Source organism: Ambystoma mexicanum, chromosome 5q (assembly GCF_040938575.1).
Source record: "Ambystoma mexicanum isolate Mex_15411 chromosome 5q, UKY_AmexF1_1, whole genome shotgun sequence".
In the NCBI taxonomy this organism is placed as follows: Eukaryota; Metazoa; Chordata; class Amphibia; order Caudata; family Ambystomatidae; genus Ambystoma; species Ambystoma mexicanum.
Window position 1 is genome coordinate 127,388,282 of NC_090933.1, and position 72,089 is coordinate 127,460,370.

Sequence of the window (72,089 nt, forward strand, 5' to 3'; positions counted from 1 at the left end):
ATAAGGGCCACAAAAGAAGAAATAAGGGTAAGACACAAGAGAACTCACAGGGTAGTGGAGGACAACCTCCAAAACAGAACTCTGGTTATAGTAAGCCTCCCTATGTGAACAGACCCAGTGGACCTTGTTTTGCTTATGGAGCAACTGACCATGAGAAAGGGGGACCCCAGATGTAAGGGCAAAACCTTGGGGGTCCACTCTGCTAATCTGGCCTTCTCCTCCTATGCGGAAGAAGAGATTACAGGGGCATCCTTCTCCTCAGACTCTTTCCCCAGTGGGATAGAAGCTGAGGTAGTTTAAGTTTCCCTGGGTTCCTGGGAGCCTAAAGTCTTAGAGGCTTATGCTAGGATTCCAGATAATACCAAGCACTACTTTAAAGACAGTGTGCTGATCAATGGAGTAGATACTCCAGCACTTACGGATAGTGGTGCAGTCGAACTGTAGTGGATTCTACCTTGGTAGACCCAGAGGAAGTTGCAAGAGCTCCTCTGGCCCCCACTAAGTTGCCTGATGGCCTACCTCTCATGTCCCCAGTAATACCTGTTACTCTTACTATCAATGGTACAGCAGTCAGAATTCCAGTGAGCATACAGAGGAATCTTCCAGGAAAGGTCTTGCTGGGAAATGATCTCAGAGCTTTAGGGCTTGTGGGAGATACAGCTGAAAGACCATGCACAAGGTCTCAAACAAGGGCAGCACTGGCCAAGACCAATGCTATGCCCCAGCCAAAGGGGAAACCCAAGGCTAAAAGACTCGGAAAATCCAAAAGAGGCAAAGAGAACATTCCCCCTAACTCACCTACCACTGAGGTGGAGGTAGTTGGTCAATCACCAGTACCTGACGAGGAGGTGGTGATACCTGAACTAATTGACCCACATGACCATCCTGAACTAAATGATTCATTAGTGGAAGGTGGTCCTGATAGGGAAGAATTTAGTAATGGCCAACGTGAGTGCCCATCTCTGGAAGGCCTAAGGAGACAGGTGTAATGACCACAGTGAGAGGCACAAGTTGTGCCACAAGCAGGCTCCCACCAGAATCCTGAGGGCCTTAAAAGCACTGCAAAAGGGCTCCTGCAGCCAGTCCTGGCGCCTTTAGCACCAGGCTCATATGTAGGAAGGAAGGGCTGTTCAAACTAGGTCCCATTTATGTACATGGGCCTTTAAATCCAACATGTAAACACCCACACAGTCTAGTTCTAAGAACCAAGCCATGCGGTCTAGTGTTTTGGGTGTGGCAGGCCTGGAACTACTTTCCCTGGTACTACTTTACCTGGGCTATATAAACCACACCCTGACTGCAGAACATTCTTCGAGTTATTTGGCAACCCGCAGCGTGACGCTCACCGTGTCCAGCTCCTGGTCTTCAGCATCTTCCTGTAATCCTGCAAGAACAAGAACAAGATTATTCTGTTTTACCTGAGAAAACACCATCCAGCCCTTAGCATCTCAACTGGGTTGCAATCTGTGGAAACCGAGAGAAGAGGAAACATCACTCACCTGTGAGTACTAGCTTAAGGACTTCTGGCGAACTGCTATCACAGCTGCTGTTCGAACATTGCGACCTGCAATAACAAGAAAGGGAAAAACAATATTAGAACGCGCGCTTCCAAAACATCGAATTCCACCACTTACCTGAATTCCAACCGCGCTACGCCACGCTTCCATCTGGAGCACCACAGCAACATCTGCAAAGGAAAAGAGACATATTCAGGTTCGTTTTCAATATTAAACAACCGCACAGCGCTGTACTTACCTTAACGGATTCCGGGGGCCTGTTTTTCATCGCGCTCTCATCCACTCGCAGCACCTCAGCAGCCTGTGAGGAGAAGAAGAAGAAAACACACGTTAGCTTTAAAAGCCAATAAAGGCGCTGCGCTTCGCGCTTTCTCTTACCTAGAAAACGTGCTCTCCATCCGGCACGCTAGCATCAAGACCTTTCCACCTGAAAAGAAGGAGATAAAGACATTAACGAATTCCCACCATAAACAGAACAACGACTAACAATTAACAAACCTACCTGCCTACCAGCAGATTCGGGGTCACAGCAGGTCTGGGCCCAAGGAAGGCGAACTGCACCAGTGAAGCAACTCGGGCAGCTCGCCAGCAAACATCAAGCGCCCCTGCACAAGAAACGCAGGATGGATAGCTCACACTACAAATAACTAAGGTGAGAAAAGAACCCAATGGGAAGGAAATCGGTCAGAGGGAAGTGGGAGATTCACCCATTAGAGACAGTTATCACAAATCCTCCCTTCTGTAATTGCAGATTCATTATTCAGCACTGGGCAACTATGCATTCAGGGTTCCAGATCTCAGAGCCTTCCAGATGCCCCCAGGGATATCAGGTGAGCGTAACAACAGGCCTGCTCCCAGCTTGAGGGTGAACCTCCTGGGAAGCACATGATTTATTGGGAAGGTGGGGTCCTATATAGTGAACCTACAGAGTCTACAGAAGGAGACCATAGGAGGTTGGTGGTTCCCCTTACTGTAAGACCCTTCCTCCTGCAGTTGGCGCATGAAATGCCCCTTGCTGGTCACCTTGGAATCAAGAGATCCAAGCAAAGGTTATCCATGCACTTCTACTGGCCCAAGATGGGGGTGCAAGTAGAAAGTCACTGCAGGAGTTGTGCCTCCTGCCAGTTATCTGGTAAGAGTGGCTCAACAATCCAAGATCAATTGGTACCACTCCCAGTTGTGAGGGTACCATTTGAGAGGGTAGGGATCAACATTGTTGGTCCCCTTGACCCCCAAACATCCTCAGGCAATAGGTTTATCCTGGTGCTGGTCGACCATGCCACCAGATATCCTGAGGCCATCCAATTAAAAACTGTGACTGCCAAGTCAGTTGCAAAAGCTTTACTTGGCATCTTTACTAGGGTTTGCTTCCCTAAAGAAGTTGTGTCTGTCAGAGGCAGCAACTTTATGTCCAAGTATGTGCAGGCTATGTGGAATGAATGTGGGGTTACCTATAAGTTTTCCTCTGCCTATCATCCACAGACCAATGGCCTGGTAGAAAGGTTTAACAGAACCTTGAAGAGCATGATTGGGGCTCTGGAAGAACCCCAAAGAAGAAAACGTGATCTTCTGTTACCATGCTTACTGTTTGCCTACAGTGAGGTACCATAAGAGGGTGTTGGCTTCAGCCCCTTTGAACTTCTGTTTGGTCACCCTGTAAGGGGACCCTTAGCCATAGTCAAGGAGGGATGGGAGATGCCCACTCCCCCCGTAACTTCCAACGTAGTAGACTATGTGCTAGGGCTCAGAAAAAGGTTGGTACTCTGGATGGGCCTGGCCAGTGAAAAGATGAAGGCAAGGCAAGCTCTGGTGAAACATTGGTATGAACAGAAGGCTTCCCTCATCAATTTCACACCTGGCCAGCAAGTCCTGACCATGAATCCTATAAGGCCTAGAACTTTACAGGACAAGTTGTCAGGCCCTTACACAGTGGTGGAGTCACTGGGTGAGGTCAACTATTTAGTGGACCTTGGAAGGGCTGGTCAGGCTCCCAAAGTGTTCCATGTAAATAGACTGAAGGCTTTCATCCCAAGAGTTGAAATTGCAGCCCTGCTGGTGGCTTCAGATGTTGAACAAGAGGAGTCTGAACCTCTTTCTGACCTGTTCCAAAGCAGTCCTTCAGACAGCTCCATTGAGGGTTTCCAAGTGGCCCCTCACCTGACTTCTGATCAACAGGCTGAGGTGAAAACATTGCTTAGGCAGTTGTCCTCCTTGTTCTCACAGTCCGCTGGTTTGACACCTTGGTGCAAACATAACATTGACACAGGAGACAGTGCACCTATCAAAAGTAGGGGATACAGAATGTCAGACAAAGTAAGGTCTTACATTAAGACAGAGGTCTACAGGATGTTGGATATTGGGGTGATTGAACCCTCCAGTAGTCCTTGGTCCAGCCCAGTAGTGTTGGTTCCAAAAGCAGGTACTTCTGAACGGAGGTTCTGTGTGGATTACAGGGCTCTGAATGCTGTCACCAAGACAGATGCACACCCCTTGCCTAGAACAGATGAGCTGGTGGATACTTTGGGTGCCTCCAAGTACTTCAGCACGTTTGACCTCACGGCAGGTTATTGGCAAATAGCCCTTGCAGAGCATGCCAAGGAGAAGACAGCTTTCTCAACACCAGAGGGTCTTTACCAGTTTAGGATAATGCCTTTTGGGTTGAAGAATGCCCCTGCCACTTTCCAGAGGCGTGTGAATCAAGTGTTGAATGGGTTGGATGAATTATGTCTTGCATATCTGGATGATATAGCAGTTTTCAGGGCCACCTGGGAAGACCATGTGAAACACCTTAGGATTGTGTTACAGGCTCCTCAGAAGGCCCACTTTACCATAAAGGCCAGTAAATGCCAGATTAGACAAGGATCAGTGGTCTACCTTGCACATGAAGTAGGTGGAGGGGGGATACAGTCTCTACCAAGTAAAGTACAAGCAGTACAAGACTGGCCTACCCCCACTACACAGACCCAAGTGAGAGCCTTTTTGGGACGCACTGGGTACTACAGAAATTTCATGGCAGACTATGGTACCATAGCTGCCCCTCTGACTGCTCTCACTACTACAAAGAAACCCAAGAAGGTAAGTTGGTCTGAAGAATGTGAGAAGGGCTTCAATGGCTTAAAAGACTCCTTGTGCCAGGCCCCTGTTCCCAGGGCCCCTGATCACCAAATACCTTCTATTGTGCAGACAGATGCCTCTGACACTGGGATAGGAGCTGTACTATCACAAGTAGATGTGAAGGGTAAGGAACACCCTATTGGCTTCATCAGCCGCCAGCTTAAGGACAGAGAGCTCAGATGGTCCACAGTAGAGAAATCATGTTTCTCTGTTATGTGGGCCCTCAGGAAGCTGAGGCCCTACATCTATGGGACCCATTTCACTGTGCAAACTGACCATACGCCCTTAAAGTGGCTAATGACATGAAGGGAGAGAATCCAAAGTTACTTAGGTGGTCCATAAATCTGCAAGGCTTTGACTTCACTATTGAGCATAGGCCAGGTGTCCAACATAGCAATGCTGATGGGTTGTCCAGAATGTTTAATCACCTGAACAAGAGACTCGTCCAGGGGTGGATTAGTTCCCCCTGTCCTAAGTCTACTCCCCTAGAGTTTGCCTCTCGACGTGAGTGAAGGTATGCCCAAACGTATGTCACTTGCTTGCTGTGCCATTTGAAACCACGCTGTCATTCACTGATGAGTCCCAACAAGGCTAAAACATGATTTAGGACCAATACTAATTTGCATATGGCCGAGTCACTTCGTGTTCTGGCATAGACAGGCTAAAAGACAATGGGGTGGAAGGTTGTCTAGAAAAATTAAGTGGTCACAATTCCAAACCTTTCCACCATCACTTTTTGGTTACAGTGTTAAGAAGTCTAAATCTTTCAGAGAGCATGTATCAAAAATGTGAGAAATGAAACTTATCATTCTGTAATCACCATATCATGGTGGCTTTCTTCCCAGAGGGGTGGGGATGGGTACCTACCCTTCCCGGGCTAATGCTGGCTCACTGCATAACTCCTCAACTGTCTCAAGTTTTCTTTCTCTTAATTATCATCCTTTGACAAAACTGAAAGTGACATATGTCTTGAAGTAAATGAAGGTGACCCTAAGGATGACAACACATTACATAAGACCCACAATGTTTCAGGTAGCAACAATTATTTTGGACCTTTATAATACTAGCAATCGACATTTGTAATCCCATTGGAAAAACAATGTGCCGTTTGACACGATAGGATCAGCTGCAGATCGCTTGCAGCACACTGACTTTCTTTGTTGTCTCCTATACTGGTCTGCCAAATGGCAGAAGGAAAAACAACTTGAAATGGGAATTTTGTACAAAATAAACCAAATTATTTAGCATATCCATGTATTAATTCCGTGACGTTAAATGCATTTATAATACATTTTATATTGCGTTTCTGTGCTGTTGGATTCTTATTTTTTTACAAAAAACAGAACACGTTTTTTAAGTATCTGAATTGTGTTAAAGGTATAGATGCAAGTACCTCGGTACTCATTTAGATCTGTTTTCACTATGTTCGCATTTATAAAATGTTGCTTTATTTTTGGGAACCAACACACATAGGCAGTTTTGCTAGACAGAAATGGGGAGCAAGTTGATCTTTTTTTCTGACGCTCCATATGCAGCATTTGGACGGCTGCTATCATGAGGAGGGGCACTGAATAGCTTTAGTTCAATGCCTGGTCAAGGCCGCCATTTTAATTAGGGTTTCTTATCACTGATTGGTCAGACACAGATTGGTTCCGAATTGTCTAATTTATAGCCTTTCTTGGCATATAAAGTGTATCATTCCAGATGGGACCTAACAAAGGTAGAGCTTGACCTACTGCAGAATGTCTGCCTTTTGGAAAGATAGAGAATTAACTTCTGTATAATAAACATGGTGAACCAAAACAACGTTTAGCTCTGTTTATTGTATGCCCGTTGCAGAGCTGGGTCTGTCCAGTTTTAGAGATAGAAATGTATTTTCAGTAACATCCAAAGCATAGGTAGTTCCATGTGTTCTGCATAAGCAAGAGGGAAGGGTTCCAAATAGCAACAAAGAATCCAGGGTTATCTGCGACCTTTGGTTGATGTTAGGAAAGATTTCATATGTGTATGTAATTTTTCCTCCATGTGTCAACCCCCAAACATTTTGCTGCTGTTTAGACACCCCTGACTGACTTTGCCAGAGAAGCGCAGCCTTCAGCTGTACTCCTCTGGGCTTTCACTCACTTTTTATGGGTAAACTGACATGCCCTTAAAGGGATGGTGTAGTAAAAAATTTTATTTAAAAAATAGATAGGCCACATAAAAAAAAATATACTAGCATCCTCCGTTTTAAAACTTCCTATGTAAAATTTTGAGCTTTTCAAGCTCAAAATTCGAAAAAGCAAGCACAGGGGCGCAGCCATTTTGTGAAATGGAGGCCCTCCTGTGCTGGCTTTTGCTTTTGCGGCACTAATGAAGGAAAAGCCAGCCAGCTGTAGTAAACAAAGTCTACCGCTGGGTGGCTTTCCCTTCATTAGTGCCGGGACTCGGAGGACGCGGACTGGAGACCAGAGCAGGAAAGCTGCAGCTGAAGGTTTTTTTTTTTAAGTTTTCCGGGCTGGAGGAGCCCGGAAAACTTAGAAATAAAAACGCAGCTTTAAAAACGTTGTATTTATGTTTGCGGTCGCTTTTGAAGTGACCGCCAACATAAATACAACGTTATTGTGTTGGAAAACGCTGCGGTTTTAAAACCGCAGCGTTTTCCAACACAACCGCGTGTGTTTCTGCCTGCTGTGGCTTTCCCTTTGGGTCTCCGGTGCTCCCCTGGGAGCACCGGAGACCCAAAGTGAAAGCCACAGCAGGCAGAAACACACGCGGTTATGTTTACATGCCGCGTAGTGTTTCTACCTGCAGCTGATTTCCCATTTGGGGCTCTCGGGCACCCCTGGGGAGCCCGAGAGCCCCAAATGGGAAATGCTAAATGCTGCGTTGTCTGCCTAAATCTGCTTTCCCATTTGGGGCTCTCGGGCTCCCCATGGGGAGCCCGAGAGCCCCAAATGGGAAAGCAGATTCAGGCAGACACAACGTGGTTGTTTTCCGCAATGCCGCGTTGTGTCTGCCTGAATCTGCTTTTCCATTTGGGGCTCTCGGGCTCCCTGTGGGGAGCCCGAGAGCCCCAAATGGTAAAGCAGATTCAGGCAGACACAACGCGGTTGTTTTCCGCAATGCCGCGCTGTGTCTGCCTGAATCTGCTTTTCCATTTGGGGCTCTCGGGCTCGGAGCCCGAGAGCCCCAAATGGAAAAGCAGATTCAGGCAGACACAACGCGGTTGTGTTGGAAAACGCTGCAGTTTTAAAACTGCAGCGTTTTCCAACACAATAACGTTGGATTTATGTTGGAGGTCGCTTCAAAAGCGACCGCAAACATAAATACAACGTTTATAAAGCTGCGGTTTTATTTCTAAGTTTTCCGGGCTCCTCCAGCCAAGGCACTAGATACTCTCGCTGGACTTTTTATGACCTGTGCAGATGTGTTATGGACAGGACTGGTGGCAGCTATCGTTTCGCATTAGTTTTAGCCCTTTCCTGCCATGTTGACCACGTTTGGCACGGATAGGTGGCCTGGCTCCAAAATGGCCATGTTCTTTTGTCCTGTCCTTTGGCCATCTTGCCCCTTCACCTTCCCCAGGTCGAGTCGACCCGGGCCAGTCCTTATTTGGTCATGCATTTTCACGCGAATCCCAATGCTTTCACGGGCTTCTGCATGCCTTTTGTGTGTGCCTCCAGGATGTGGGCTGGGATGTCTGGTTCGAATACGCATCCTGGGTGCCAGAGAGTCTGGAGTGTCCTGAGTGCCTGAGACCACCGCTGAGAAAACCATATCAAATGTATCTCCGAAGAGACGACAATCTGAGGGAGGAACTCCCCGAAGGGATATGAGAAGGGATATGAGAAGAGCTGGTGACGTCACGAAAGGTGAGCGTGATGCCCTGAGAATACTGGATGAAGAGGATGCATGGACCTTATAGAAACGAAGTTAAGTATCAAGGAACTTTCATATGCAAAAAGAAGATTGCACGCATGAGAAGCACTGCAGAAATGCAAGCTGTTCAATAACTGTGCAGATGCTGTCACGCAAGTAGATTAAGTCATCTTAGAAGCTGGCTATAAGTAGTGAATAGACTGCAGGCAAAGCCGCCATTGTATAGAAGCTGGACATCAGTGTCATGAATTTAGTAAGCCCGGACCCATGGAGAGGAAAGGCTGAGAGCTATGTCTCAGCAAGAATAAGTTGAGATCGTGGACACGAATGGCAAAGCTGTTTGGCCTGGTGTCAAAGCTGAAGCAGCCAAGAATGGTTGTCCATTCTGGAAGACGGTGAACATGAGAAGCTGAATCATCCCTTGTTGAGGTGCAAAGAAATAACACCAAGCATGCCAAGTTTGATTCATTTAAGACATTTAAATGCTACAAAATTGCCCAAATCATGGTCTCCTGTCAGGTGAGCCAAGGATAGATATAGAGTTGAGCGTGGAGTTCTAGAACAAAGATACTGTGTGCTCGCACTCCCTTATATTCCCAGAGACAAGAATACTCTGCAAGGCCAAGTTCAAAGACAATCTTCATGGCAGAAGGCATGGGTGATGAGACGTTGGGCTAATTGGGTGAGGAGGTGAAGTCAAGTCCACCTGCTGGCACCTGGGTCTAAGCTTACGTGCTGCTAAGTGAACCGAATGTTCCAGACATGGCATGAGCATGCTAACCAATTAAAGAGGGCTATATAACAAAGGACCTTATAGTTTGAAAGCCAATGATATACTGTGTACTTAATAGTGTTGAAGATTACTTGTTTTAGAGGTAGGCCTAAGTTGTCCATCTGACAGTAGTAGATATCCAATCACAATCCCACCCCTTATAGAAAGTATACTTAGATGTTCCTCTTAAACCTATCACAACCCCTCATATGTTTTTCTCATTTTCCACATAGTATGACGTCACGTCTGATGTATTTTCTGTATAAAAGGATGTTTTTATGTGAAATACATGGAGAGCTCGAGCGAACGTCCATTGATGTCCAATGGAGCTACGAGCTCGCTGCAGTGGATTGACTAACTATAAGTAGCCCTCTAAGCCTAACACCTTGCTTCCCAAATAGAAATGGCTTATATTTCTTAAATGCCGATTTATTATAACTGTGCCCACATTATTCACCTCTATAAGACACAAGAGATCTCTCACTAATATATACTGATTCCGGACAGCTCTGTACATCTGAGCTACTAACTGCTACGATATAATGCATTATAAGGTTATTATCCAGACCTGCAAAATGGATCCCGTAGTAGCGCCCATGTTTATGCCCTAGCCTCTGCTACTAACACCAGTTCTGCATAGATATTGTCCCCTTTATTCCTATTGACCTAGCCATGTGTGCCCTATCATTGATTGTTGATTCTAGCCCATATGTGCCTGGCCATTGATTGTTGAATTGAGCCCATATGTGCCTTGCCTTGATTATCACATTGAGCCCATATGTGCCCTGCCTTGATTAACACATTTAGCCCATATGTGCCTTGCCACTGATTGTTGAACTTAGCCCATATGTGCCTCACCATTGATTGTTGAATTTAGCCATTGATTGTTGAACTTAGCCCATACGTGCCTGCCTTGACTATCACATTTAGCCCATATGTGCCTCACCATTGATTGTTGAACTCAGCCATTGATTGTTGAACTTAGCCCATATGTGCCTGCCTTGACTATCACATTTAGCCCATATGTGCCTCACCATTGATTGTTGAACTTAGCCATTGATAATTGAACTTAGCCCAAATGTGCCTTGCCATTGATTGTTGAACTTAGCCCATATGGGCCTTGCCATTGATTGTCGAACTTAGCCCACATGTGCCAGCCTTGACTATCACATTTATCCCATATGCGCTTCACCATTGATTGTTGAACTTAGCCATTGATAGCTGAACTTAGCCCATATGTGCAGATGAGTGCCATGCCTATATGCTACCCACCTAGGATTCTCCCCCTCTGCACCCACCCATGCATTAGTGCGCCCTAGGACCAAAATATATTTCCCGATACTGATACACCATGAGCATCAAAATACTCTGCCTTTGGTCTATCACCTACCCAATATTCTTAACCTGCCTAACAGCCAATATTAGCCTCCATCACATTATTAAGAATCGCCAACTCAACCAATCCTGCATAGCCACCTACTTCTACACCACCAACGGAGCAAACTAACCACTCCAGTGGACCTAGGACTGGATCTGCTGGCAAATTCCTAAGCAGACCTTGCAGCCCACCCAACAGAAACACCAGATTCAGAGCAAGACTCACGAGACTACATGAGCCTTTGACTAGGTCCCTCCCTGTCACAAACAAAATAACCACTACTTATCAAGCTAGCACTGCTAATAGCAAAACCAAGACACTTCCAACCTCTCACATAAAAAAAAGAAGCACTACTGCAGCCCTTCCATTCAAAGGTGGATTAATAAATGCCAGATCCTTAACAGCACATGCCACTGTCATCTGCGTAATTATACTGGCTAATAAGTTGGACTTCCTTGCCGTCACAGAGACCCGGCTGCATGAGGCGGCAGGACCCCTACTATCTCTAGCAATCCCAGATGGTTATACCATTCTGAGATAAGACAGAAACAGCATGCGAGGTGGTGGCATTGCCATCATTGCCAAAATCAGCCTAAACATGAGAACTACTGTCACTCCGGACTCTAACACTTGTGAAGTGTGTGCTATCAAACTCTCACTTCATAATTCTCAGACCTTGACCATCTACCTCATCTATAGGCCCTCCGTCCCGGTGGGTAGATTTGAAGAAGATATTAACTGTCTATTATCTACCAATCTCAAAACTTCCACGCAACTACTCATTCTGGGAGACTTTAATCTAGGCTATAAGGAACTATCAGACAAACATGCCTCCAATGTGGCTAATACCCTCACTGAACTGAGCCTAACCCAAAAAACTGTGGAACCCACCCATAACAGAGGGAGAACCCTTTATTGGTTAGCAGACTACAACTGCTCGGCCACCATTACCTCCATCTCCCCACAATTATGGACAAACCACTACTTGGTAACCTATGATTTATCCACCACTAGGCCACTCCCTCTTGCAGCCAATATGGCCCACTCATGCCCCACTAGGAATAAAAAGAGTATCACTAAAGACAAAGTGATCCCGGCTATTCTACCCACCCTAAACCAATTAGATGAACATCTAGAAGCAGAGATACTCGTTGAAGAGTACAACAAAATCATGCAAATCACACTTGACAACATAGCCCCTCTAAAGCTTAGAGCAAGCAAACTTAAATCCCACCTTAATAAATGGTTCACCCCTGAATTGAAAGATCTCCATCAACTTAAAAGAAGTTGCAAATCCTATTGGAGAATCACCCCTTCAGAAGACTATATAAACAAACTCATAGAAATCTCCTCACAATACAAGAAGGAAATTATCCTGGCCAAGCACAACTCATATAATAAGCTTATATCCACAGCCAACTCAAGTATGAGGGAGTTGTTCTCAAAATTAAAGGAACTAGAGTCACTTACTCCCATCCCAGATATATGCACAAAAGACAAAGTCTGGTGAACGGAGATACAACAAGCACTGACGAACAAAGTTGCCATGCTTCAAAAGAAAATTGCGGCTAAGAAAGCAACTCTTAATCAACCGCCAACACCCAACACCAACCCACCCTCACTGGAACAAAACACAACTATCCAATTCAGATTCACCAAAACATCTATCCTGGAGGTGGAAAAAGTCATCCTTTCTCTTGAGCCTTCCAATTGTCAAGGCGACTTGTGCCCTGCACAACTTATAAAAGATGCTGCTAGAGAACTTTCCCCCTTCATATCTAAGCTCGTAAATGCCTCATTCACCTCAGGCATCATGCCATCCAACCTGAAACAATCATGGGTACTGCCGCTACGAAAAAAAACAATCCCTAGACCCCCTCATCCCTACTAACTACCGCCCCATTACGACAGTCCCCTTCCTATTAAAATTCCTGGACAAGATAGCATACTCCCAAATTCAAACATTTCTTGAACACAATAAGCTACTAGGAACAAGGCAGTCTGGCTTCCATCCACAACATGGGACCGAGACCGCTCTCATTGATTTGAAGGCTCAAATTGATGAGCTAAGAGACAAAGGTCAAACAGCACTTCTACTCTTGGATCTCTCAGCCGCATTCGACTTTGTAGATCACGAAGTCCTTTGTAACCACCTAAACTCCGCTGCACACTTCTCCAAAGAAGCCATAATATGGGTTGAATCCTTCCTCGGTAAAAGGACCATGAGGGTGTTCTCTCCTTCAGATGCAGCGGACCCGATCCTCATCCAGTGTGGCGTTCCCCAAGGCTCATGTGTGTCCCCAACATTATACAACATATTTACTAAGCCCCTTTTTGATGATCTGGACCTTCTCGGTATCACCTACACCAACTATGCAGATGATACCCAGATCCTCCTCCCACTTTCTGGGGATTACAACAAGGATTTGGCCTTGGTAAATAGGGCGTATCTCATCATCCAGGCATGGATGGCAACTCACGGTCTATACCTGAATGATGACAAAACAGAACTAATCATTCTGGGCACACATTCCAATCTCAAAAAACTAGGCCAGGAATACCATGCCTTCGAGATTGACGGAAATACTATTAAGGTCGCCAAGAAAGTGAAGGCTCTAGGCTTCTATCTAGATGCCACCATCTCCTTCAACAAACAGGTGAACTCTCTGGCCTCAACCACAGCTTACACATGTAAGCTCATCAGAGCTGGTAAACACTTTATCTCTGACGATAATTGTATGATTCTAGCTAGAGCTCTCATTTTATCTAGACTCGACTATTGTAATGCCCTATATATGGGGGCTAACAAACACATCACAATAGAATACAAATTCTACAAAACAATGCCATGAGGGCAGCGCTTAGTATTTCTAAACAATCACATATTTCTAAGTTAAGATGGAAAAAACACTGGCTGTCGACCCAAGACAAAATCCTACTGAAAGTTGCCTCCCTCACACACAAAGCCTTGAACAATGCGGCTCCTCCCTATCTCTCTGATAGATGTGTAGAAAGAAGATCCTCCAGACCCCCAATAATCTCTAACACCAATGCTCTCGTCATCCCTAGATTCAAATTGACCAAGGCCAGAGGCGCCAGCTTCCCCGTCCGAGCGGCCCAAGTATGGAATGCACTACCACACACTATACGTGCTGAGAAATACTACCTTAATTTCAGATCCAACTACATTAACCATTTGAAGCAATCGTTCAGCTAGCCAATGCCCCCCTGCCACTCACCCGCCTTCATGACAGATATTGCCTGTATACTGTAAATTGTTCTGTTTTCTTATTGCCTGTACTAGGATTCTGATGCTACAATTCTACCGGCAATTACTGAATAATATCCTTTATATAATCTATTGTAATACATCTTGTATATAATTTACTGTACTATTGCTTCGGCCTGCTCATATCATTAACACTTTGTAAATTGTAATTTTGTAATGTTGTAATTTTGTAACCGTTGTAACCTCTGTAAGCTTTGCATATCCTGTACTGATGCGCCCTCGAACCCTCGGGGCTGGTGCGCATTATAAGTGAATAAAACAAACAAACAAACAAACATTGTAACTCCCTGTTTTAGATAATTGTTAATAAAACAGCACCCTTTGCCATCTTCCTGAGTTGGGTCGATTATTTGTTGTCAGAGTTATTCTGGATCCCGATCCATTGCATGCATGATACCCAAAGGGCCTTATGCTCACGTGGTAGCGGTGTGGATGGTTAAAAGATCCAAACTAGTTTTCCCCCAGAGTTTCAGACGATCAGGCATCCTCTGCCATTAGCCAGAAGATCGCGGGGTTTCCTGTGGAGAGCGAGCGATAGAAATAAACTTGCAAGAAGAACAGAGACAGTGGGCAGGTCCCCCTTGGATGAAATACCTGCCCGGTTTCCACGGGTGCTCTGCAGACGGAAGGCAAAGTGGTTGGTTTGGAGGAGGAGACGATACCGAAGGCCTCGAGTCGATTAACGAAGGAATGGTGAATATATGTAACGCTCACCTGAATCCCTCGGAGGCGCAGGTCTGGGCTGGGGGTTCTCGGAGTCTTCTAGGGTCACGCGCAGGCCTCGAATGCCACCCTGGAAAGGCCCTTTCCTCACTGAGATCTTGATCTGAAGGGTGAGGTGTCTGCAATTATGAGAGCAAGGGGTTAATATGGATATATAAGCCTGACTGGGTAAGCTGCCTCCCCTTCCTGGTACTCCCAAGTAGTTCGTAGGCTAAATGTGCTCACCTTATGTAGGTGAAAGCGGAGCTCTCCATCCTGCGTCTGTGCAGGGGCGCCGAAGCCAGTTACTTCACTGGTTAATTGTCCAGCCTCTTGGTTGCAGAGGATGAAGATTTGGAGCTAGGCCGTTGTTAGCAGCACGAACGGCGGTTGCTTGAATATGGAGGTCCGGAGAGCGATGGAATGGCGAAGGTATTGCAGGCAAGTAAGTAGAAAATGTCAATTCGAAGTTTAAAGCACTTCTTAATGTCTCTTTTCCTTTTTCAGGTCGCAGAAGCAGCTGGGTAGAAAAATGGATGTCGAGGAATGCGCCGAGGAGTGAGAAAGATGAGCGCTGCCCAAAACACGTGCGTATAGATGGAGTTTTGTATTTCTTAATGATGTCCTTTTGTTTTGCAGATGCGAGTAGCAGCGTCGGCGGAGGCGAGAAGAATGCAGCGCAGGTAAGGAAAGTTTCACGGAGGTTTACTAACCAATGTCTTTGCTTCCACAGGGTGCCGGAAAAATGGAAAGCTGCAGCCCATAGCTTGAGATGCACCGATGGACTGGGTAAGTGCTGCGCTGGTTTTATTTTCTCGTGCTAACCTGGTGTTCTTTTCCCTTTTCAGATGCTGCTGAAGACGAAGATGGCATTTCAGAAGGTAAGATTGCGGATTTCTCTTCCCCAGATGCAGAAGTTGAAGATTCTCTGGAGCTGACACGGTGAGCGTCCTGCTGCTATTGCAGAATAACGCGAAGCACGTTGCTCTGATCGGGCGTGGTTTAAATAGCTTACTGGAGTGCTTAGGTGTCTCCTTCCACAGCAGCCTTGCCCAGGTAAGAAGTCCCAGCTTCCAGAATAGTTCCAGTATCCAGTCCCAGGGAGTGGTGCTGGCCACACCCAGAAGGTAAAGTAGTTCCAGCCATGGATGGATGAGGATTTCATCCTGCAGGTGAGTAAGCAGCATGGTCTGCAGCAGGTAGGTCCACCCAAGCACCATTCCTTACATCATGAGCCCGGCACGTCCTGTGCCGGGACTGGGTCCCCTTATGAGCCTGGCGCCACTGGCGCCAGGACAAGGTCCATAAGGCCCCTATGGGAGCCGATGGGTGCCTGGAAATGAAGTTGTGACCCAGCTTCCGAGGCAGTTGGGCTAAACCTGACTCCTTGGAGGCTGCGGTCATGACAGCACCCCCCCTCAAGGCCCCTCCCAAGCTTGTCTTTTCCGGAGGTTTTGGCTTGTTGGGAAAAGCCCGATTAAGTTTTCGGACTAGACGAGGTGCATGTACATATTCTGAGGGTTCCCAAGATCTCTCCTGGGGTCCATATCCCTTCCAATCAATCAGGTAGTATAGTTTTGATTTGGAAATTTTGGAGTCCAAGATGTCTCGAATTTCAAATTCGGATTCTCCGTCAACTTGGATTGGCTCAGGAGGTTTAGTCAAACGGGTTCCGGGTTGCACAGGTTTCAGGAGAGAAACATGGAAGACAGGAGGTATCTTCATTCGAGTAGGTAATTCTAGTTTGACAGCCACTGGGTTAATCACGGCCGTGATCGAGTAGGGTCCTAAATATCTTGGGTTGAAGGTGCGTGGCCCTTTTAAAGATAAATGTTTAGTGGACAGCCAGACTTGATCTCCTTTTTGATATTGAGGAGCCTCTTTTCGATGTTGGTCTGCTCCTTTTTTGTATGATTCTTTAGCTCGTTGAAGATGAGCTGTGGCTTCTTTAAATGCTTGAGTTATCGTCGAATGCAGATGGTCAACAGCAGGTGTTCCGAGAGCTTGAGGTGGGTCCAGATTTGAGGTTCGAGGATGACTTCCATACAGCAGGAAAAAAGGGGTTTTTCCCGTCCCAGAATGGATTGAATTATTGTAAGCGTATTCAGCAATCCAAAGGACATCCTTCCAAGTACCCTCGGATTGATGCAACATGCAGCGCAGATATTGTTCTAAAGTTTGGTTAGTTCTCTCAGTCTGCCCGTCGGTTTGAGGGTGATGGCTGGTGGAAAGTCGTACATCAATTTGTGCTAAACGACAACAACTCCGCCAAAAATGGGAAATAAATTGGCTCCCTCGGTCAGAGATTAGTACTGAAGGGAAACCGTGCAACCGGACAATGTTTTCAAGAAATTCTCGGGCTAGAATGGAAGCTGTAGGTAAACCCTTCAGTGGGATAAAATGAGCCATTTTTGAAAAAAGGTCCACGATCACTAGAATTGTGTTGTATCCGGAGCAAGGGGGTAAATCCGTGATAAAATCCATCGAGAGCGTGTGCCAAGGGCCTGGTGGAATGTCTATTGGACGTAGTAATCCTGCTGGTTTTTCCTTCTGACTCTTGTTTTGTGCGCAGATACCACAAGAAGCCACAAACTCTTTAACATCTTTCCTCCAAGATGGCCACCAAAAATGCCTTTTAATTTTCTCTGAGGTTTTGGCAACTCCAGGATGTCCTTCCATTAGAGAATCATGGTAGCAGGTGATGACCTGTCTTTGTAAGTCAGCGCAGGGTAAGAATAGTCTTCCTTGGAAATACAATAGGTTCTGATCTATTGTAAAATCCTTTCCTTTCAATTGCCAATTCGATGAATCTTCGGGAGTTATGAGTTGATTGACCCTTGCTTTAATCTCTTCGAGGGATAGTGTGTTGATTGCTCCTAGTATCTTTTGTTCAGGAATTATTGGCACCGGCTCCGGATTAGCTGTAAATTCGTCTACCCCTATCCGGGAAAGGGCGCCTGCTTTTCCGTTCCTAACGCCTGGTCGATATGTGATTACAAAATCGAATTCTGCGAAGAATAAAGCCCAGCGTAGTTGCCTCGAAGATTGAGCTTTAGCTGACTTCAGGTACTGGAGGTTACGGTGATCCGTGATTACAGTTACTGTGTGCCGGGCTCCCAAAAGATAATGCCGCCAGGTCTTAAAGGCGGACTTAATTGCCAAGAGTTCTTTGTCCGTAATTGTGTAGTTGATCTCAGGAGCCGAAAATTTGTGAGACCAAAAGGCTACAGGGTGTAACTGGTGCGTTTCAGGGTCTCTTTGTGACAGCACCGCCCCCATTGCAAGACTGGAAGCATCTGTCTCGACGATGTAGGGAAGTTCTGGACGGGGATGCCTTAAGACTGGAGCAGAGATAAATTTGGCTTTTAATTCTTGGAAGGCTTGTTCGGCTTCTGGAGTCCACTCGAATTTTTTATTCTTTTTCAGAAGAGCCGTGATAGGTTGGACTACCCGAGAGAATTCAGGAATGAACCTTCGTTAAAAATTAGCAAAGCCCAGCATGCTCTGTACACCTTTCACGGAAGTTGGGGAAGGCCATTTGGTGATAGCATCCACTTTTCTTGAGTCCATGTGAACTCCGTTGGGTGATAAGATGAACCCTAAAAATTCCACTTCCTTTGCGTGAAAGGTGCACTTCTCCAGTTTAGCAAACAAGCGGTGTTGGCGAAGTCTCTGTAAAACCGCTGTGACGTGTCTACGATGATCAGTTTCTGAGGCTGAGTACACCAGGATGTCGTCAATATAAACAACTACGCACACATCAATAAATTCTCTGAGGACATCATTCATGAAAAACTGGAAAGCGGCCGGTGCGTTACATAGTCCGAAGGGCCTTACTTGATACTCAAATAATCCATATTTAGTGCGAAAGCCCGTCTTCCATTCGTCGCCCTCCTTAATGCATACCAAATGGTAAGCTCCTCTGAGGTCTAACTTTGTGTATATGCAGGCGCCTTTTACCTGGTCCAATAATTCAGGAATCAAGGGCAACGGGTATCGGTTTTTGACTGTAATCTGGTTCAGGGCGCGATAATCGATACAAGTTCTTAGGTCACCTTCCTTTTTCGGGACGAAGAACAAAGCTGAGGAAGCCGGGGATTTCGAGGGGCGGATGAATCCGTTAGCCAAGTACTGGTCCAAGTATTGCCTGAGATGGAGGTTTTCTGGTTCAGTGAGGGCATATATTCTACTGCACGGAGGGGTGGACCCAGGTATTAGGTCTATCTGGCAGTCGTATGACCGATGCGGAGGCAGGGTGTTGGCTTGATCTTTCTGAAAGACGTCGCTGAACTCTTGGTATTCCAGAGGTAATCGGGGGTCCTCGGAAGTGATGGCTGCTAGCTTGATTTCGGGCTGAGGATAACAGGTTGAAGCGCATTCTGGAAACCGAATTACCTTGGCTCGCCAGTCTATCTGAGGATTGTGCTTTTCCAACCAAGGCATTCCCAGAATCACCTGAAACTGCGGGGCCTTGATTACATCAAACACGATCTTCTCCCGATGTCCGTCTTGACATAACAACGTTACCTCCATGGTGGTATGAGAAACTGGTCCGGAAGCTATTTCAGTACCATCCACTGTAGTGATTACGTCCTTTACCATCTTGGGACGTAGGGGAAGATCCATCCTGGTAGCCAAGTCTTGGTCCACATAATTACCGATTGCTCCGCTATCAATGTATACTTTGATAGCATGCATGCGATCTGGTCTATTGGGACTTATGAGGACCATAGGCATTATCAAATGCGAGGTCAAGGAACTGGTTTTAACGCTCGGCAAGCGGACCTCTACGCTTGTCGGGCGAGGTCGTTTCCCGATTCCAGTTTCTCAGCATTTTTATCAGAAACTCCTTCGGTCTTCTTGACCGGTTTCACTGAGCAATCACGAAGGAAATGTCCAGAATTCCCACAGTATAGGCACAGCTGTAATTGCCTTCTTCTTTCCCGTTCTTTCTGAGTTAATGGTCCTTTTACTACTCCTATTTGCATTGGTTCCACAGAGTCATTCCCTTTAGCGGAGCTCTGAGGTCTTGAAAATACCCGGGTTTCAAATCTGGATCGATCGGTCTTCCTGTTCTGTAGCCGATGATCTAATTGGACTACTAGGTCGATATAATCTGAACAGTCTTGCGGCGGATTAACCACCTGTGCTAAAACGTCTTTAAGTTCCCCACGTAGACCTCTGTAGAAGAGCGTGATTCTCTTATCTTCAGGCCACCTGGTCTCAACCACCAGTCTATTAAAGGACGCTATGTAAGCCAGGAGATCCTGATTACCTTGTCTGAGTGACAGGAGTTCATTGTCCAAGGCCTGCCCCTGTGAATGTCTTGCAAACAACTTTTCCATACTGGTCTGAAAGTCTTGAAAGTTATAGAGGAGCGGGTCATCCTGTGTCACGAGAGGAATGGACCAATCTGCAGCACTACCGCTAAGATAGGAAAGTACAAACGCTACCTTGGCTTGGTCCGTTGGGAATGCGGCGGGTCTACACAGAAAGTGCAAGCGGCATTGATTGATGAATACTGCATATCGCTTTGGATCACCGGAAAAATGTTCGGGCGGGGCCAAAGGCACATTCTCTGGCAGATTAATTTGCACCGGATTACTTGAGGTTGTAGGAATGCCGCCCCCTCCATAGGCAGTGGCGTCTGTCCCGCTTGAGCCTGTAGCAACTGTCTGGCCAGATCATCCGTCCGTCCCTTTGCAATGATCAACCCCTTCGTAAAGCGTTTGTTTCTTGGCGAGATGCGTGTACTTCTGCCCTTAGTTCCCCAAGCAATTGAGCCAGTTGATCTGTGTCCGAGGTTTCCATTGCGCCTGGGTGGGAAAATTGCGGTAGGCTTCGCGTTCTGTAACGCTCACCTGAATCCCTCAGAGGCGCAGGTCTGGGCTGGGGGTTCTCGGAGTCTTCTAGGGTCACGCGCAGGCCTCGAATGCCACCCTGGAAAGGCCCTTTCCTCACTGAGATCTTGATCTGAAGGGTGAGGTGTCTGCAATTATGAGAGCAAGGGGTTAATATGGATATATAAGCCTGACTGGGTAAGATGCCTCCCCTTCCTGGTACTCCCAAGTAGTTCGTAGGCTAAATGTGCTCACCTTATGTAGGTGAAAGCGGAGCTCTCCATCCTGCGTCTGTGCAGGGGCGCCAAAGACAGTTACTTCACTGGTTAATTGTCCAGCCTCTTGGTTGCAGAGGATGAAGATTTGGAGCTAGGCCGTTGTTAGCAGCACGAACGGCGGTTGCTTGAATATGGAGGTCCGGAGAGCGATGGAATGGCGAAGGTATTGCAGGCAAGTAAGTAGAAAATGTCAATTCGAAGTTAAAAGCACTTCTTAATGTCTCTTTTCCTTTTTCAGGTCGCAGAAGCAGCTGGGTAGAAAAATGGATGTCGAGGAATGCGCCGAGGAGTGAGAAAGATGAACGCTGCCCAAAACACGTGCGTATAGATGGAGTTTTGTATTTCTTAATGATGTCCTTTTGTTTTGCAGATGCGAGTAGCAGCGTCGGCAGAGGCGAGAAGAATGCAGCGCAGGTAAGGAAAGTTTCACGGAGGTTTACTAACCAATGTCTTTGCTTCCACAGGGTGCCGGAAAAATGGAAAGCTGCAGCCTGTGGCTTGAGATGCACCGATGGACTGGGTAAGTGCTGCGCTGGTTTTTTTATCTCATGCTAACCTGGTGTTCTTTTCCCTTTTCAGATGCTGCTGAAGACGAAGATGGTATTTCAGAAGGTAAGATTGCGGATTTCTCTTCCCCAGATGCAGAAGTTGAAGATTCTCTGGAGCTGACACGGTGAGCGTCCTGCTGCTATTGCAGAATAACGCGAAGCACGTTGCTCTGATCGGGCGTGGTTTAAATAGCTTACTGGAGTGCTTAGGTGTCTCCTTCCACAGCAGCCTCGCCCAGGTAAGAAGTCCCAGCTTCCAGAATAGTTCCAGTATCCAGTCCCAGGGAGTGGTGCTGGCCACACCCAGAAGGTAAAGTAGTTCCAGCCATGGATGGATGAGGATTTCATCCTGCAGGTGAGTAAGCAGCATGGTCTGCAGCAGGTAGGTCCACCCAAGCACCATTCCTTACATCATGAGCCCGGCACGTCCTGTGCCGGGACTGGGTCCCCTTATGAGCCTGGCGCCACTGGCGCCAGGACAAGGTCCATAAGGCCCCTATGGGAGCCGATGGGTGCCTGGAAATGAAGTTGTGACCCAGCTTCCGAGGCAGTTGGGCTAAACCTGACTCCTTGGAGGCTGCGGTCATGACAATATACTAAGGGGAATGGCAAATTAAGGCGATGGGTTTGTGATCATTTTTGAGTAACAGGAAATATTATGTAAAGAGAAGATAGAGCCTAGAGTCCTAACTCAAGGGAGTTCAGAAGGAGACGTCTCAAACTCCAATGGGAGTAGAGTGAAATATATAACGTGTAAACAGGTTTACGTAAGGTGATGTCTCAAACTGTCACGCTGTCCTCTCATTCTGTCCCTTTTTTGTGAACATCTAGGTCAGACAATAGGACAGGCAACACTCCAATACACCAGTTTCCCCAGTCAGGTTTCCACTCCATGTCCCTCACACTGGAAGGTTGTAACGTGAGCGGGTTTACCCCAAGGGCCACACATGCAGACTCAGGGGTTCTCCGTTCCTTCATTGGCGTCTGCCATGGCATCTGCAAGAAGGAGCTCGCAGACGCCGGCTACAGGACGCTGATCGCAGACAGTCCAGTTCGCGATCATGGAGACCACGCTCACGTGTCACGTCCGCGGGTCACGTGACGCGTCGCGGATCAGGTGACGCTGAAACTTCCGCTATTTAAGCGCTGAACTTCCGCATGTCCGCGCTTCACAGCTGTTCTTTGGAGGACTCTGTTCAGCGTTTGGATACCTTGTGTTTTCACGGCTTATTGACTCTTGGATTGTTTTTTGGATTTGCTTTTGCTTATGTCTTTGGCTCTGTTTGCTGGATCATCTTGAACTCGGAACGCCTTTTGGACTGTCTTGGATTACCCTGAATTGGACTTGGCATTTGTCTCTTCATTGTTTCACGTTATCAAGTACTTTGGATTTTGGTCTTTTGCTTCATCAAGTTACAGGAGGGTAGTTGGGTTTTACCCAGCTTACAGTTCTTCTCCCTACTGTCATCGGGAAACCAGCTCACGTGCCCATCCACGGAATTACCAACTATCTTAGGTTCTGGGCTTCCTTACCCATCAGATTAGGTAAGCCCTATTCTTTATTCTGCCTGTTTGCTTGTACTGTGCTCAGTTGATTGCTAATAAAGATTTTCTTTACAGCTGCCTTGGGTTTCAACATTTCCCGTGGATCCGAGCTGCAAGAACTACCCACCTGTGGCCTCAATGATCGCATAGGGAGTAATCTTGTATTGTCTCTCTGTGGTACTTGGGGACGGAGGTTTCAATATTCTTCACGACAATCAAGAAACCTGACAGACTGTGAAGCCATTCTTTGTCGTGCAGAGTATGCAGGGTGCCGCGGATGACCCCATGGCAGCTATGATTCATGCGATCACAGTACTAAGAGCAGATATGGCTGCAGCCACCACAGCCCTTCACCAACGTTTAGATGCTATTCAGAGTACACGCAACCCATTACCTGCAGATGCAGAGTTCGGGGACGCGGCATCACCTGCCCCAGTTCCGCAGGCCCCGGCCCCAACCACTCCTGCTCCCGTGATTCTACCCACTCCTTTTCCATTGGCTGCACCTGAAAGATTCCAGGGGGATCCCACCAAGTACCGCACATTTATAAATCAGTGCAAGTTACACTTCTTGTGTCGACCTACCTCCTTCCCCGATCCTACTTCTAAGGCCGCTTTTCTGTTATCACATTTATCAGGAACAGCCGCTGCCTGGGCCAACCCACTTCTTGAGAACAATAACCCAGCATTATACGATTTTGACCTCCTGGTCACAGAAATGTCCCGTGTCTTTGACACCCGTCACAAAGCTCAGTCCAGGGATCTGGAACTATTAGAATTACATCAAGGCAGGGGAAGACTCATTGAATATATCACAAAATTCAACCAACTGTCAGCCGAGACTTCATGGCCTGAAAGCAAGAGGGCTGTGGTATTCTACAAAGGTCTGAGCAACACTATGAAGGACGCTTTATCAGTAGTTCCTTCCTTGCCCACAGCGTTCCCTGATTTAGTAGATCTGGCTCTCCAGGTTAATGCCAGGCGCTCAGAATGGAAAGCTGAAGCTGGGTTTTCTGGTTCTATTCCTTCTACAGGTTCCTCTCATTCTGAGTCCGTTCCTGAACCTATGCAAGTGGGAGGTCTACGTAGTCCTTTAACTTCCACGGAAAGGGAGCGCAGGAGGGTGGACAATGCTTGCTATTATTGTGGGTTGATTGGCCACTTTGTGAAAGAATGTCCACGTCGCCCAAAGGCTAAAGCTCAGGGTTTTCGGGCAGCTCGACCATAGACCCAGGGGTGGGTTTGAGCGCTATGAGTCACTCCCCGGATCAGGTACCTGCGTTTGGCACCATCAGACCCGTGATGGTACATGCATTGTTACAACCCAGTATTGAGGTCTCACATTCAGTAACTCTCATCATCGATTCTGGTGCCACTGGCAATTATATCAATATCAATTTGGCCCACACACTTAATCTCCCTCTTATCGCCAAGACCCGACCAGAACCAGTACAGACCATAGATGGGAGTTCATTAGTCTCTGGCCCAGTAAAACAACAGACAGCACCTCCTACTTTGGTCATACAAACTAACCACAAAGAAACCATTAGCTTTGACTTGATCTCCATGCCTCAATATGGCCTTATCTTAGGCATCCCTTGGTTGCGTCTGCATAACCCTTTGATCAACTGGAATACAGGTTCTGTGTTCTTTGAGTCAGAAGTTTGGCAGGAGTTTTGCCTTACTACATCCTTTACTGAGAGCACTCCAGCCCAATTTCTCAGTACTGTTTCACAACTCACTTTGGAACCTTCTCCTGTTACCTTGGCAGACACGTACATTGTTGGTCTTGTAGCTGAGGCAATACCAGAGCCTTATCGAGACTACCTGGATGTCTTTGATAAAGGATCATCAGAAATCCTTCCACCTCATAGGTTGTACGATTGCCCTATTGAATTACTACCAGATTCTGTAGTCCCCAAGGGTCGTATATATTCGCTATCTCCTACTGAGGAACAAGCCTTGAAAACTTACATTCAAGAGTTCCTACGTAAGGGTCACATACGTCCATCTTCATCTCCAGCAGCCAGCCCTATTTTCTTTGTCCCAAAGAAGGAGGGAGACCTTCGCCCATGTGTTGATTACCGACGTCTAAATGCCATCACTAAAAAGGACAGGTATCCTATTCCTCTCATCACGCCCCTATTAGATCGTCTCACGCATGCTTCAATATACACTAAATTGGATCACAGAGGCGCGTATAATCTAGTACGTGTGAGAAAGGGTGATGAGTGGAAAACAGCCTTTTGCACTCGTTACGGATTATATGAATATTTGGTCATGCCTTTCGGCCTTTGCAATGCGCCTGCTACATTCCAGCGCTTCATGAATGAAATATTTAGTGATATTCTGGATGTATTTATGGTGGTCTACCTGGATGACATTCTAATTTTTTCACCGTCTCAAGAGGAACACATCAGACACGTAAGGGAGGTACTAAAACGCTTACGCATGTTCTCCCTTTTTGCGAAACCCGAAAAATGTCAATTCCACACTGACAACATTGAATTTTTAGGGTTTCACATCACTCCTGATGGTCTCACTATGACCCATGCCAAAGTCAAAGCGGTTTTGGAGTGGCCGACCCCCACCAACCTTAAAGCATTACAGTCTTTTTTGGGTTTTGCTAACTACTATAGAAGATTAATTTCTGGGTTTTCTTCCATAGCATCACCTCTTCCTCTTTTGACCAGTCCTCTAGTTCCATTTAATTGGTCCAACGATCAACAACTTGCATTTGATACCCTAAAAGCTGCATTTACCACTGTCCCTGTCCTCCAACACCCTGACAGTGATCTCCCTTTTATAGTTGAGGCGGACGCGTCCTCGTTCGCCTTAGGGGCAATACTGTCTCAAGAATGTGCATCAACTGGACGCCTGCATCCAGTCGCCTTTCATTCCCGGAACTTTACACCCACAGAGTGTCACTATACAGTGACCGAAAAAGAACTTCTGGCTGTCAAAAAGGCTTTCCAAGTATGGCGTCACCATCTCCTGGGTGCAAACCATCGGGTGACCGTATTCTCGGATCATCAGAATTTACGCGATTTAACTTCTCTGAAATGCTCGAATAGCAGACATGTTAGGTGGCATCTGTTTTTTGCCGCTTACGATTTCCAGATCATGCATCGTCCTGGTAACGTTCATGGTAAGGCTGATGCTTCGTCTCGCTCTCCTGGAGGGGTTTCATTGCCAGTCTATCCTGAGTCTCTGCTAGATAAGAAATGTGTGATATGCCTCTGTACTCCTTCTCTGACTCTGCTGGATATGATCCGTAAGTGGGTTTCCACACACCCATCCTTACTTTCAGATTGGGATTTGGTATTACAAGACGGTTTGCCTTTCTTCCAGAACAAGTTGTTTCTACCCACCACTGATATTCGTAATCTGGCTCTTGAATGGTCCCATGATCTCCCCGTTCATGCACATCCTGGGCAGCGAAGAACACTTTCGCTTCTACAACGTTGGTGTTGGTGGCCTTCCATGAGAAGGGATGTGGAATGCTATGTTAACACATGCTCTGTTTGTGCCCAATCCAAACATAGGAAAGGACGACCGTTGGGTCTCCTGCAGCCGCTTCCCATACCCCCGAGGCCCTGGCATACCGTGACGATGGATTTCGTGATGGACGTTCCCCGGGTTCAAGGTTTTGATTCCATTTGGGTTGTGGTAGACTCCTTCACCAAAATGGCACGATTTATTCCATGCTCGGGCATTCCCTCTGCTCCTGTTCTGGCAGGATTGTTTTTCAAGTCCATCGTATGCCTTTTTGGTTTACCATCAGTGTTGGTATCCGACAGGGGTCCTCAGTTCACTTCTCGTTTCTGGCGTGCCTTGACTAGATTAGTGGGGATCGATTCACGTTACTCTTCGGCCTACCATCCGGAGACGGATGGACAGACCGAAAGGGTTAATCAAACCATGGAGCAGTATCTGCGTTGCCTGATTCTTCAGCATCAACAATCCTGGTTTCGCATCTTGCATATGGCTGAATTTGCCTATAATAACGCGGTGCACTCCTCCACTGGTTTCTCTCCCTTCTATGTCTTGTATGGTCAGCACCCTAAAATCCTGCCCATCCCGGATTTTTCACTTTCTGGTAATCCGGCTGCCTCTTATTGCATCAGAGACATCTCGGCTGTCCATGCGCAGACCTTGCTGCACCTCAAAGAAGCCCAGGATTCCATGAAGGCAGCAGCAGACCGGAAACGTTCTGTGGCCCCTTCGTTTGCTGTGGGGGATAGAGTTTGGCTTTCTTCTCATCATCTACATCTGCAGGGTTGCCACAAGTTGTTGCCCCGCTTCGTTGGTCCTTTTGTGGTTTCCCGAGTGATCAACCCCGTGGCCTATCGCCTTCAAGTTCCGGTTTTGTGGCGGCTTCACCCCGTCTTTCAAGTTTCTCTTCTCAAACCTTGCCCTGGTCCTACCCGTCTTCGTTCCCCTGGTGCTCCAGTTTCCCCTTCCTCTCTGGATGTTTTTGAAGTGTCCATTCTGGGTTCTCGTTTCTTCAAAAAGGGTTTGCAGTACCTGGTGGATTGGAAGGGTTATGGTCCGGAGGAACACTTTTGGATTCCTGCGGGTGATGTACATGCTCCTCGTTTGGGTTCCGCTTTCCATAGGGACAATCCGTTGTGCCCACGGGGTCGTGGGCCTTTGGGGGGGGGCTCTGTCACGCTGTCCTCTCATTCTGTCCCTTTTTCGCAAACATCTAGGTCAGACAATAGGACAGGCAACACTCACAATACACCAGTTTCCCCAGTCAGGTTTCCACTCCATGTCCCTCACACTGGAAGGTTGTCACGTGAGCGGGTTTACCCCAAGGGCCACACATGCAGACTCAGGGGTTCTCCATTCCTTCATTGGCGTCTGCCATGGCGTCTGCAAGAAGGAGCTCGCAGACGCCGGCTACAGGACGCTGATCGCAGAAAGTCCAGTCCGCGATCATGGAGACCACGCTCACGTGTCACGTCCACGGGTCACGTGACGCATCGCGGATCAGGTGACGCTGAAACTTCCGCTATTTAAGCGCTGAACTTCCGCATGTCCGCGCTTCACATCTGTTCTTTGGAGGACTCTGTTCAGCGTTTGGATACCTTGTGTTTTCATGGCTTATTGACTCTTGGATTGTTTTTTGGATTTGCTTTTGCTTACGTCTTTGGCTCTTTTGCTGGATCATCTTGAACTCGGAACGCCTTTTGGACTGTCTTGGATTACCCTGAATTGGACTTGGCATTTGTCTCTTCATTGTTTCACGCTATCAAGTACTTTGGATTTTGGTCTTTTGCTTCATCAAGTTACAGGAGGGTAGTTGGGTTTTACCCAGCTTACAGTTCTTCTCCCTACTGTCATCGGGAAACCAGCTCACATGCCCATCCACGGAATGACCAACTATCTTAGGTTCTGGGCTTCCTCACCCATCAGATTAGGTAAACCCTATTCTTTATTCTGCCTGTTTGCTTGTATTGTGCTCAGTTGATTGCTAATAAAGATTTTATTTACAGCTGCCTTGGGTTTCAACATTTCCAGTGGATCCGAGCTGCAAGAACTACCCACCTGTGGCCTCAATGATCGCATAGGGAGTAGTCTTGTATTCTCTCTCTGTGGTACTTCGGGACGGAGGTTTCAATACTCTTCACGACAATCAAGAAACCTGACACAAACCCTGTACAGCGAATTAAGCAAAAAGAGAGAGAAAAAGGTGATCTAGCGGATAAGTTGTTACCAATCCAAAGGTAGAGATAGCTAATTGGTAAATTAAAGGCTTGAGCGACGATTGATGGTGCATGCTCATGTCTGTTGTTTTAAAAGGCGTTGAAAAAGTGGTGCTTTATACAAAGGTATAAAGGTTATTTTATATGTCTGGTAAGTATTAACAGTCAATTGAGACCTGTCATTATTGGAGATACTCCTCTGATGCACTTATGTAAGACATTACCAAAGCACAGGCCCAAGCTTAAATAGTTTAGTTGGGAATAGGTGAAAGGCACAGCAGATAAAATGTTCATGCCGTGGCCACAAGGGGGATCACTGTCAAAAGCAGTATTGCAACACATGACTACATACTTGCACGCTGCATACACAGGGAAGAAATTAGAGAAAAGGTTACCGATTCTAGAGCTCTGGAAAATTTACCAGGAAGAGAGGGAAGATCCGCCACCTGAGGAGTGGATGCTTAGTAAGCGTAAAGAGGAAGGTGTTGAGCCCTCAGCTCCCCTTACCTTGACCGAAGTGAAAGGCGCTAGTGTGGAAAAAATAGGGTTGTATCCTGTAAAGGAGTTGGAAGCGACAACGGGGTATAGTAATCCAATATGCAAACCTCCCGCTTATAGCAGCAATGATAGTCCGGAGGAGAATAAGGGAAAAGAAGACAGCTATAAGATCATACAAGACAAAGAAGAAAGGAGTAAGCAGTTGAATATGTCGACAGAAATAGAAAGGGAGATTAAGAGATGGAAAGGAGAGAAGGATAAAGCTGATGAGATAGCAGTTGTGCAGAACTAATGGATGGGAGGACAGATACTACTTAAAATTGATGGGAAAAGCATTGAGGAAGTTAGGCAAAGAGAAGACAAGGACGAACAAGAAAAAAGAGACAAAGAACGAGAGAAGAGATTGAAAGAATACGAGCAGAAAAAGAAGAATAGGGAGCGACTAGAACAGATGTATCAGGAGGAGCAAGAGAAAAAAGAAGAACGGGCAGAAGAACAAAGAAAGTATGACATTAGACAGAGAGCTATGGAAGATAGGGATAGAAGAGAAAGGAAGAGAGAAGAAGAGGAAGCGCAAACGTTAAGCGACAAAAGAATACAGAGATGAAGGGAAGAAGAGGAAAGAAGGGAAGGAGTAAGGAGAGAAGAAAGAAGGCAAGAGGAAAAAATAATTAGAAGGGAAGCCAGAAAGCGAAGAGAACTAGATCAAGAACTAGAACGAAGAAGGAGACAGCAGGATCTTGATGCCAGTCTTATTCATAATGAACCAGTAGGGGCAAGCCCAGAAATACAATGGGACAGAACAGAAGAGTTCCTTCCAATAAAGGAAGCAACATCAGGGGCATCCAGAATAGTATTGGAAGAAGAAACCTTTGATGCAGAGAGCATCAGAGACAAGATCGATAAGGCCTATCAAGAATTAAAGGAAGGTAGCAAATAGGGAAGTCGAGGAAGAAGGGATCAGTACCAATCTTCCAAACACGAAGCAAAGAAGAAAATCCATTCAATCATAAACATAGAGCATTGTCCTTAAGTAGACTGAATGTAGACAAAGGTGAAGGGGATGATAGTCACATTAGTTTGGGACAAGACATATCAGAAATGGAAAGATAATCCTTCCTTGGGATAGAAGGAGGGAGCAGGTGTGCCCCTGAAGGAAGCCTGCAAATAGATTAAGAAGTAATATGGTTGGATCTGGAACAACCTAAGGATAGGACGCCAGATCCCATAGCATATCCTGAGTGTCCCTGAGGATGATCGTATAGTGAGAAGGGAGAATCGCTGCCATACGTGAGCAAGTTAAGGTTGTTAGCAACAAGAAGACAGATAGGAATGATCGTGCCTGCCATGGACAGACTAACGTTGGGAGCCGACTTTGGGTTAGGGTTTACGCAGTTTCCCTTATTGGAAAAAAGGAGAGCAAGATAACAGTATATTCCATGACCACAGATGGACAAGGATAATTTAAGGTGTAAGCTCCCGAGTTTCACGTTGGGTGCTGGGAAATAGATATATACAAATTAGAAAAAATGACATGAGGAAACACGTTGACCATAGGGGATATAAAGGGTATCCTGGAGCTATTCCTGGGGAAAGGGCTGACAACATGTAGAGGAGAGCAGGATATTCAAGTGTGACAGCACAACACAGCGCATGATGGAGCGCTGTTTAATAATTGTAAAGCAGACATTTGGAGAGCACTAAGGGTACAGTATCCCGATAAATCAAACATGGGTGCAATTATGACATGTAAGATGAAGGAAGATGAAGACCCTATTGCTTACATTCAGGACATTCAAGAGAAATGGCAACTTGAAACTATCGAGCTGTGGGAAAAAACAGTGGCATTATTTTACTAAGTTTTTGCTAGGGGTTGCCTGAGCCAGTGCAGAGGCAGATGAAGAAGCAAGTGGGAATGGAAGCAAAACCATGGGCTGAGATAAAGTGGATGATAGTGCATCACTGTTGGCAATTGCAAGAGAAAAATAAGAAGAAAGATGAGACTAGAAAAATCGAGGAAGCCATGTTAGTTCAGAGAAAATTGTCAAAATTTGCCATAGAATGGGTGTATTGACAAGCAGAGAAGGAATGGGAACACAGGAAGCATTGGATACATCGCAGGCGAGTAATCAATGCCCGATGGACCAAGGTGGATAAGCTTTCTTGCCACGATGCAGAGGTATAGGGATATAGAGGAAGAAGTGGATTCCAAAATAATCAAGGTGGTTTTCAGAATACACAGAATGAGAATCAAAGTACCCATGGAGGGTGTAACTAAGGGGGGCTTGTCAGATGGGCACCTCCAGTGTGGAGGACTTGTGGGATGACAGGGCACATTGCACGCGTATGTGGGAGCCAAGGGAATATACAGAATGGTAAATTTTCAAGAAGGGAGAAAGCTTATCCTCCACCATATAGCACACAAACGAGGGAAGGTTTAACCAAGATCATACATTGTATCAGACACAAGCGCCGTTAGTACAGCAGGTACAGTAACAAGAGCGAGTGCAAATGAATCCACCACAAGGGCCGTCGCAACAAGCCCCCATGCATACATAGCAGTATACAAACACAAGACAAGTGCTGACACCCAGAATAGGAGGCGTCACTGTGGTAGGAGGAAATCCTTTCACAGGGGCGGGGGTGAGCCTGTACCCAGAATAGGACAGCTCACAGAGTGTCTGGATGTGTTCAATACTATCTGTGACACCAGACCCCCAAGAGGAACCAAGGGACGATGTGACGATAGGAGGCAAATCTTTTCTTTTCTAGTAGTCACTCAAGCTACTCTTTCATGTACATGAGAGGGAAAATATCCAATGACGGGAATTGCCATGAATGCTCAGTGGTTCTCTGGTGCTACAAGTCGAGTTCCTTTTACTGATGAATTATCAGTCTGTATAGGAGTGTGTGTTCAAACTGATGTGGGTTTAGATCAGTTGGATCTCTCTGCGACTTGGAGTCAGGTAGTTTATTGTAAGGCTGTATTAGTGATTGGAAAGCCTGTCCCATTGTGTGCAGGCTTAGAGTAGGCCCACTACTCTTGTATATACTTGTACGCAAAAAGGTTGCCACCACACAAATTGCGCCAGGTGCGATAATTTGATTTAGTGTGTCCTTAGGCTACACATATTTCGGCCCCTTGCCTTTTTCAAACCAGGACATTAATCCAAGTGTTGGCAAGATAGATATCTTAGAAGTTGCAATGTGTGTTCCTGGTCATTCGTTATTGGGATAATCCCTGTGCCTGAATTTCACTGCAGCTAAAATCTCCTTGAGGCCGCATATTTGAAATGCTATATGAGAGTGTTACATGTCTGATGCTTTGTTACATTCACGACAGACACGGTTAACATTTTGGGAAGAGATTTGATGACAAAACTTAACATGACGATTTCATTCATGGATCAAGGAATAGTGTGCTCCACTCCATGAATGCACTATTGAAACGTGGGTGAATTTACACTGGCATTCACAGGGCAAGTGGCTCAGAGAGGTGTTCCAGTAGACCCAGAGATTTGTGTGTATGGGGTGAGCATTCTACTAACATGGCTACCTGGCCTTGTGGGAAAGATTGTAAGGATACCTGACAAGTTTTTGTTTAGACCTTAAATATCTATGGATGAAGAAGGGGGACAGACTATCCATATAGAATTAGAAGCAACCATAGTACAAAGGGAAATGGCAATGCTCGAAGAAGTAAACAATGAGGGTAGACCATCGAGAACAGTAATAGTTCTTGAGGAATGGTACAGATTGACTGACATCACTGATGATGACATGTTTAGGGAAGACCGAACAGACGATGAAGTAATGTTCTTTATGAGCATCACATACTGGATAAGAATAGAGAAAAGGGAAGTTCCACAGTGAATGGTGGTAATGCAGCAGCGTCCAGCATTTTTTCAGGAAGACTTTGAGAAGGTGCCAAGCATCCTTTGGACCACAGGCCCCTATCACGTAGGTTTATTAAAGGGAATAGGGGAAGTTAAAATAAAGTTGAAGCCAGGAGTGATTTTATCTTGAGCAAAGCAGTACCCCATTTCTCGAGAGGCTGATGAAGGTATATTTCAGACTATTTCAGCACTGATGAAACAAGGTATTCTGGTGCCATCCGAATCGTCGTGTAATACCGCGGTGTATCGGATCAAAAAATCTAAAGGAGTGTCGTGGAGATTTATACAAGATGTGAGACCAATTAATCAGATTGTAGATGCAGAGTTTCCTTTAGTTCCTAACCCGGTGATGATACTATGCAGTATCCCAGTGGAAGCTCGATATTTCATGGTTATCGATTTGAAGAATGCATTTTTCTCGATCCCGTTGCACAAAGACTCACAAGACTTGACTTCTTTTACGTTCCGCCAAACTGGACTGAAGCATATTATTTTGCCCCGGGGAACCTGTGAGTCCCCCCACTGATCTTTAACAGAGCCCTACAGATGGATTTAAGCAATATTGATCTTAAGAGTGCGGTGATACAGTACATAGATGACATTTTAATTTGTAGCACGACGGAAGATGAGTGCAGAAAAGATTATATTCCGTTGATGACTATTCTAGCAGACAAGGGACATAAGGTAGACAAGGAGAAGTTACAATAATGCCAAGAAGAGGTGTTATACATAGGACAGTTGATGTCACATGAAGAAAAGAAGGTGACACCTGAAAGAACTGAGGCGATTATGAAAACCTCAAAGACAAATACAATGAAACAGATGCAACAGTTTTTGGGGCTATGCAACTATGTTAGAGCCTGGGTGTTTGATTACAGTTCATCCACAAGACCTATTTTGCAAGCTCTGAAGAAAGCACAAGTGGATAAAGTAAAAATAGAATGGACTGAGGAAATGGAGGAAGGATTTGAGGAATTGAAAAAAGCTATTTGTACAACCCCTGTTTTAGGAATTCCCAATTATGCTGAGGAATGTTATTTGTTTCCACACAGAAATGGGACAGTTATGACAGCAGTGCTTACACAGAGAACTGCATTGGGGTACACGCCTCTAGCATATATATTACAGTGGGATTTTAGACCCAGTTATGAGAGGACACTTTCCATGTGAACAGTCATTGGCAGCTGCCACATTCGCAATTGAGAAGTCTACAAGTGTTTTCATGGGCTGCTCTATGACTCTCTTCGGGGAGCATGCTTTGTTTGCCATTTAAGAGAAAAGCAAAGGCACATTGACATCCCAAAGAGCTTCAGCTTATGAGGTAATGATTTTGAACCCAACGATTAACATTGTAAGATATAAAATAGTGAACCCTGCTACGTTTATAGATGAGCCAATAGCAGAAGGAGACCATGTGCATGACTGTGCTAATTATGTTGAATTTTATGATGATATACCCTGAGTGAAGGAAAATACTTTGTCAGGAGGGGAGATTCTCTTTATTGATTGTTCTTCAAAAAAAATGATCAAGCTAGTGGGGAAAGGCATTCAGGCACAGTGATAGTGAGACACAGACTAGATGGAGAATTTGAAGTTGTAGCAAGTGCTAAGCTACCGTCTCACTTTTCAGTGCATACATCAGAATTAGTGGCGCTCATTGTCGCAATCAAGAACCACGAAGGGCAGGAAGTGAAGGTATGCAGTGACTGCCTATGTGACGTCAAGCATACATGCACGGTTAGCACGTTGGAAAAGGAGGGGCTACCTGCATGAGGATGACACTCCAGTGCAGCAAACACCCTTATTGGACAGGCCTATTAAGGCACTACAAATCCCAGAAGCCATAGCGGTAGTTAAATGCGCAACACACAAAGCATACAGATTTGATCTCTTGCAGGAACAAAGCCACAGACACAGAATCCAAGAGAGTTGCATATTCACCTAATATTTCGAGTTTTGATACTGAGAATATTTATTACAGAAAAAGTAGTTATAGCCATGTTAGTGCAAGAAGGGTTTAATACATTGCCAATCACCCAACTAATGGAGATTGAAGGGAGTGCACCACAGGAAGAACAGGAATTCTGGAAACAAAGGGGGTGTTCTTTATCCACCAAAGAAGCATTATGGCAACAGGATAGAATTGGAAAGCCGATGATGCCTGTAGCATTATTAAAAGTCACGCTTGAACAGCTGCATTACCCCACCAATGTAACTAGGGAGAGTCTTGCTGCTACAATTGCGGAAGACTGGTTCATTCCGCATTTGTTGGAACAATTAGAGGGGTAATACCTCGACCGAATGGTCCATTTCAGCATTTACATATTGACTATGTCGATATGCTGCAGGTGTGTAATGGATATATGTATCTATCAGTGGTGGCGTGTCCCTTCTCTAGGTGGATCAAAGCAGGTTTGTGTACACACCTTGATGCCACTTGTGCAGCAAAGTTTTTAGTGCATGAATTCTTTCCGAGATGGGGTGTGTGAGAAGTGCTGAGATTCAAAAATGGTCCACATTTTGTTAGTGATGTATTTGAACAGATGGGGCTTCTATTGAACATTAATCACAAGCTTTCTTCTGATTATCACCCGCAAGCAAACGGAATATGTGACGAACTCAAAGACCTCCTTAGGGAAAGGATTGCCAAGATTAAATTGACTTTGAAGAAGGCTTGGCTATATTGCCTACCCCTAGCGTTATATGCCCTTCGGAATCAGCCAGGATCAGACCATTACCTGACCCCTCACGAACTAGTGACAGGGCAGTGCATGAGAATGCCTCTTACTCCTCCATCTAGAAGTAGAAGTGATGCCCAGAGTGTAGCTAAAACGTTACGTGATGAATTGCATGACTATTTGACATTTATGACCTCTAGCATCTCTCTCATTTCAGATCAAGTCAAGCACAAGGAGGGTTGGTCTCAGAACACAGAAGAAGACAATCCAACAACCGATCCAGCTCAACTTCTATTGTCACCTGAGTTATATGGTTAAGACCTAGTACTTATCAGGAATTTTACTAGAAAGTGACATGAGCCACCTTTTAATGGCCCCTTTTGCATTGAAATTATAACGCCTTCAGCTGTGAAAGTCCAATGGAGACGAGAATGGCTTCACTTAGGGGATTGTAAAAGCCTGTAAAGGTGAGATCTGCCCACCCACCATTGCCGATCCAGAAGCAAGACAAGAAGAAGAATTTCGGCGTGTGCAGACTCGATCAGTGACGAAGAAAAAGGACGATAAAGCAACGACCAGTGAATGATACCAATTTAGCTTGTACTTTAATCCAGAGGATACTCCTTATAGATATTTTAGCAGCAGTACAAAGACTTGCTGCGAATTTTAGTAGGTCAAAAATGAAGTAACATACTGACGTATCAAAGTTATGCCTAAATGTCAATTCTTGAAAAGAAATTGGAAAAAGAACAGTATGCAGATTAATTTTGTGGTGCGACCTGTTCTAAGCCGTTAAACACATTGTACTTACTGATAGTGCAGTGCATCGGCTTGTGCTTGCTGTTTTTATATTTATACTTCAATCTTATCCTGCTCTTGTAAGAAGAGATATTGATATTCACACTTTTTTTACAGGATCCTAAGAATGGCCCTGTGATCAGAACACTCCTTATTGCAATAATGGAGCACATTTTACAGTTGCATGTGTAAAGAAATGTGATATGGATTAAAAATTAGACATATAGACGCTGGCACGGTTCTAGAGAATGAACTAGTGCAACAGGTACCCGGATGGCAAAAAAGGTGGATGCCTATGTCTTTGTGCATAATATACGCCTGCACAATTACTCTTTTTGTCTTTCTGTTCCTCACTTTCACAGTATCTATCGCACTAGTACTTCCACTGAGGCAGAGCCCCTATGGTTCTCCATACTATGAGGACTGCTTTTGACTTGCTTCATGAGTATTACACAACCTTTACATTTGGGAGACATAAGAGAAATTCAGAGAAAGATAATGAGGGGATAAATACCTACCTAGATAATGCAACACACTTGGGTAATAACATGTTGTATCAGCACATGAGAAAGGTGGGAGAGAGAGCATGTAAGGAGAGTTGCTATGTCTGTGTTCTCATACTCTATGCCATAAACACTGTGCAAACTTCCATCGCCAGAGAAGTTTCTGAACACGATGCCAGGTGCCTCGTTCATCATGCAGCATGTGTGACCAGAGGACAATTTCAGGGAAGTTGGGCTACTTTACAATGGAGATTGAAATGGTTGTTTCCATTCCAGGATGATTATATCAAGACTTCACAGATGGAAAAAGAACCTGGATGGGAGAGCAAGATGCTCGTGTATCCTGCAGGACAGGAAGAGGTTGTCATGAAAGACATGAAGAGAATGGAATGTCCTGATATAACAGAAATAGCTGGATCGCCTGGATGTTGGGAACAAAATCAAGTCTTAGTCTATGGAGGAAGGGATGGGAAGGAGGACTGATGTCCTGTGCAGCTCATCTACTGAAGTTAGAATATGTGCAAGCGGTACAGAGAGCAAACAATGGGTGTTTGAAGTCATGAGCTAAGCATGCCAAACTACTGACATGGGTAGAAGATGAATTGGGTTCAATGGTTGTGATTCCATTGGCGAATGTGACACTGTGCTTCCAGAGAAGAAAAGAAGCATGTGGGAGATAACATAGGCTGCAAAACTACAGTTGATGTTTCCAGAATGGGAGCAGGGACAGCCGTCCTGATGGATTGATATTGGGCTTGTGGGCCTAGGGCCTACATGCAGCTGTCCAAGGATTGGAGAGGGACATGCTCCTTGGTGCTCATTCATGTTCCAGAATTGGTGATTCCTCAGAGTGACCTGACCATTGGAGAATTTCTGGAAAGTAGATGCCCATTTGAGAAGGAGAACATTGTTTGAATTTCTCAATCGAACCAGAAGAGAGAAGCATTTATTGCTATTCCGTATGAGCAAAGGTTGTTTAGGAAGACTGCTTCAATAATTATGACTATCTTCATGCCTGGGATCCAGACGATGGCCAATGCCAAGTGGTTGCATATTACAAGATGGGAGCTCCTACAGACAATCAACACCACTATAAAGGGATTCAATGCTATCAAGTAAGAGCTGAGGGCCATACGACTTATGAGCCTGAAGAACAGATATGTCCTTGACATGATCACAGCGATGGAAGGAGGAGTTTGCGCCAAAATCAGGCCATCATGTCGCACATTCATATCGTCTCATGATGACGGGAATGGGACCTTGACAGAGGTCATAACGTTGTGAACGAACCTGCATAACAAGATGCAAGACGAGACAGAGGACACTGCAGATGACAGTAGGTTTGCGTCCATATTCTCATGGATTCCGTAGTGGATGGTAAACATCTTCATGTTTCATGGAGCAGTATTGGTGATGGTGATGCTTGGATTCTGTGTGATCAGGATAATAATTGCCCAATGTAAGGAGACAGCAAAGAAAGCAGTAGGAATGAAGCTTATGATCTATGTTGAATCAGGGTTTGGACCCAAGGAATTGGCTGATGAAGATGTTAGAAAATACATAGAGGCCAGCATCGTAGCACCTGAAGGAATGAAGTTCCTGTATCCAAAGAATCACAAGAAGTACGTAGGACGATGGGTCTATTGTAATCCGAAGGGACAGTGCAACTACATGACCTGGAGTGTAGATGAACATGTTAAATCAGCGGGGACCCTGAGGGGGGTGATGAAGATCTGGACCCCAAAGATGCACTTCTTCAAGTGAAAATGTAAAGATGTGGAAACCGGTGAAAAGGTGGTTGATGACTCGACCAGAGGGGGGAATGTAGAGGAGCAGCTACATGCCTCTGCAGGAAATCCCACCCCCCTACCTCCTGTATGTTGGAAGCCTGAGATTGTGCCATGCTTGACGCCAGCAGTTGTTCCCATACCACAGCGAATATTTGAAAGAAGGTACCCGCTGAGAGCACCATAACAAAGGTATCCCCGAAGAGATGACAATCTGAGAGAGGAACTCCCTTAAGGGATATGAAAAAGAGCAAGAAGAGGAGCTGGTGATGTCACAAAAGACGAGCGTGACACCCTGAGAATATTGACTGAAGAGAATGCATGGACCTTGTAGAAACTGATGACGAAGTTAAGAATCGAGTACATTTTTATATGCAAAAAGAAGACTGCACGTGTGAGAAGAACTGCAGAAAATGGAAGCCGTTCAATAACTGTACAGATGCTACAACACAAGTACATTAAGCAATCTTAGAAGCTGGATATAAGTATTGAATAGACAGCAGGCAAAGCCACCATTGTATAGAAGCTGGACATCAATGTTACGAATTTAGTAAGGCCGGACTCATGGAGAGGAAAGGCCGATAGCTGTGTCGCAGCAAGAATAAGTTGAGATCGTGGACACGAATGGCGAGGCTGTTGGCTTGGTGTCAAAGCTGAAGCAGCCAAGACTGGTTATCTATTCTTCAAGGCGATGAACGTGAGAAGCTGAATCATCCCTTGTTAAGGTGCAAAGAAAGAACACCAAGCATGCGAGGTTTTATTCATTTAAGACATTTAAATGCTGCAAAATGTACCAAATCGTGGTCTCCTGTGAGGTCAGCCAAGGATGGAAATAGAGTTGACCATAGAGTTCTAGAACAATGATAGTGCATGCTCGCATTCCTTTATATTCCCAGAAACAAGAACACTCTGCAAGGTCAAGTTCAAAGACAATCTTCATGGCAGAAGGCATGGGTGATGAGAGACTCTGGGTTAATTGGGTGGGGAGGTGAAGTCCAGTCCACCTCCTGGCACCTGGGTCTGAGCTTACGTGCTGCTAAGTGAATTGAATGTTCCCGACATGGCATGAGCATGCCAGCCAATTATAGAGGGGTGTATAACGAAGGGCCTTATAGTTTGAAAGCCAATGATATACTGTGTACTTAATAGTGTTGAAGATGACATGTTTTAGAGGTAGGCATATGTTGTCCACCTGGCAGTAGATATTCCATCACAATCCCACCCCTTATAGAAAGTATAGTTAGATGTTCCCCTTGACCCTATCACAACCCTAATTGGCCCCGTATTATGACTTCACTTCTGATGTATTTTTTATATAAAAGGATGTTTTTATGTGGAATACACCTAGAGCTCGAGCAAATGTCCATTGATGTCCGTTGTAACTCCCTGTTTTAGATAATTGTTAATAAAACAGCAACCTTTGCCATCTTCCTAAATTGGTTTGAATATTTGGTGTCAGAGTAATTCTGCATCCCTATCCATTGCATGCACGATACCCAAAGGGCCTTACGCTCAGTAGCAAATTAAGGGAAACTCAAAGAACTGTTACTCCTAAGGGGAAAACCAGCTGCAGAGGGGTCCAGCCCCATGTGGGTGGTCACTTGAGAGACTCTGGCTATTTTTTTATTTTTTTACATTTTTTTTATTTATTGGAATTCTTATAAACTGTGCCACATACTTGCAGGCCTCATGGCACACAAAAAATGGAACAAACGAACAACCAAATACAGACTGCAAGGGCCAAAATCAACCGAGAAACGCATCAATGAGCAGGGATCAGTCAGGAAGATCAATCAGGTGCGAGGTTGAAGAGAAAAGTCTTCAACCTTTTTTTAAACTCAGTGGTCGTTGTGACAACTGTGAGAGAATTCGGAAGAACATTCCAAACAGATGGATGCAAGACTTCAAAACTAGGGCCGCCTGCCCTAGCCAACCTAAAGCGAGGTTGCACAAGTTTACATTGGTTCTGAGATCCAAGGGTACGAGATGGAACATAATGTATGAGGCGATCAGAGAGATATTTAGGAGCAATGTTAAGGACACGTTTATGAGTAAAAGTAAGAAGCTTATGAGTAACTCTATGCTTCACTGGAAGCCATTGAAATTCCCGTCAGGAGGCCGTCAGATGCATTAATTTAGAGAGACCTGTGATGGCACAAACTGCACCATTCTGGGTTTTCTGAAGAAGGAAGAGATTAGTCTAAGAACAAACACTCAGGAGACTATTAAAATAATCCAAGCAGGCGGCTAGGGGAGATGCATTGTCATATGACACAAAGGGCCGAAAATTACTGAGTAATTTATTGACAAACCCACAGCAACTCAAAGTCTGGGAAACATGCTGATTCATAGTTAGCTCAGCGTCCAAAGTGACGCAGAGATTTTTCACTTTATTGGCTACCGGAATAACAAAATCAAGAATAGTAAAACTAACGTATTCCTGAGGTAAGGATTTAAGTTTATGCCTCAAAGCCACGATCAAAAGTTCAATATTTTTGGTGTTAAGTGCTCATGAGTTGACAGCCATTCAGTCAGCTATTGCGATATAGATGTTATTAAGGTCGGCGAGATCTTATGCATATCGGCCTGTACATTTCCTGATGACCTGAGTTTCATTAGCATAATTTGTATAATGGACACCCAGGCATCTAAGCAAGACCCCTGAGGTACGCCGCATCTTATAGGAGGGGGCCTAGAGAAAGCCTCCCTAAAAATCACCTGGTATTCCGAGGACCAAGAAATTAGAGATCCAAAGAGAAGCAAAGCTGGAACAGCCAACAATAGACTGCAATCTATCCACCAAAGATTAAAAAATAAAAAATAAAAAAGGATACTATGGTCCACAAGATCGAAGGTGGAGGAAAGGCTAATAGCAATAAAAGTGCTTGTTGCCCCTGATCGACAATTTTAAGGAGGTTAGCCTTAAGATCCAGCACAGCTGTCTCTGAGCCATGGCAGGCTCTAAAGCCAGACTGATGGGTACCTAGAAAATCATTTTGTTCAATACATTTCTGAAATTGCAAGTAGGTAACTTTATCAAGGATCATAAGGAGAAAAGGGACATTGGTTATCGGACAATACTTTTCTGTCACTAAAGGGCCATGGTTATCCTTTTTTAGAAGAGGAGTGATCCAGGCCTCTTTGAGGAACAATGTAACAGAACCCTCAGCAAATGACAGGTTAACATTTCCCCCATTGTTGAAACTACCGATACCAGAAGGCTTTGGGAAAGCCGCAAGAAAGAGGTCAAAGTAGTCAGACAGCGACCTAGAAAAATCCCCTTTACAGTCTTAAGTCTTTGACCAACAAACCATTGGAAAACCAATGGAGGTGAATCCCACATAGTAAGAAAGTAGAAGAAACAGAGAGGCCAGCAAACATAAACCCCGATGGAGGGATGCCTGCAGAACAGGGCGAAGCATGATGCCACGATGATCATTGTGTTGACAAGAGTGAACCCGACAGAGGGATGTCCACAGTGGATTGTCTAAAAGGACATTAAGACTTGTGAATGCAACAGGCAAAAGTGTTTTGAGGAAAGCCGTAGTGAACCCGACGGAGGGAGGCTAACAAATCGAGAAGGGTCTGAACACAGAAGAGGGGGATCCAGAGGTGAAAAGTCATCACCCAACGTACAGGCGGAAAGGAACATTTTGTTTGTTATTTTGAACACATCAGATCCTCGGAGGCAAGAGACTTTTGAGACTTAACCACTGAAGGCCCTGATAGCTAAGACCGGAAATGTCATCTCGTGCTAGGAAAGCTCAAGAGTTTGCTGTGCTCAGGAGTCCCGCTTTGTCCCGTGCTCAGATTGTGGGCAAGGGAGATCCCCGACTACCACATCCTGAATTATCTTTTGTGATTTTTTTTTTAGTATAGGCCCTTTTATTTGACAAGACTCCACTAGGACTGCCTTATTATTATTTGATGGTTGTAGCTTGCTCTCATCTTAGATTTAGGTTTAGATTAGGCGTTTTTCCAACCTGCATATACAGTTTAATAAACACCCTTGAACTGTGATCACATGTGTCTGTCTTTACTGTTGCCACCATGAGTTCCTCACACCATCAACCGGAATAAGAGGTTTCCAGAATCTGCGACTCCAAATATTAACAGGGTCATCTTTATTTTCTGGTTGAGTGCAAGGGTTATCCCCCCCCAGTGAAAGGACTTGGGAACCCTTAAGGAATATCAGTGCCCTTGTTCTTCTGCAACACTTTTATTGTCTACACCCGGGCAAACTGGGAGGAGCTGGATATCAGAGGGGGTATACTGTCAAGCTTATGATTCCTTGGACCTGCTAGTCTACTTGGAGTCTATCCCGTCATTTGTGGCATTCCAGAACTTCTACCAATATGGGGGCTGAAAGTTCCATGCAACTCTCTAGTTTTCTACAGACTCGCAACGCGGCTGTTTTCACTTCCTGTTTGAGCATTTCAAATACTTGCAGCATGGGGACCGTCATTGCATCTCAATGTTAGGATTCCGTTCGAGCTCAGTGCTCAGGTTTCGAATTGACCCTCGTTCTGTGATAGCTTTCTGTCTTCCCTCACTCTGAATTCCAGCCTGGCGGCTCCTCTCCTCTGCCGCTGACGCAGGGTGTTCCTTCCTATTCTTGTTCCTCCTTTCTTACCTGTTCCATCCCGGCTCCTGTTGTTTTCATCTCCTTGTAATCTTGCAGTCCAGCTGTTTGACTGTACACTCCCTGGAGTTGTTCCTGCAGTCTACTGGTTTTCATCTAACCTTACCTGGACTTTGTGCTGTTCTCCCCTCCATTGGATATATATTGTGGCATCAGATCTTCAGGTTTTCTCCCCCTGTGTGAGGATTTTTCCTGCAATACCTGGCGGTTTCTCCAGGGGTTATTCTGCCAGTTGCCTTTTGGAAACAGGCAGGGTGGCTTCAGGAGAGGCTTGTCCCTATCTACAGGACACCCAGACCAGGTGTAAATCTCAAAGGACACCATCTCCTGCAAAACCTGCATGATGGAAGCAACAGGTGAGCCCTCCAGCCAAGGAGTCTGACATTGGTTCTCTCGTCTGAAGACGCCAACGCTCTTGAATCTCTTGATTAAAGGCAATAGGGTCTTCATCCTCCCCATTTTCCTTGTCATAATCGCACCCATGTCTGATGTGTCAACGTGCTGTACTCTAAGCGCTCTCCATGTCTGCTCTGCAATTGTTTAATGGCCCTCCGGTACGACGTCTTTTCATTGCGGGATGTTTTTTTCTCTGGGTATTTTACCACGATTTTTCTGCTGAAAAAACTCATCGATTTTTTGGGGGGGTTAAAAAAATGATTTAAATTGGGTGTGGGTGTTCGGAAATATAAAATAAATTAAAGGGGATGGGGAGTTTGGGGGTAACAAAAATGAAAAAAAAAAATTCAATGAGTTTTTTGGAAAAAAATTTGCAGTAAAAAAACCCACAAAAAAACATCCCACGATGAAATGACATGGAACCGGCTCTCCATCATGTGTTATGTTTTGTGCCGTTACACTCGCATACCCTGCTTGTCTCCAAATGTCTCTCCTAGTATGACTGCTAGCAGGCTCTTTACATTACCCACTGCTAACATCATTCCCGCTGTCATCCTTTCTAACTCATAGATCCATTTTCCTACACCCACAGTCAAACTGGGCAGTTAATATTTCAAATGATCTTTATCCATCTGTGGCTATGGTATATATAGCGGTCATCCTCCCCCTTTCTCTAATAATGGGCGATGCTTATACCCTGGCCCATAATTGTACCCACCTACACTTCTCGTTTTCCAGGTGGGGCTAGTTTCACCCATCTGCCTTCCTTCTGGCAGTGACCTTAATCTTCTCACATATGGCAGGGATATATCCCCTGCACTACGCGATCATACTGGTGGTTGTTCAGAATATGGTGTTGGTTCTGGTGTTTTCTCTTTAGGGTCTTCTAAATCTGACCATTTTGCCACTTTTTCTATTGAAAAACCACATGCACCCTCTTGTCCTTATGTCTTCTCGTTGTGTTCCCTTTCTTCATCTGACATCATTATACCACAGCTTGTATGACTATCATCCCTGTCCTTGACATTAAGGTTTAACCCACTTACGGACAATGACCTATGTTTGTCTGCCATTATGTCACCCAATCTACTTCCTGTTCCTTCTAAAAAATATCCCTCATTGTTCCCTTTAGTTTTATAGCCATCCTTGGCCCTCATCCCCAATCCTTTTCCCTATGCCTTCTGCCTCTTGCTCCTCAACCCATGTCTGTATCCAGTATTTCTTGCAGCTCTCTACAGGACTGTTGTGATCCTCTCTCTACTTCCCAGCGTTTTCATGCTTCAACTGGCACTATGCATCTGTTAACAAGATAGTCTATTTCATAATATCTTTGCTCTCTACACCTTCTCATTTCTTCTTCCCTTCTAATCTCCCTGTTCTCTTTTTCCTCTTGCCTTCTTTGCAACCTACGTTCTTTCATTCTCTGGGCTTACATTTCATCACGCCTCTTCTCCTCTATTCTCTCTTTCTCTTTCTTTTGTTCCTCATACCTTCTTCGTTCATCCTTCTGTTTCCACTCCTTCTTTGTATGCTCTTTCCTTTTCATTCTCTTCCTGTTCTTCTCTTTCTTCCCTCTCTCCAACTCCATCTATACCTCTTTCATCTAATTTAAGTAAAATCTGTCCTCCCATCATTTCGTTTTACACTATAATCCATTCCTTGGCTCTGTCCTTCTCTTCTTTTATCTCTTGGCTTCCGCCTCTATTTCTATCCATCTACTTCTTCATTCATCACGCACTTTCTATTCATCGCGTGTCGATATATTTTTTCATTCCTTAATCTTACTTTCTTCCATGCTGTCTTCACTATTATAAACGGGAGGTGCATACGTTGGGTTAACATACCCCACCGCTGCCTTTAATTCCTTTAAAGGATACATTCCCTGTTTATCTTCAATTGTGCCAAGGTTTTTGGGGGGGAGTAAGAGAAGCTAAGGGCATTATATCTTCCTCTTTATGCTGATTAAGCATTCACTCCTTCTCGGGTGGGTCTTCTTCCTCATTTTGATACATCTTCCATCATTCTAGAATAGCTAATCTTATATGTAGCTTCTTCCCCATTGATGTAGCATACAAATACGTTGTCATATGTCACAATACTGTTTTTGACAACAAACCTTCTTGAGGCCAGGCCATGAATATTTTATTAGTCGTGCCCTTCACCCATTCCGTGTGGTACTGCTTTATTTAAGGTATGTATCCTGGTAATGTGCTGCCTAGATGGAAAAGAGGAGTATCCCCCATGATGGCAAGTCGATTTTGACTGCCAATACCTATCTAGTTCTTAAATCACCTACAATACAAACATCAATTTGGGCAAGCACTATCAATCACTGCCCTTTACCAATAAAGCTCAATATTTTAACCAATTTTAAAGTCTTTATGATATTGTTTCTCTTTATTTCTTTGTTTATAGTTCTATCGACACTTGCTGGCCTGTCGTTCATTTATTGCCACCGTAAGAACCTTTATTTTAACTTTACTATTTTTTCTCCATGTTTATCCTTCTCTGATTGACGTCAATCACTTGGTTTAAAGGCCGATATTCAACTCATTTTGTTACTATTGTTTTATATTTCTTAGTTTGTACACAATACAAGTTATATACTGATGTATTTATAACCCCACATAAATGTGCCCTTTTCTTTTTCTGTGATCGCCTTCCTTTACTTTCCCTTAGTAAATGCATCTCATCTCACTATTTTTGGGGTATATTACGCATTCTTGGAATCCCATATACTTTTCTTATTAATGCATATTCCCTGGTCCCCCTGGAACCTCAAATTGAGGTATCTATTTCTTTAAACACAAATCCTGTTACCATATATTTACACACAGGATATAGCCCCTCCCCTTCATTTGCCACTTTCAATGTTCTACTTATATCCGTGGCTCAGCTTGAGTCCCTCAGCATCAACTCTTCCCCAATTGAGCAGTTCGCCCTCAGTCTGCAGTGCACCTGCGGGGACTGGACAGGAATTTTTTTAAAGGGGCACCTGCCAACCGATTCTTTCCACACGTGTGTATTGCACACCGCTCTCCACAGGAAGCTCCACGATCTTCTGGCTAATGTCGTTGATAGTCCGAGAGTCAAGATCTGGGCCTAGGTAGCTGGATTTTGAACCATCCTCTGCTACAAAATGTTTACTAGCACCTTAAAGCGTATCTCATGCGCAGAATGGATTTACCATAGTAAATGTCCTCGGACCCAAATAACCGGACACACTCAAATAATATGGCAAAGTACTACTTTATTGTCAGCTCAAATAAAGTAGGGAAATATGGTCAACATACGAAATGCAGCTCACTCACTCTCATCTAAGTTTTGATTACACGAAGAATTTATACTTCGATGTACATCAAACAGTAAAACCTATTGAGGGGAGGGATTGGTTAAGGGAACATATATACCAATAGTATGGATAAGTGTTAATGACATTATTGGCTGCCCTTATCTAGTAGGCACTCCTTGAACTACCTCTAAATACGTATAATACTGATTATGAAAAATAATAACAGCGGATTGGTTATTGCAACATTGTATAGCATGCTGCTACATAGCAACTCATGATTGGTTTTCATACTCTTCCAACCTTGTATATTCGGCTCATTAGCAGCACGTGAACAGAACAAAACCCAGGTGCAGGGAACAACATTAGACCACCGCCCACTTTGGTCAATTAGTCTACGATCTTTCATCAGTCAGACCCTGAGCCAAGGCTTCACATTTGTAGTTGACCTTGCTGACTGTTTTCTTCTCTGGGATTTTTAAGGGCGTCAGGGTACACCACTATCTTCGTCTGAGGCTTAATGAATAGGCCTTGTTTTCGAGTCTTGCACCACGTGTTATTAAGCCATGGATTTGTCATGTCGACCTGTCATTTACTGCTATTTGATTTAATTATGCTGGGTGCTATTACGACTCTTGACGCTCTGGAGACTTGGGTGCTCCATTTTTCATGTGCTTTCTTCACCCTTGATTGTCCAATACTTTGCATTTGTAAATGTTTTCGCCTTTGCTTAATCTAAGAAAAATGTGCCCTTTGTTCACAGCTTATCCCGGTTATCTCCCTTTGTACGTTCCAATTATGTCTTGCTGTGTCATCCTTAGTCTCAGAAAAACAGATATTCTTGTTTCTTGGATGAAGCTGTTTTCTGTCGCGTTTCTGATCTGCGGCCCTGGCTTGTCTGTGAGGTCGTTTTGACACGATCTATTACAGAAAGCTTCTATGTAACTCATCTAATTTGCATTTCTGCGTATATGCATTCACTACTCTTCTGGTTACTTATCTTCTTTGTATATATGATTTCTTCATCTCTGCATACGTTTCTCTTGTTACTTCAGTTACATTATCATTCATTAATCATTTGCATATCGTTTCAGTTCGTCTGAGTATCTTCTCTTCACTATGCCCTTTACTCTGGTCTGACTTAATTTACAGCTCTTCTGTGTTCAATGGTGTATGCTGACATCCTTCAACCACGTCAGTGTGAGGGTACATTCGATACGGTTGTCTGAGTGCATGACGTCTTTCATGTCTTCGGTGCGGTATTGGGATGATACCTTGTGCCATGCACAGAGTCTTCCTGTTTTACTTCCAGTATGATGGGGGGGCAGAAACTAGAGATGACATCATCTGCTCCTCCACAGATACATTCCATCCATACACTATCACCCATGTACCATACTGTGATACAAGACCACACCACGGACAGATGCACACTGTGCAAAGGCCTATGTAACACATATTGTTACGGACTGAAAGAGTGAATAGAACACATTGAATGTGATTCTAAAGATGTGAACTTCCCTGTCCTTTGATAGGTGCCAAGGTTAGTATATTGGTAGTTATGTGATGTACAGTGACACAGCATAGCTGCTAGTACTAGTGATGAAAGTACAAATTCATGATTTCGATTTCTGATTGAGAGTGTGGGACTAGTGGCAATGCCAAACAGACGTTGACCTTGGAGTGGAGAATGTATAGAAAGTGGAATAAAGTACGATTGGACTATCGACCCAAGATGACCTATGTATGACACCACCCTAATTCTCTGTACCTAGTCGAAGTACCACAATCCTGCATATCACCCAAACCGTCACAAAACCCAAGCAGGCATGCTGTGGCGTAAGGTACTCTTAACCTAGGATTTGAAAAGGTATATTTGCACAGTTTGCTCCAGCCAATCCAAAAAGAGTCCCTGGTGGGTGTTGGGCACAGAACACTTCCCTGGTTAATTAGGAATAGGTTATGCAGGAACGAGTCAGAAAATGTCTTGGATTACGTTGATTTAATGAGCCAATTATCCCATGGCTGGCATTTTGCGGCATACCGGCTTCGAAACCCTTAAGAAAGAAGTTGCCGACACAAAGCTGTCCATTCAGCAGACAGAGTAAACAGTGAGTGGTGGGGGCGTTCGAGGCAACAAAACACTCAGACGCACAGGGTGATGTATAAAATATGCAAAAGCAGGAAAGGAACTCTGGGTAAGATCCCATTCTAGGTAGAGACCATTCAAAGTGAGGCTTATCAATCCCACCAATGGCACCCTGCAGTACTCCTCACATGCCTGTGTTCTGGAGACCTTTTTAAGCATTGTATTAATAAAGTGCTATCCATGCTAAGCTTAAAAAGAGAGAACCATTATTCATTCCTGGTAGAGTACCAGTAAAGACCCATCCAAGCCAACCTGGAATAAGGTCATTCTTGGCATGTGATTCACTCTGATTAGAGCTTGTCACAGGATAGGTTGTCCAGGCAGGGGCTGAGCAGTCAAAATTGGGGAAGAAGAATGCTTTGAATCAGGGTGGCATAGCTATGTCATGTGTTTAGGAAGATTGCCAGTCTGCTACTTTGCAGTTAGTGGATCTATAGATGGCTTTTTGGGGGAGGTCGTGCCCGATGCCATTGCTTCCAATCCTGCCAGTTAAGGTCTTTGATATTCTGCCTGAGACAGATATGTATAACCATGCCTGATTTGTTTATCATTATGTCTGATACAGTTATTTCTAATTCGGCCAGGCCATAAGAAATTACTTCTATAAGAGAAAGAGGAATAATAGTTTTTCATAAATGGGTGCCTATTTTCCACAAAAACCTAGGTCTGCACGGCTTTTCTTACAGAATATACATCCATTCATGAAAACAATTAAGATTGCATGGAGAGGACTGCATGTGCACGAATGAAAACGGAAGTGGTCATCTCAGTGTGATGTACAGGCATTAACAAAATGAACCCCATAGTAGCTCCTTTTGCTCCAGTCTGAAATTTGGCAGCGGGGAGGCGATATTTGTAGACTTACATGTAGGCGGCTCCCCTCAGGCAAATTGTGGTCATTTGCACGGCCTTTTGCTATGCACATTTGCACAGCATGTGAGGCAACATTTACAATTACAATTAAATGCTACCATTTAATTGTAATTGTAAACGCTGCCTGTCATGCAAGCATGTAGGCAACATTTAATTGCGAGCAGGGCAGGTTGCGTGTACAAAGATGCTGGTGCATAAAGCTGGAGGGCTTCATAGGGATCCCCAGCATTTTTGCCGGCATGAAAATGCATGGCAGAGCAAATGCTTGGGCATTTGTATGTTGGAGAGGAAGGGAGGTGGCGAAAAACGCAAGTTGCGTTCCACAACTCCTTTCCACCATAAAAATGGAAGAAAATTTGGTGTGGGCTTTTACACCTTTCATTCACGCCATGGAGGAAAATGAGCACTATAGGAGCTACTTTTGCTCCAGTGAGTAAATTAGCGGCTGGGAGAGGTCTCCCTGCCACCAAATGTTGCCCTTTGCATTGTATACACTGGTAAAGGCCACATTATGCCCTGCACATTTGCACTCTTCCATGCAAATGTGTAAATACTGCCTATCATGCTTGCATGGTAGGAAGCATTTACAATTACAATGAAATGCTGCCTACCATGCATGCATGGTAGGTGGCGTTTAGTTGTACCCGCTGCCTGCCTTGCAAGCCTTGCTGGGAGAGTGTACAATAGATCCCTATGGAGTACGCCCACTTTATGTAGTACATAAGGCCGGCAGGCTCCATAGGGATCACCAGCATTTGTGGCAGCAGGAAAATGCATGCCAGCGCAAATGCTGGGGCATTTGTATGGCAGAGAGGAAGGGAGGCGACAGTAACGCAAGTTGCATTTCGCCCATCCTTCCCACTATACAAATTAACGAAAATGTGGCGTGGAATGAATGAACGGTGTGAAAGCTGTACGCAAGGCTTTTACACCTTTCATTTTTTGCCACACCACAGAGCAAAATGAGCTCCATAGTGTCCACAAGATGATGACGCCTGGCCTAGGTTATGCTATATAATAAAATTGTGCAGCGAGCGATGCTGTGTGCAGTGGGGTAACACAAAAAAAGGGTCCTTTGCAAAAGGGCATATAGGAGCCCTGATATTACCGCTATCCAGGATCGGAATAGGTTGAAGTTCAAAAGAGCAATGGCCGAAAGGCTGGCCCGACATTCTGGTGTGGGCCATATTTTCTTTCTGTTTGCCAAATTTGGCCAGTTTGAAAAGTTACTGCACTAGTTTTAACCAATAGTACTAACCAAATATTCTTTAAAATGCACTATTCGCATAAAACCTTTACCAAAATCCCATCCTCTTGGGTCATCCTCAAAATGTCTTTTAAAAAAAGTAATGATTTCCATTTTTCGGTTGTGGATCACTTTAGGCTAAACTGCACAAAAAACACAGACTCGCATGTAGTGGAAAAGGCCACAGGTCACACAAACTGCTAACCTGGCTCGTTGGCCTTGCAGACTAATGACTGCTAACACTTAACCAAAAAAAACATTCTTCCCCCATTCCTCCCCCATCTTTTCCCAGAGGCCATGCCCTTCCATACCTCTTCACCGTTGTTGTACCAGCCGGGCTAGCCTGTCCATGCAAACAGCGCTAATACCCTCCTTCACCGTGCTAATAACCCTTTCTGCTTCCCCCAACCATCCTCCACGCAGCCCCAATCCACCCATTCCACCTATGCTCCCCTCGACACCAGTCTCCCTCGTCCTACACTTGGCCGCACAGCCCGGCTGACCTGCCACATCATCAACAACAATATTTATTTATTTTATTTATTTATTGTTCACTTGTTAAGCGCTTATACAGCAAGTACATTCTGTTTCAAAGCGCCCGCAGGGCAAGAGGGAGGGGACATGGGGATGATACACATTAAAATACATAAGAAATATAAAAAACAATGGGGATATGGGGGAAAGGACGAACCTACTATGCATTATGAGTATTAAGAACGTGCAAGTGCAGAAGGGTGGGTAGTGGGGGCAGGTGCTGGGTGCTCGTGGGTGAACAACAGATGACGTGCATGGTATGGTAAGTGTGAGCCTCCAGGATGGAGGGTGTGCTGAGGCAAGTGCTGAGGATAGACAGAAGCCTTGGGCGATGCAGTGTGGGAGGTCAGGGCCCGAGGATGCATAAGGGCCCTGGACACCAATCAAAGCAACTGTGACATTAGCAGAGAAGGGGGAAGGAGGCGGTAAAGAGGAAAGTCTTGAGGAGCTTCCGGAATTTAAGAAATTCCTGCTCAAGATGAAGAGGGGGAGGCTGTTCCAAAGGAGGGAGCCAGCTGAGGAAAGCGATCGACCACCTGCCCTCAGTTTAGCGAAACACTTTACACACATAGGGCCTCATTACACGGAAGGCAGTAAGGGTTAACGGTCACCGGTAATGCTACCGGTGAACGTTAACCCTTACCGCCTTACTACAAGTTCCCTTTGCGGGACCCGACTTTAACGGCTGGTTTTACCAGCCTGTTAAAGTAGGGTGCCGCAAAGGGACCTTGGTGCTAATTACGGTACCGCAATTTGCGGTACCGTAATTAGCGCCTTCCCCATTCCCATTATGCCCTATGGGGGCAAAAATGGGAATGGGGAAGGGCCTTCGTGAATGGGGAATTACCGCCCCCGCTCACCTTGGAGTAGGGCGGTACTTCCGCCATCCACCAATGCGCGCACGGTAAAATACCGGCGGCAACCATGGCACTAATAGCGTCATGGTTACTGCCTACCATGTAATGAGGCCCATAGAGTTGGTGCCAGAGGAAAGCAGAGGTCTGTAAGAGAGAGTTGCAGATACTGTGGTCCCCAGCCAGCCTTGTGGATTTGTGGATGATATAGAGGGATTTGAATTTAATCTGTGAAGCGACCGGGAGCCAGTGAAGACATTTTAGGGCAGGCGAGATGTGGTCCCTGGGCTTGAGGCCAAGTATAAGTCTCGCTGCCCTATTCTGGATTAGCTGGAGGGGTCGCAGAGAGGAAGAAGGTAGATTCAGGAGGAGGCTATTGCAATAGTCAAGCCTAGAGAGAACCAGGGCTTGGCAACATTGAGATTCTGGGAGAAGGTGAGAAAAGGCAGAATTCCTATGAGAAGGAAGAGGTGAAAGTGGGACTTATTGGCAATGTCCCGAGTGTGAGGGAGGAAGGAGAGAGAGAGGAGTCGACGATGACTCCAAGGTTTCTGGCTTCAGAAGAAGGAGCCGGGGGAGAGTCCATGGAGGAAGGCCAGAGTGAAGGGAATAAGGCGGGAGCAGGGGTCCCAAAGGGAAGGATCTATGTTTTTCTGGCATTGAGGAAGAGATTATTGGAAATGCACCAGGCCCGAATGGCAGATAGGCAGTCAGGGATGATGGAAGGTGTAAGAGGATCAGCAGGAAGTTTGAAAAAGAGTTGTGTGTTGTCAGCATAACACTGGAAGTTATGGGAGAAGGAGGGCATGAGGAGTGCCAGCTGAGTAAGATAGATGTTAATGAGCCACGGTGAGAGGATAGAGCCAAGGGGGACACAAAAGGTGGAGAAGGTAGTAGGAGAGGAGACGGTGCCCAGGATGACTTGGGAGGAGTAGTCAGTTAGGAAGATCAACCAGTCCAGTGCCCGCTCCGAGATACCAAGAGTGTCATGGAGTCTTTGTATGAGGATGGAGTGGTTGACCATGTCAAATGCAGAGGAGAGATCAAGTCGGATGAGGACAGCTGGGGAGTTGGAATCCAGGGATGCAAGCAGTTCTTCACGGGTGTTCAGAAGAGCAGTTTCCATGCCTCTGGATGCTCAGAATCCAGACTGATGGTCGTAGAGACCACCAACAAGTTCAGTGGGAGAGTTGAGTAGTGGCAAGGCCAACCTCTCAAGCAGTTTCCCCAGGAAGGAGGTGATGGAAATAGGGGAGTAGGTGGCTGGACAGGTAGGGTCTGCAGACGTTTTTTTAAGGAATGGGAGAAGAAGGGAGTGCTTGAGGAGGAGGGGAAAGAACCAATAGCAAAAGAGTGGTTGCAGAGATCAGCGAGTGCGGGGCCTAGAGAGCCAATGTTGTCCTTGGTGGTTCTGGATGAGCAAGGGAAACCTGTTTGGAAGAGAATTTCATTGAGCGGACAACTCAAGTGACTTCTTCAGGTGTGACATGGGCGAAAGAGGAGAAGGAGGAAGGAGGCGGGAGAGTGGCCAAGGGAGGCAATGGGGTGTAGGATGGGTTGGGAGGGCGAGCAACAAGGTTGTTCCGTATGTCCTGAGTTTTGATGGTGAAGTGAGTGGCCAGTGCGTTGCAGAGAGCCTGGGAAGAAATAGGGGAGGGGGAGACTGCGGAAGGGTTCGCTAGTTCCCTGCAGACTTTGAAAAACAATATAAGATATCATAATCATCCCCTAAATGCCCCAGCATTTCACACCAATGCCGCCATCACCCCTGTACATCTCCACCCCTGTATTGCCTGACCACACGCTATCTGCTCCCCACCACATCCCCCTGCCCCACTAACCAAAAACAGGAGAAGGAGGGTGGGCAACATGAAGCCACGCCCAACTGTTGCTTACTCCCGAAACCTTCCCCTGCCCCCAGTTTATACTAGTGGGGGCCCTCCATCCTGGTACCCACTCGCTGCCCGGGGTGCAGTGCCCACATCACCCGAGGGGGAAATGTGTACACATAACCACCAGAGTCCCCCTTGGGCGAAACTGCACAAAAAAATCCAGACTTGCGTGTAGTGGAAAAGGTTGCTTTAATGGGACAGGACACATCTTACACAAAACGCTAACCTGGCTCTTTGGCCTTACAGACTAGTGACCATTAATACTTAACCAAACAAATAATTATTTCATTAATTAATTCTTTACCCTTGTTCGCTTCCCTCGCCCCTCCTTCCTCTCACCCTTCCTCCCCCATTTCTCCCCATCTTCTCCCAGAGGAGCTGTCATGATGCCTACCCCCAGGGATCCAGATCAAGTCCAGCAGCCCCGGAAGCAGGCATCAAGTTATTCCAAGCAAGCCCAACAACCTCTGCTAGGGGCCATTTGGGTGCAGTCCTGGCGTCTATGGCTCCAGGCTCATATGGAGAGTCAGTCCTGGCGCCATAGGCGCCAGGCTCATAGATTAAAACTTACCTGATGCAGACCATGCTGCAAACTTACCTGATGCAGACCATGCTGCAGAGCTCCAAGCCAAAAGAGGCTTGCAAGGGACTCCTTTACCTAGGGACTATTTTTTTATTTGGGGGGGGTCGGGGAGGAATTCTTACCTGGGACTACTTTGGAGGCTATTTAAACCATGCCCGAAGAGCAGCACACGCTTCGCGTTATTCTGCATCCAGCAGCGTAACGCTCACCGTGCCTGGAAGTCTGCATCCAGTCTTCTGCCATGCCCGCCTCGAGTCTGGAGCTCCTAGAAAAAGGGAGAAAGAAGGAGAAAAGGTTCGAACAAGAGCAATACCTTTGATCCTTACCTGAATTCCTGATCCCCCGCCCTTCGAGCTGGAAGAAAGAAGTTATTTTATGCGCGTCACCTCGCCTGCTGCAGCGCCGCGCTGAACTCACCGGCCTTCGCAGCATCTTCACTATTTACCGCATCCTTCTGCATGTTCCCGCCGCACTCCGGCACCTAAGGGGAACACAAGAACAGCAAGCTGAGCCAAGGAATAAACAGAGGCAATATTAGTTCCCCCCCATAGACTTACCTGATTTTACCACTGGGGGTACTATTCCTCTTCACGGGTCGGCAAAGCCTCCACCGCATCTTCGCCGTACCCCGGCCCCTAAGGGGAAACAAAAGGAGAGCAAGGAGAAACAAAGGGACAAACAAGGGGAATCCTCCTCTCCACAATAGACTTACCTAATTTTACCGCCAGAGGCATTATTCCCCGAGACTTCACAATTTCTCTCAGCACCTGAATAAGGGAGAAAGCAACAGGATACATACTGACATTATTTTATCGAACTGTGTTGGATAATACAAATCCTTACCTGAATGTTACCGGTTGCCACGAGGAACTCTTCGCTAGGGTCAAGCTGCAACCTGCAAGGAATCGGACAAGAGTGAAAGTCAGACATTTGAACTCTTACAAACTATATACCTACGGCGTCTTGCCGGAAATCTCAGAGTCAATATTGTTCTGGAACTCACCTATTCCTTCGAACCTGTGAAGCAACTGGTTATCTACGCGCCCCTGCGCTCAATGCAGGATGGAGAGCTCATCTTTCCAAACCATCAGGTGAGACTATAAGTGGGGACATTAAAGGTGATCAGTGGGGAGAACAGCAGGGGTGGGGGTTAACGCTCAACTCCACGGGTGGTTAATTCCCTTTCTCCATTTGCAGAAGAATACTCCTACGGGCTGTCAAGGGTTTTGACCCATGTTGAATCAATAGACTGGGTAGATGTGGGGATGAGCTGTCGCCGCCCACATTCACGCCAGAATCCAGGAGAACCGCGCAGTTTGCGCACACCAAAATGGTCACCTAATCTGCCACCCACCAGTGCAAAGAAAGGTGGTTCTGTTCAAAATCCGTTTTTATTGATGTCAAAAAGTTGCTAAAATCATGGGCACAAGACCACTCTAAAGATACAACCTTCTTGAGGGGGTTCCACATCACCACTCTACTGTAAGGATGCCATCAAAACAATGTTAAGCAAGGAACCTATACTATCAAGCAAAAGACCACTCTATTGAAATGCATTAATTCAAGACAGATCCCAAAAATGGGTGCAGTACCAGCTTTGTCCACAAACTGGCGCTAGCGGTCTAAACTCTGACAGTAGGACTGTATCTCAGGAGTGCAAGAGGATCCAGCCTAACTGGGACTTCAAAGCCTGTTGGTTAATTAAAATTCTTAACCACCTGCTGTTCCCGGAGACAATCTGATTCAATTAACAGGCCAGGAGGCTGGGAAACCTTCTCACCCCAGAGACCCACACAACAGCCCATGATATCACATGACCCTGGTGATTGGGAAGGAGGGGTTTTCCCTTCAGCCTGCCGGACACCACACAATAGACTCTTTCCCTTGAATTGAGTATGTTAATTTTGGATGTGGACTGTAAACAGAACTCTGCCTGGGAGCAGGGACATGTGAGCTGACCCACCCAGCTTCGAGGGGCGGGCCAGACTTGAGTGTGGATTCCTATTGCAGCAAATATATGTTTAAGTTAAATGCTTCTAAAATATTGTATTGAGCTCACAAAAATGTGCAATTTGGAGAACCTTAATCCAATAAATGTACCCACAATTCAAGACTTGATTCAACTTTGTACCATGTTCTCAGGCGAAACCCCGCTATTTATTGATATTACAGACACCGGGTTTATGCTAGAAACCTAGTAAATTACTGGAATGTGTGTAGAAGGAGGGTGTACACTGGTGTAATTTTTGATACAGATTTAACATTGGTAAACCAATTAAAAACAAAATTAAGTTGTCATTTTTTAATGCAAGCCCCCAGGAAGATCAGAGTCGGACAAGCATGGACCATAAGGAATCTGTAATATATACATGTAATTTCAACACATTGTGTATCTGGGAAATATGTATTTGGATCAGAAATAGATTTGTGTGCACATTGACAAGGGGAGTGTCTTTCTGTAAGCCATAAAGATGACACACAACCCAGCTCCCCAATCAAGGAAGAGAGGAGGAACTGGCCAATGATAAGTTGAGAGGGTTGGGCATGCAGAATTAGCCGACCCACCCACTTTCTAAACACATAAAAAGAGACTGCTGGGACAGGTAGAGACACTCAATTCCCATTTGCTGCGGAGCACGCTGACGGACGAATTCACATCCAGAACTCCAGAGACCTAGACTGACTCCAGCTAGACAGAGATCAGAACTTAGAACTCCACAATTTAAATCAAAGGCCTAAACCACAAGCTGAGTTCTCTTCAGCAGGCCTCAAAACCAACCAAACTATTCAACAGCCGGGCGAGCTGTTTGAATTCTTTGCCAAGAACTTTTGCAAGAACCTGTAGCAGTATCCAGAAAGCATTGCTGTATCCGGAACCAGAGAGAACTACAGACCAGACCGTTGTGAGCAGAACCAGGCAGAGATCGTCCGTGGCGAGAGAACCGCCAGGAGTCCAGTCCAACCGGTTGACCCGATCCGTGACGAAGTCGCATTCCTGTCCAAAATCTAGTGTCAGTACCCAGCTAGCACAGTGCCAAAACCAATCTCTTAGTTTAAAATAATCTAATCCAAACTATTTTAGCCTATTAGAACTGCCTCCTAGAATCGTGTCATTCTGTCATCCTTAAACCTGAAAACTGTCATCTGTCATTCTGAGCTTTAGAATTTCAAATCCGAAAAACTACCTTTACTAAATCGGCCGTATCTCCGGAACCGTTTGTGCTAGGAGCACGTTTTAACTGTCATCTTAAAGCTAAGATTCTAACCTTTCCAACAAACCTAAAACCTGCTACCCCTTATAGTGCCTCCGTAATTGCGCTCGACGCACGTGACTAAATTTGCCGCGATTTGACATTTTGCTTAATTTCAGCCATGTGTAAAAATATTTGCCCTTGCTTTCCTTTTAGAAATTCGTTTGCAACCTGACAATCATTCATAGAGCATTGCTAAAGTGATCCTGAACTAATACAAAGTAGCTGTCACCCACCCTGAACCTCTAGAGGGAATTAAAAGCATTTTTCGCATATTTTTCACTTCTTTGCATACCACATCAAAGTATATTGCCTGTGTTTAAAACTCCTACCTGTTTTCCTCTAAGCTTGCTAGGGGGGAACTGAATTATATTTGATTGCATTCCTGAGAACTGTGTGCTTTCCTTCCATCTCTTTACCTTGCATAAAGGGGGGGGGGGTGAATTGTCAAAGAAAAGTGATTACATGGGGCCTCATTACAGGGATGGCGGAGAACCATGGCGCTATTAGCGCCATGGTTCATGCTGGTAAAATACCGGCACCGCCTTGGCGGAAAGGGGAATTACCGCCCCATTCCAAGGTTGGCGGGGCAGTAATTCCCCCTTCCACCATTGCCCTTCCCCATTCCCATTTTTGCCCCATAGAGCATAATGGGAATGGGGAAGGCGCTAACTGCGGTACCGCAAATTGCGGTACCGTAATTAGCTCCCTGGGTCCCTTTGCGGGTTGGTTTTTAACACCTGCAAAAAGCAGGCGTTAAATCCCCCAACCCGCAAAGGGACCTCGTAGTAAGAGGGTAAGGATTTACCGGTACCGGTATTTTACCGGTACCGGTAAATCCTTACCGCCATCCGTGTAATGAGGCCCATTGTCTTTTGTTTAAGTCATATCAAGTTTATTTTCTGTACTGCATTTTCATTCATCATTGCATTGTCCTTGAAGCCATAAAAGCATTCTCAGCTACTTTATCCTCTCTATATCACTTCTAAGCCATCAAAAAGAGTGTACCACTGTAACATTATCCATTGTTGATCACTATCATCCTCACAAGTGTGCTATCAAATATTAAGTTACTATAAAAGTGTGATAGATATATATTGTTTAATTTTCAAATAAACCTTTTAATTTGCAAAACAAACCTACTTCTTGGCTCAGTGGGGCCAGGGGAATTCTAAGAGAGGGGTGTTATATAAGGGTTGTCATCCAGGGTAAACGAACTGGACATAAAAATACATCAATAAGGGCTTCCATCAGCATCCCAGACTAGGCATTGACTTAGCTGTAGTGTTGAATTGAAGTCGCTTACAAAGTGGGGCTCGTAGCCGGGGATTCTGGATTAGATTTACCACTTGTGCAGCTTAATACAGTGTGCCAACTGACCGGATACACATATCCGGTTAGATCACCACGCTGTTTTACACTGTGAAAGCACCCCTCAAAGGAACGCTCTAAGGAAACGGTCTGTTTTGCAAAATAAAATACAAACTTCTGTAAGTCAGGAAGGAACTCAAATTCCAGAATGACGACACTGGTAGACATCAAAATAGCCAGAGAGCACTTCTTACATAAGCTATTTGTGAGAGGTGAATGGACTGAGCAGGGCCAGGATGTGTGGTTGCAGGCAATCACACAACAGGTCACTGCAACTGGGTTAGATATCTGGCGAGATCAGGGTCCCTTACATGTGGCTCTGAGTGAACTATACATGGCTCCTAAAGCTAAAGAGGAACACGACAAGATGGTTAGGATATCGGCATATTTGTATCTATATATGGGAGCCATGCAGGACAAATGTGCTGAAGGCCAAGATCTGGCAAATAGGCAACAGATCGTGTTAGAGAAGGCCCAATCTGACCTGGTCTCTTCTGAGCAGAGGATGCTCAGAAGCCAGGAGTCAGAAAATGAGAGCAGACAGTATCTCATTAAAATCAAAGAGGACATGTGTATCCTGAAACAGGAAAAGTCTGACCAGGATACCAGATTTCTGGCCTTGCAGAAGGAGTACCAAGAAGGTTTGGACTCCTAACTGCAGAGCCAGAAAAAGCTGGAGCAACAATTAGATTTCAATAGGGCATGTGCTGAGCAGGTAGTTACCCTGCAAAGCTACCTAGATAGGGAAAAGGCAGAGAGCAATATACTGATCCTGAAAGAACTGGATACCAAGGCAGAGTTTGATCAGGAGCGCCAGAAAGCTGGTGCCCTTCAAAGGCAAAGGGACGACCTGGTGGCACAGATGCAGACTCTTAGTCAGGAAAGGGACACCTTAGGCCAGGAAGTCTGCCATTTAAAAAGAAAAACTGAAGAAAATCACTTGGCCCTCCAGGGGCTGGGTGACCTCCAAAAAGAGCATCAGAACTTGTTAGAGCACACCAGGAGGGTGGAAGAGGCTCTGGCAAGAAAGGAGCAGGCCAGTAGGGATGGGACTCAGGAGGTAACCCTCCTGCAGCAAAGACTGGCCCAGTACTCCTGGACCAATCAGGAGGCACAGAGAGAGAATGAGGCTCTCTGCCAGCACAATGATAGGCTCCAGCAACAGGTAGCCATGCAGGAGAGACTGATAGAGTCTAGTAAGGCCTTAACTGAGGAACTGAAAGCGCAGGCTCTTGCATTGCAACAGGGAGCAGGGGCTAATAGAGATGAGGTTCGCTGGGAAAGGGAAACGCCTGAGCATAACCTCAGGAGCCCTAGTACCAGAGGCCTTCATCTCTCCCAGTCCCTGGACTCTGCCACCCCCATGTCCCCTGGCGCACATGAGCACAGTGCCACAAGGATGGCAGATTACTATCCAGCCAAAAGGATGGGGCTCATAGGCCAGTACCACCCAGGAATGGATGGCCGGGCATCCGGGTATGGGCACCTAAATACAGTGCAATTTAGTGGGGAACCCCAGGAGAGTAGGCCCACTAAGGGCATCCTGAAAACCTCTGCCCAGTTAGGTCAGTGGGGGGGGGGGGTACCCATCAAATCCTGGTAGCAAGGAGGGATCTGAAGACTCCTCTGAACGTCACAGGACACAGGAGACCAGGTCCCCACATTCTGCCAGCTATTCCCAGGCTCGCAGAATCCGGGAAAACCTGGAATATCAGACGGGCACCTCTGTGAGCAGTGCTTCTGAATCAGAGGATGAATGGACCAGGGTTACCCGAACCAAAAAGGCCAATAAGGTGAAAATGACCTTGCTTAAGGACCCCTTAAAACAGATTAAGGCAATCAGGAGTGTCATCACGCCTTATCATAAGAATGCCAAGTATTCTGTTTGGGAACACTTGGAGCTCTATGAGCAAATGATGGAGACTTTCCATTTGAAGGACAGCAGTAGCTGCATCCAGTACGTCAAATGGACATTCTCCCCTGAATACTCCAGTTTCTTTGCGGGGCTGGAGGACCAAAACCATTCAAGAAGGTCCACATATAGTGCGGCCATCTTGAAACATTTTTCTGTACATAGAAATCCCAAAGAGGCGCGCAAGGCAGCCTACAATTTGCAATGTGGGGAGGATCAGGCTCCACAAGAATTTGTGCAAGAATTGAAGCGTGCCTTTGCGCAGACCACCAGAAGGGTGCGTACGGACAGCAGAGAATTCATCAACACATTTTTCCATGCTCTTCCCAAGTGCATAATGACCCAGCTCGTGAGAGATTTTCACGAGAAAAGATCTTTAGACTGGGTCATTGAGCAAGCCACCCAGATCTATGAGGTGCAGAAGCCCATAGAAAATAAAAGTAATGCGCAGAAAAACCCCAAAACCAACAGCACCCCTGCTGCTGCCAAGGTGGCAGAGGTAAAGGTTGCCCCCGTTTTAGATTTGGAGATGGTGGGGCCTAAAAACCTGCCTGCGCCAAATAATTCACAGCCCAGAAGGCCCTCGGGCCAGTCACAGACAGGGATTCGAGGAGGTAGTCCCACAAATGGGGTCCCCCGCTCCCCTGATTATGTAAGTCCCCGCTACAAGGGAAACCGACCCATCCTGGGTTATGTGTGAACTCCTCCAGACCAAGGGGGGGATCCAGCCAAGCACCTGACCAAGGGAACTTCCCTCCTAACTTCCCCCAGGAGGGCAGAAATTCACCAAATCCTGGGCAGAACTTTTTTCCCTGGTATCCACCCAATTTCCAGCCCCAAAATCATCCATCCTTCTTTCCCCAATTCCCTGAGCCCAGACAACCTAATCCGGGAGAGGGGAGGCCAAGGGTGGAGGGGTACCCAAATCTTCCCAATCTGGGGTATTACCAGAGAAGGGATAGCTACCCTTCCCGGGATCAGCCCAGGGGAGAAAATAGAGCCCTGTATCATCCTGAGCGGGTTTCACAACTTGAGCGCCAGGTCCAAAATATGGCACGGGATCTGGGTCACATACTGAGGGCTCAACAGAACCCTCAGATGAGCATGCCACCAAAGAATACCCAAACTCTGGGCCTGGTGCTCCAGAACAATGACGGGGGCAGCACTCCGGTAACCCACCGGTTCCCAGGGAGGAGGCACAAGGGGAAGGGGGGTGTAAAGCCTTGGAGGAAGCTTCCTTCCCAACTTGTAAACAGCTCCTGGAAAACCAGGAACCAGAAACAAAATCTCCGACCCCTGAAAGTCTGCCACCCAAGGAACAGAGGGGAGGTAGGAGAAACAAAGTACCCAAACAGACCCATTTTGCGGAGGAGGTACAGGTCTTCCAATTTGAGGGAGAGGGATCCTCAGAGGATCCTGGGAAAAGTATTTTCTCCTTCAGAGATGGGGGAACTCCTCCCAAGGAAAAATGGGTCCCAAGAGATTCCAATCCAGACTGGGTAGATGTGGGGATTGAGCTGTCGCCGCCCATCATTCTATCCCAGAACCAACAATACCAAAATCCCATGGGTCAAACCCATCCTGATGACTGCCTCCAAAAAGGGGGGGACGGCCCAGAACCCGAAACCATTTCCAGTTGCCAACTTTTTCTTTCAGATTCCCCAGGCTCTCCACAGAATTCTGCCCAAATCTCTTCGCTAGCAATGTCCAAAACCAGAAAATTAGCCCACCAGTTGTCCAAAAATGTGCATTATCTGTGCCCCCTTGAGGAGAAGGAGGGAAGATACTATGCCCCGGTACAAGTACAGGAGCAGGGTACAATTTCGGCACTGGTGGACACTGGATCCCAAGCTACCCTTCTGTCCAGAAGGGCCTTTGATGAACTGAATTCAGGTAGGGGGGAGAAGTACCAAATTCCCCCCACCTCTCTTCCTGGACAACTCCAGAACTTTGACGGGAAGGAAATTCCCGTTGAGGGGAATGCAGATTTGGACATCAAAATTGGGCGACACAAGGTGAAACACCCGGTCATAGTAGTGACTTCAGAGGGCACCCCTTATTTACTTGGGAATGACCTCCTGAGAAGGTTATCACCCCTAAAACAAGGTCCTCTGGACCCAGACTAGCGGACCAATAAAATGAAAACAGAGTGTCAACCATGTTAGTTTAAATGGCACCTGCCACATGGTTGAACAAAAATCTGACCAAGTAGGATTTCACTTCCAGAACAACCAAATTCCAGACGTGACAGTAATAACAGTAGGACAACAGACTGGTGATGGGGGGTCCTCTCTATTTCTGAAAATCAACCTTCCTTCCAGTTTAATGTGGTATTCCACACTGGAAGGAAATACTCTGAAATTCTTTACCAATCCACAATCAGACACTCCCACTCCTATAGTCCAGAAAGATGTGAAATCAGCTCAGAGCCTGGCTGATATTCAGCAAATTGGAGAGCACGTGTTCATCCCTGTTCAGTTAAATGATGGGAAGGAATCTGTTCTCGCTCGAGTGTGTGTGAACAACGGTAAGAGCTTCATCAGCGAAGCCATGTTCCACCAACTCCCAAAAGATCCAGCCATTCCCACATTCAAACTGATAGACAAATGGGAAATGGATCTGGAAACACCCAATTCGAAACATCTCCTGCCAAGCAGGTGTATGCTCAAAATCTCCATTGGCAACAAGAGCATAGTCCATAATTGTTGGGTCGTGCGAGACGTCACTGCCGCCTTTTACTTAGGCAGTGACATTCTCAATCGCTTTGCCATTAGTTTGGACCTAATAAACTTCAAAGCTTGGTCCTGATTAGCGGATAATCCCATGGGTTTTGATGATCCAGAAAAAGCATTTAGGTCAGCTCAATTGCTACCTTATGCAGTTGAAATTCAGATTAAAGAGGAAGTCACCATCCCAGAAAGGACCCGACAATTCTTCCTGGAAGTGAAAGTTAAAAGAGGACAAAAATTGAAAAACCCTGATGCTTATATTCATCTAAATGCTTCTCTCCAACAGCAAGGGTTGGGGGTAAACCCAACACCGTTAGTCAACATAGAACATGACACCATTCCAATAGAGGTGGATAACAGCGACTTAAAGAGTATTACTCTAGCCGCAGGCACCATTATTGGAATGGCGGTTGATGACTGACATTTCTCCATTGATTTAGGAAATTAACTGTTAGGACCAATCCCCAAGGACTGTATTGACAGTGACAGTGATGACAATACAACACCAGACAGGATCTTTACCCGGCATGGGGGGGAACTTCCTGGTGTACACTTCTTGCCCTTGTGGTAAGGAAGAAGTGACTTGTGACTTCAGAAGGGATGAGGTGATTTTCCAGGTCCATGAGGGCTGCCTTTCCCACCTGAAGCCTCCACTCCAAATCAGCACTCTGACCAGGGACTTCTCCACCCAGCTGGAGGAGGCCGCTGAGATAGCAAAACCAGAAGTCTTTCCAGGCTTCAGGCAGATGGTGGAAGAGAGTCAACCTGGCTGATGCCTGTGTGACTCTGGAACAGAAGCAAATGTTGAAACAAGTTTTCTTGGACTTCCAAGATCTCTTTGCGGTAGACTCATATGACTGTGGTCGCACCGACATCCACACAACAACAATTCCCACGGACCCTGGCATGACTCCAGTGTTTGTGAAGCAATATCGCCTGCCTCTCGCATCCATGGAGTCCCTTACTGAAATAATTAAGAACCTTGAGTCCCGGGGAATAATGCGTCCAGTACACAGCACCTTCAATAATCCGGTGCTGGGAATATTGAAGCCAAACGGCCAGTGGAGACTCGGTGCCAATCTTAGGGAGCTCAACAAACGGGTCCATACTTCCCGATGGCCTCTGCCCTACATTGACCAAGGGCTGGCCCAGATTCAGGGGTCACAGGTATTCACAGCAATAGACCTGACCAATGGATACTGGACCGTGCCTGTCAGTAGGGAGGACCAATACAAACTGTCTTTTACCTTTGGGGGCCAGCAGTACACATGGACCCGAACTCCTTTCGGATACCTCAACTCCGGCAAAGAATTCAACATTTTCCTACATAAGGCCATGCCCGACCTGGGTGCGAGGGGTAACCTGGCTTATGTAGATGATGTCCTCATCAAAAGTTCATCTGTGGAGGAACACATAGCGGAGATCCATTATGTTCTGACACAGTTGAGGGCCGCCGGAGCAAAACTTTCCTTTCAGAAAGCACAGTGGTGTAGAACGTGTGTTAATTTCTTGGGGCATGAGATTACTCCTCAGGGTCTCTGTTTGTTTGTTTGTTTGTTTATTTATTTGGTATAGCGCAGAACCAAACCCGAAAGGGTAGCTGGGCGCAAACAGTACAAGTAAGCTTAAGGACTTAGTTACAGGAGAAATGCAGTTGATACAGTTCACATTAGAGCGGGGGGTGGGTATACAAGAAAATGCAGACTACAGTTCAGAGAGTACAGGGCAGTACAGGAAAAAATACGGTTGATACAGTTCATAATAGAACACAAGGTAGGTAAGCAAGAAAAATGCAAGACTGCGGTTCAGTCAGGTTGAACAGAAATCATTCATCTAGTTACAGTCATCTAGTATCGTTAGGGGAGGTCAAGCTAAGTGTCATTGGCACGTATCCAGGTGAGGACTTTTCGCCTGAAACTGGAGTAAGGTTGGTCCGTTCTGAGATCTAGCGGGAGTTTATTCCAACTTTGCGCCCCTATGACCGGGAAGCTGGAGCCGCCAGCTGTACTCTTTTTGTATCTAGGCACCACTAGGGTAAAGGCGTTAATCAATCTGGTGGGACGGTTTGAGGTTCTCTTGTGGATTCTGTTGGCCAGGTAAGGGGGGGCTAAGTTATTAAGACATTTGGAGGTGAGGGAAAGTGTTTTGAGGGCGATCCTGTCTTTGATTTTTAGCCAATGGATATTTTTCCTAGAGGTGGAGATATGAGCTCTATTAGGAATCTTTAAAGCTACTCTAACAGCGTTATTTTGGAGAGTTTGGAGTTTGTCAAGGATATACTTGTTAGATCCTGCATAAAGGGCATTGCAGTAATCCAGCTTGGATATGATGAGAGCATTAGCTAGTGTAATGCAACTAGTCTCCGTTAGAAATGGTCTGCATGCTCGGATCAATTTGCAAGTATATGCAGTGGAGGATGCTAGTGAGTTTGTTTGTTTCTTGAAGGTGAGCGCTGAGTCAAGATAGACCCCGAGGGTTTTGACTGCAGGCATCACTTTGATGACGTTATTGTCGATGTTAAATGAGGCATAGTTAGGGTCAAGTTTTTTGATGGCCAGCTCTGAGCCGAGGATCAGTAACTCAGTCTTATCGTCATTCAGGCAGAGGCTGTGCAATGCCATCCATGCCTGAATGAGGAGATATATCCTATTTACTAAGGCTGTGTCTTCCAAGAAGTTGCCCGAAAGGGGGATTAGGATCTGTGTGTCATCTGCGTAATTAGTATAGATGACACCCAATCTGTCCAGCTTGTCAAACAAGGGCTTAGTAAAGATGTTATACATCGTCGGAGATACACATGATCCTTGAGGAACACCGCATGAAACTTGTGTGGGATCAGCAGCTGCTAGGGGGGAGAAGAATCTCATTGTCCGGTTTGCCAGGAAGGATTGTACCCAGGTTATGGCATCACTTGAGAAATGAGCGGCAGAACTTAGGTGATTGCATAAGACTGCATGATCTACCAAGTCGAATGCCGCCGATAAGTCAAGGAGGAGCAGCATAGCTGATTTACCATTGTCCATCAACTCGTCAATTTGGGTCTTGAGGTTAATCAAGGCTGTTTCAGTTCCATGAAGGGGACGGAAGCCAGATTGCCATGTGCCTAGTAGATTGTTGGTTTCTAAGTAGTCCTGAATTTGCAGGTATGCTACTCTGTCAATGATTTTAAGTAGAAATGGGACGGTGGTGATGGGTCTGTAGTTTGTTGGTATTGCAGGGTCCAGTGTTTGTTTTTTTAGCAAGGGAAGCACCCAGGATTGTTTGAGGTTATTAGGTACTAGATTGGAATTGAAGGATGCATTGATGAGTTTCGAGATAAAGGGGGCTAAGTCTCGAGCTGCATCTTTGATAATTTGAGCCGGGCAGTTGTCTCCTTTGTAGTTGGAAGGCTTTAGGGATAGTATAATTTTTTCTGTCTCCAATATAGATATTTTTCTGAAGCTAAATAGGTGAGGGGAGTTGGGTTGGTTGGGAGTGAGCTGTGGCTGCGGTGTGGGTTCCGTTGGCAGGAGCAAGGATACTTTTTTGTTCGCAATTTTAGTTTGGAGCAGTCTGATTTTACCCGCTAGGGCATTTTGTATATTGGTGCACCAAAGCTTATTTTTAGGAATGTTGTCAGTTGGGGGTATGGGTGATTCCATTTCTCGGAGAATGGAGAATAGCTCCTTGGTGTCTGATTTGGCCTTAGATATTCTATCATTGAAGGTATTTCTTTTAGTACTTATGATTTCCTTTTTATATTGTTTGGCGAGGGTGGCTAATTTAGTTTTGTTCTCCTCAGTGGGTGAGTGTTGCCAAATTGACTGCAACTTTCTTTTTTGAATTCTGAGGTCTTTCAGGTGAGGCGTGAACCAGTTGTTGAGGTGACAGAGTTGTTTACTTTTACGTATCTTGGTAGGGGCAATCAAGTCAAGTGCCTTGATCATCGTATTGTTGTAAGCTTCCACAAGCGACGTGGGATATGTAATGTTATCTAGATTGTTAAGAGTAGGGAGAAGGTGGGGTAGGAGTTGTTCTGCTGTGATGTCTTTTTTGCTTCTGGTGGGGAGTGGCGGGGCCATGAGTATAGGTTTAGGTCGGATAAGGTCTAGTGAGGCATTGAATACAATTAGGTGGTGGTCGGTCCAGGATTGCGGTATTATGTTGGTAATGCTAATGTTGCAATTCCGATCAGCAATCCAGTCTAGGGTCCTACCTTTGGCATGAGTAGGGGAAGAGACTTTTTGAGTTAGGGCGTAGTCATTCAGAAGTGAGGCGACAGATAGGGCATGTTTGTCATTACAGTCATTAAAGCCCAGGTTGAAGTCTCCCAGTAATAGTATTTGAGCGTGGTCTTTAGTATTGTTGGTTATAATACTTGTTAGGTCGTCTTCGAAGGTTCCTAGTGGTCCAGGCGGTCTGTAAATGACATGCATGGTGAGAGTCCGGTTACAAGAGAGGTGCATTTTGGCAGTAAGGAGTTCACATGATAGGAGTGGCAGGGTGGTAGCTAATTTAATGGGTAAGGTGGATTTATGGATGTCCCAAGAAAAGAAAGTGGAAGCACTCCAGAAACTGAAGGATCCCACAACTCTGCGGGAACTAAGGAGCCTCCTTGGACTGACTAATTACAGCAGAAAGTTCATTGAGGACTACGTAGAGTTCACCAGACCCCTGATTCATCTTTTGAAGGGGGGAGTCAAGTGGGAATGGGGTCCAGAACAATCCGAGGCAGTAAGACAACTCAAAAGAAGCCTCTCACAAGCGCCTTGCCTAGCTTACCCTGTCAGAAACAAGGAGTTCTTCCTGGAGACAGGGTTCTCTAATACGTGCTTGACGGCAGTATTATACCAAAAGCATGACAAGGTCAATAAAGTAATCTCCTATGCAAGCAAAACTTTATCCTCTGTGGAGGAAAAAATTCAACGATTGTGAAAAGGCACTCCTGGCAACGGTGTGGGCATTGAAGAATTACCGCCCGTTCATCCAGGGGGAACACATCATAGTGGAGACTCCACACCAGCCTCTGCAATATCTCCAAAGTGACAGAATCCCAGCCGGAAATGTGAGTAATTTCCGAATTACTTCCTGGATTCTGTCAATGCAATGCTTTCCTGTGGAGGTCAGATATGGCCAAAACAAGAAGAGTCCCCTCGCGCAAGGTCTGGCTGACTTGCATGATTGTGCCAGAGAAAACTGTCTCGAGGATGAAAGTCTAAAAATCAAGGACAACATGGAGGCATACCTTAATTCCCCACACAAAGTCTTTGAAGAAGACAAGTGTGAGGGAATGCCCACTGTCTATGTGGATGGATGCTCTTACCATGTTGACAACAGCGGGGAGAAAGAACTGGTGGCCGGCGTAGGGAATGCATGGGTGAATGAGTCCCTAGAACCCTCCTCTGGATACAAAATTGGTCCCTGAAGTAGTCAGGTGGCAGAATTGATGGCTGTGCATCAGGCCATCCTCACTGCTGTCCAACATCAACTCCACGAACTGGTCATAATCACAGATTCGGATTATGTGCTGAACGGGTTCGTGGAGCACCTGGTTAATTGGAAAACCAGAGGCATGTTATGTGCTAATAATAAACCCTTGAAACATGGGAAGTTAATCCAAAACATTGATGATCTGGTCACCTCGAATGGGATGACCATCTACTGGAAAAAGATCAAGGGTCATTCCAAAGTAGAGGGACAAGACAAAACTGGAAATGACTTAGCTGATCAGCTGGCCAAAACCGGTGCCATCCAAGGGGATCTAATAGAAATAGAGTCCCTGTTGGGGGAAATCCAGGTCACTGCTATCACTAGGTCCCAGACAAATGCTCACAATGATCTTTCAACTGCACAATGGAGTAAGGAGACCCCTGATGCTGATTTGATTACAGCTCAGAAGGGGGATCCAATAATTGGTAAGTTTTACCAACACATTGAGGACCCTGAGAACTTTCCCCTGACGGATACCGATTACATTGGGAAGGAGGACCTTAGAGTGTTGATGAAATGTCCAAAGATGTTCCGAATCCAAGACGGTTTATTGGTAAGGAAATCCCAAGCTGACCATGATCATTGGGTGGTTCCTACCTCATTCCGAAGCCTGATGTTAAGTCACGCCCATGATGCGGCCACCGGCGGTCATAGGGGGTTTCATACAACACTTGAAAGCTTAAGAGAGATTGCATACTGGCCACATATGGGCCAGGACCTCAACCAATACTTGAAGGGGTGTCTTGTGTGTGCACAATTTCAGCAATCATCCCTCACACACCGTGCACCTCTCCAAAAGAGGGGGATGACACTGCCATGGTCAGATTTGCTAATCGACTTCGTAGGCCCTGTAATTCGCTCGTCTAGAGGAAACAAGTACATGTTGACCGTCACATGCTTGTTTACCAAGTGGGTGGAATGTCTCCCGGCCCCAAACTGCAAGGCAGAAACAGCAGCTGCCCTGATGATTAACCACATCTTTTCCCGTTTTGGTCTACCTCAAAGGATTGAGTCAGACAGAGGTAGCCATTTCACCAGCAAGGTAATGACAAAGATGTGGGAGATACTGGGGGTCAAAAGGAAGTTACATATTGCTTACCGGCCAGCTTCTTCTGGGGCAGTAGAACGCTACAACCGAACATTGTGAGCATCTTAAAAAAGTTTGTGGCAGATTCTGGGCCCAGTTGGGATATCCGATTACCTCTGGTCCTAATGGCCATCTAATCTACCCCTTCATCTGCAACTAAAATGTCACCATTTGAGTTGATGACTGGACGCAAGATGGTGCTTCCCCAGCATTTGCTCTATAGGTCCCAAGAGTAGACACTGATAAATGCCTCCACAACTCATGAGTATTTGGAGAATTTAAGGAAACACATTCAGCATGCTTTTGCCTATGCTCAGCGGAATCTAGAAAGATCAGCTGATAACATGAAAACCCACTACGACCTGAAGACCACCAGGAAGGAATATACTGTGGGAGACCGGGTCTATCTATACAATTTCCAAAGGAACCAGGCCAAACAGCGAAAATGTTTGCCTACATGGAAGGGACCGTTTGAAATTCTAGACAAGGTCTCCCCCGTAGCGTATAAGATCCACATCCCCAAAGGTAGTCTGGCGGAAGGGGAAGACAAGTGGGTACATATAAATCAACTAAAGTGTTGCCATCCCAGGCACACTCTGCAGCAACTGGAGGAGTCCTCGGCAATACCAGAGGGGACCGCTCCAGATTAATTCAGTTCCCATCCTAAAATATCCCACATATAGTCTCTAAAATATTATTATTGGAAAAAAAAATGTTTCATGTTATATCTTGTTTTAAAATAAGACTGAAAAATGTATCCTGATGTAAAAAATGTATATGCCGCCCCACTATATCAATAGGAGAGATGAAACCATGGAGACTGACTAAGGAGAATGATCCGGGGACCGGGAGCAGTGATACCGCCCAATATTCCCATCAGGACCGGCGAGGAGAACCGATCGATCCAACCGGATGGAGGAAAAGATGCTGAACTGTGCCATCTACGGAATTGGAAGAAGATGATGCGGACATACCAGCGCGTGGATCAAAAACACCCTTTGCACCCGACTTCCCCTCGACTCCAAATCAAAGCGCAGTCGGGCGGGGGGGCTTGTCAAGGGTTTTGACCCATGTTGAATCAATAGACTGGGTAGATGT